This window comes from Maniola jurtina, chromosome 6 (assembly GCF_905333055.1).
Source record: "Maniola jurtina chromosome 6, ilManJurt1.1, whole genome shotgun sequence".
NCBI classification, from domain to species: Eukaryota; Metazoa; Arthropoda; class Insecta; order Lepidoptera; family Nymphalidae; genus Maniola; species Maniola jurtina.
In genome coordinates, this window is record NC_060034.1 from 7623255 (window position 1) to 7691413 (window position 68159).

The following is a 68159-nucleotide window of genomic DNA, read 5'->3' on the forward strand; positions in this document are numbered from 1 at the left end:
GTAGGGGTTTTCTTGGGATACTGTAGATTTTGCGGAATATCTAATATCGTATTTTCTGTTTTGGTAGGTACTTATCTTTTGCCTTATTCATGCCTAATAGGTATATACCTACTTTTGTGGACATAGAAAATTTAAGCATTTGTGATATTACAATCTAAAACTAAGAATATATAATAAGGCATGTCTTAATCAGGATCCAGGATTAGATAAATCCACCCTTAAGCTTCATTTACACGACATAAAAAAATAGCGACATTGCGACATGCCACAGACAAAACCGTTGTATTGCAATTCTATACAGTCTATACGCACAGTGTTACCTCGGCATAAAATTCAAAATTGATGTTTCTATTTGTAGCATGCCCCATTGTCGAATGTTTATGTTTCGGCGTAAAACAGCTTTATAAATTGGCAAGGTTATAAAACGCGCGTTTTTCATTTAAACCTCTTCCTGTACTGTCTGTTTTGTGATAAACTGATTTTTGTAAACTGGTTTTTATTTGCTTTTACAGCGATTTTTAATAATTATCTTTTCACTCCATAGTCATTGTATTCCAACGCGTTAATCGCTTCAATGATGAATGTTCACTTCATAATTCATTGACTCCTCGCCTCGGTCATGCGTCACTGGGGACGAGATAAGGTCCTGTGAACAAGAGAACTAAGATATAATAAACTGTTCTAAGTAAGTATATGTATAACACCTAAGTACAGCTTAACGGTAGAGTAAGGATATGATATATTTCACATAGTCAAAACACCCGGCCAGTGTGTCCAAGTCAAGTTAAACTGTTCTAAGTATATGTATAACACCTACAGCTTACCCGCAGAGTAAGGATAATATATTTTATACTACATCATTTTCATACATACAGGAGTTCGACGAAGTCATCTAGAGAGGGTTATCGTACGGTAAATGCGGAACGAAGGAGCCACCTTATAACCTATGTTGAAGGGTCGTATCGTGGTTGTCATTTACCACGAGATCCAAGACGTCGGACTAATGTCTCTCATCATACTGTGCCTTAATATTGTGTTACGGGGCCATTTCAGCCTTGTACGTACCTTCCACACGGTGCGTAACGTAAATAGAGTTTGCCGGTGCGGAAAACTTTGTATTGGATTTAGCGTGAGTAAGAATTTGTATTGCATTTAAATCACTACTTCTAAAATAAGTATGATAAGATTTGCATACACTTCTGAACTTAATTAAGTAAAGCACTATCGGAATGTTACAGTAATCCGATTCAATTATAAAACTTCTATGCTAACACAAGTGTAAATTAAAAATTTATAACACACACAAGTGAAGGTTACAGTAACTAGAAAAGAGCTGATAACTTTCAAATGGCTGAACCGATTTTTTTGGATTATAGCTAAGAACACTCTCGATCAAGCCACCTTTCAACCAAAAACAAACTAAATTAAAATCGGTTCATTAGTTTAGGAGCTACGATGCCACAGATAGATACACAGATACACAAATACACACGTCAAACTTATAACAACCCTCTTTTTGGGTTGGGGGTTAAAAATTAAGTGATACGGCTGAAAATTTTGATCGTTGAAATGAATCTTATAGACTGTAGGTTGATCATGTAGATCAAACTACTCTTCAAGAAGTGAATACACGTTGTACGCCGCTGTGGGCTTTCATTAAAAGTTTTCATAATAGCGCTTTTCCTCTTAATATGCAGCTAGAAAACTTTAACTTAGCAATTTAATTACTTTGTACTGTAATTTCATTCAGCTAGCTGGTATAAACGTTCGTTTTAAACATAACATGGTCAAGGCTGCGCACTTTATGCTATTAAACATAGGTGAAGCCCGCGACTACGGCCGCGTGGATTTAATTTTTACGACTCTCGTAGGAAATCTTTGATTTTATCGGATCAAAAGTACTTATTCAATGAGGTTTCCTACAGGCTGAAACCAAACGCCAAACGTTTTGAACCGTGAAATGGTGACAGACAGGTGGACATAGATACTTTCATATTTATAATATTAGTGTGGATCAGTAATTCATTCCATTCCATTCCATCAGCCGTTATGCGTCCACTGCTGGACATAGGCCTCACAAGAGCGCGCCACCAAACACGGTTCTCCGCCTTCCTCATCCACCCGCTCCCCGCCACCTTCTTCAGGTCATCGGTCCAGCGAGCTGAAGGTCGTCCTACACTGAACTTAGTAATTAGGTTCTAATTGGTAAGTTAACATACTGAAATTGTATTTAATTATGTAGATAATATATAACTACCCTCTATTTAACTAGAGCGGTTGTGTTCCAGTTGGACTGCTTGTACGTGTAATACCCGAAACACATTACGACCTCCCTATCTTAACTCATAAGGGGCGCTCTACATGTCTTCGATAAAAAACCTCGAGGACCTACCAACGAATACTTATTGTATGGGCATTGTAAAATTGTATTTTGTCCAAAGAGAGCTTATTTATGATCTAACGAGCATGCGACCTCGCTCAAGTTACGAAGTCGGGACATCGCCAAACAAATTAGGCGAAAATTTACATAATACAGAATCTGTGGCTGCCCTCGTTCGAAAGTTGGAACAGACTACGTCGACTGAAGCTGGAACACATTAACGTTAAAATGTACCCACCCATTTTCACGAACTAATTTCAGAGACGATACAATATACATACACAACTATGTGCACCTAGGTAATAAACGGCGGAGCTAAAAAATATGTTACGTGTAAAGTAGTCAACTTTGTCACTAATCGAGTTTGCACACAACCTCTTTATAAAGTGCCGATTTTACAAGACGGACTTCATAAAGACGCGCGATGTGATGCCTTGTGAGCCCTACAATAAAAGTTTATCGTTATTGTAGGCAAATATGTATGTGAACAAATATCTTAGTTAGTAACTAGCATCACTTAATTATTATCTTAGTTTAAATAATTTAGATCTTGTAGTGTGTAATATTAACATACTTTGTACTGATGGAACAATATTTTCCTGTTCTAATAAAATAAAAACTTGCTTATTACCTACCGCTATCTATGGACCAGCTTATCGGTAGCTAAAATTATTTTGAATGACGACATCCTACAAAATATAAATTGCGTATGGGATTCCAGTGTAAAATGGTACGATCATTTTTATGGTACAATTTATAGCGGCGCTTTATGAAGTCAGCGGCAGGCGGTAAATGCCCATGATTATTTTTGTTCCGAGGAAAATTGATTGGCTGCAATCAAGCCTGCCCATCTCGTAAATAAATAGCGTTAGGGATTACTGTTTATTCTGCGTCTTTTTATTAGGTACTGCGAGCTTTCATTTTTATTGGAATCATGGCATGGCCTATGGCTTCGTCTATTTATACCAGGATTAATGCCCTCCTGACCGAATTTCCGCCACAGCGGTAAATCTCTTTAGAGATAAGCCTAGCGCGAGAGATATTATATAGTGCACAAGTATGTACACAACACAACCCTCTATTCCCTCACTCTTATAGCCCGATGGACGGAAATTCGACACGTCGGAGAGAGATCAGGTGCAGGGCCTGTTCTTCGTGCTCTCCGAGAGGCAGTGGTGACACTTCTTTTTCCTAACTCCGGCTGGTACTGAGAATTTCTCAAAAGAAAAACTAAATACCTATTCTGGCCCGACCCATGAATCGAACCTAGAACCGTCATCCGTAGTCGAATATGCTAACCACTAAACCAAAGAGGCAGTTGTCAAATGTACCTTCTGTACAATGTGACTGAATGTACCTGAAGACCGCTGCGATTTCATTCTGTGAAGTTACGATCTACCATAGCAACTGAATCAAAAAAAAAATGAAAGCCTTTTGTTTGTGAATTGTTGAGCCTCGACACTTTGTCATGTAAAACTTTATGTTAAAAATATCCATAAATGAAAACATAAAACGTGATGGATTATACCGCCCACAATACAGGTATGCAAGTCATTAGAATGAATACCGCATGTCTCTCGAATCTCATGTCTGTGATCTGAATACATGGATCGCGACAAAAATATTCTAACACCACGTAAAAGAATAGAGTTGTTATTTTGTCTTTTTACTGTTATTGGCATAATTGAGTAGTTGCTACTAGGTAGATGCTTATTATTAATTTTTTTAAATTATAATTGTAATTGTAATTAATACTAAGTGTAAATTGAAAATTTATAACACCCCCGACAAGTGAAGGTTGCAGTAACTAGAAAAGAGCTGATAACTTTCAAACAGCTGAACCGATTTTCTTGGATTATGACTAAGAACACTCTCGATCAAGCCACCTTTCAAACAAAAAAAAACTAAATTAAAATCGGTTCATTCGTTTAGGAGCTACGATGCCACAGACAGATATACAGATACACACGTCAAACTTATAACACCCCTCTTTTTGGGTCGGGGGTTAAAAACTGCGATACTTAGGCTCAACTTGAAAGGAATGGAAGCGAATTTCTAAAATATTATAAAGCAATATTGGCTTCTATCTCCACCACGTAAAACACAAATTTCTCGCCCAAATGTAAAATTCGCCGGAATGCGCGGGAATTCCCGCGACTTCGCGGGAATTTTCTTTCTCAGTAGAAATTGATGCTTTATAGTGTGGAGATAGAAGTCAATATGCTATGTAATATTTTAGAAATTCGCTTCCATTCCGCGGCGGTGTGAGTTGAGCCTTACTCACGACACGCTAGAATCTGATACTAGCTTTTAAATTATTATATTACATTATTATGCATCGAGTGCTAGACCTTCCCTGACCAGTGCCTCGTCCAAAGCCGTGGCTCAAAATCAAATATATCAGGCAACTAGCCGATGCCCGCGGATTCGCCCGCGTGGATTAAAGTTTTTCGAAATCCCGTGGGAACTCTTTTATTTTCCGGGACAAAAAGTAGCCTATATGCTAATCCAGGATATTATCTATCTCCATTCCAAATTTCAGCCAAATCCGTCCAGTAGTTTTTGCGTGAAGGAGTAACAAACATACACACACACACACACACATACAAACATTCGCCTTTATAATATTAGTGTGATTATTGACAGAAACTCACATTATGAATGCGTGTATAAATCATCTCAATCAGTGATGTACTTTTTTCCCAGTAAGTATCAATTTATCAAGTTGACTTGTTTTGCATGCCATATTGTTCAACCTTGTGATAATAAAGGGAAAATTTTATGATAATAGAACTTTTAAAATGTTCTTCAAGTAGCCAGAGGTGGCGTCAATGAAAAATCGCCTCCGTTCTAGTTACAAAGGGCGCTGACGTCAAAATTGCGTGAACACAATACTGAATTAGCTACCGCCGCTCCTTCTTTTTTTTTAAAGGTGGACTGAACGTTTCGAGTGACTCTAGAGTCTAGATCTAGACTAAATTATAGGTGCATTATATTAAATTAACATATTTTATACCACGCACTGTATGTACCTAAGTATATGTATATATTTTAATAGTTTTTAAAAAAAAGGCTTTAAAAAAATATTATGGAAATCCTTCTTTCACGCATACGAAGTCGCGGAGAAAAACTAATAAGGATAGGTAATAAAAGCACGCACACTAGCATTCATCTACACTGGCAAGCGTATACAATCACTATTTAGCTGAAGGAAACAAGTTAGTTTCTTCATTTTTCAAAGTTGTTAAAAATAAGATAGTACCGACTGCCAGGTTCCCCGTCAATATGTCGACTGAAACTCCGAGGTCAGCTTGTGTTAACTTAGTAGGTACGTACGTAGCTAGCACAGCATAGTGCAGGGTGGTGCAGGCCTGGCTCATCGTACTCGCCCCAATACGCCTTGCCAAACCTTTCTCATCTCGTTTTTGTTCCGCTCGCTGTCATTGTTGCCGAGGTCGCAGATGTTTTACGAAAACAACGGCTTCTCTACGGATTAGTTCCCGTTTCGTACATGGCCTATATTATAACGTTGCAGATGCCCGCTACTTCGTCCTATCTTCCTATTTCATTTTAGTTGGTAGATTCCTCCTACATCAATGTTTGTACTGCTGTCCTACATCTAAAAAACCATTAACTGCGAAAAATAGTTTAAGAATTTATCGCCAAAAAATGGGATTTTAGAAAAACTGATGTTTCTAAAAAAGTTTGTTGTGTAGGACCAAATATAGTTTTTGGTCATGCTTTTTGGCGATAAAACCAAAAAACTATTTTTTGCAGTCAATTACAGTTTTTTAGTTAAATGACGGTAGTGTAAAATAAAGATCTCTCTCAGTCTGGTATTAATCATGAAAAAAATATGGCTGTCGGGTAAGTAGGTACCTAATAGGACTATTTTAGGGATTCGAATCGAATTAACTAGAGCTTAAACGCCCTGAAGACAATAATAGACACCTAGTATGGCGGCAATGATGTGCAGTACGACTTGTAATTCAAGGAAGCCTGTCACACTCCGAAGCGCTTAGGACATGTGCCCGCAGTGTGACGTCAGAGTAAACTAGTGACGTAATATACACTAGCTGATGCCCGCGACTTCGTCTGCGTGGATTTAGGTTTTTAAAAATCCCGTGGGAACTCTTTGATTTTTCGGGATAAAAAGTAGCCTATATCTAGGTATTCAACTATGCACAATTGCACATGAAAAAAATCTCGTCGATCCGTTGCTCCGTTGCGACTTGACTGAAAGACAAACCAATAAACAAACACACTTTCACATTTATCAAACTAATAAACAAACACACTTTATTTATTTATCAAACTAATAAACAAACACACTTTCGCATTTATAATATGGGTCGCGATAGGTCGGGATGCAAAAGTGTGTCTTTTCGTCTATTACCTTTTCACGCCTATCCGTTCGACAGATTTGCACGTATAACAAAGAGTGTTTGCATCCCAAGGATGGAGATAAGTTACTTTTAGTCCCGGAAAATCAGAGTTTTTACGGGATTTTTAATAAACCTCAATCATCCATCTTCAGGATGCAAGCTATCTCTGTAGGTACTAAATAGACGGACATAGGCTACTTTTTATCCTGGAAAATGAAATAGTTTCCTCGGGATATTTAAAAAACTAAATCCACGCGGACGAAGTTGCGGGCATTATCTAGTACGTGTTAATATTATAGGTCTTTGTATTGTAACTTCTGCAGCGTTGGACTCATGCATGTCCGATGTCTTTGACTAATTACGGCTAGGATTTACTAGACTGCATGTTAGTAGATACGCGCCGTGCGGAAACTGTGGCAACATGATCATAAACAATTCCTAGCAAAGTCTGTTCCATCGCAAGTAGATACGGTAGTTAATAACTTAAAATTTAAAAACCCCCGGCTCAAAAACCTCTAAGTATAAGAAAACTAGAAAAGAGCTGATAACTTTCAAACAAAAATCTGGAAAACCACAGACATAGATATTAGTTTCTAGAATATGTCTGCAAAATTTCATGGACTTTGGTTGCTTAATATTCAAATGAAATTGGAACTACGATTGTATGAAACGAGTGACGGAGAGAGCCCTCTTAAGTACCCAGTGACACTCGCGCCATCAAGACGTGGTAGATTATAGTCAAACCTGAGAGGAGACCCATACTCAGTAGCGGGCCGGTGCTGGGTTGATGATGATGACGATTATAGGTGTGAACATTTGGTAATAATGCCCGTTTAATTTTGGATTGACACAGAATTTATTATGCATCATCAAACACCACAGAATTCAAAGCTAAGTTCCGCTACGCCCGCTTATCCACGTGGCATACAAAGTACTCCAGCATAAAGCGGTGTGCTTCAATAGGGATAATTTGATGCTTTTGAAATTTCTTTTAATATTGAATTTTTCTTTAACCGCGATTCGAAGCTCTAAATTAAACCTTTCTTGCAAAGGCGATTCGTGCTTAACTTAATTTTTATTCAGAAAAACACTTAGGCACTTCAGTACCTATTTGATTCTTTTACTTTAAACACTAGTTTTAGTTTTTCATTAAGTAGTTAGATTATTTTATAAATAGAAAGCCAAATTATATACAACAAGTGTAAATTAAAAATTTATAACAGCTCCGACAAATGAAGGTTACAGTAACTAGAAAAGAGCTGATAACTTTCAAACGGCTGAACCGATTTTCTTGAATTATAGCTAAGAACACTCTCGATCAACCCACCTTTCAAACAAAAAAATTGTCAGTTCTTCGATGAATTTACTTAACTACTCCTTATAGTAGCTATTTAATATGTACAAAAGTACAAAAGTATTATTTTAAAGTAGAATGAAATCATAAACAGTGGTTATTAATTTTATCTTTTTTATAAATGTTATCCATAACTGCAAAAAAAATATAACATAAATGCCATTTCGTCATAACTACCTACATAATATTATTGGCAGTCTTATTATTATAAAGAAATCTAAAATTGTCTCTTCTATGATGCTTCAAAGACTCAACCGATTTTAAGATTTTGACGGATAGAAAACTAAACTCTTATTGTTATAACTGGAGAAGAACATGTTGCTTAGTCTGAGAATACTGAGAATATGGCCCGAACATAACTTGTTACGGAATTTTAAATAGGACCTAAATCTACGCAGACAAAATCACAAGGAAAAAGCGAATCTCTAAATAAAGTACAAGAAATTAAAATATATTCTGTTGTTACAGTAAAAAAACCCGTGATTCTAAAACAAATAATCTTTTATTATACACAGCAAGCGATAGAAACTCACTGTCAATGGTCCTCCTAAATAAAATGTAGAAAATCCCCGTGAAAGCTGGAAACACTTGGTTCTTGTTTAAATACGGTATTATTTCAGGAACCTATTGTCACTGAAAACTCTCCGTTGATTTGTTTTTATTATTTTTCATTTTCTGACGATCAACGATCGCTATTTCGCAGTAAAGTTAAATTACGGTATCTTAATAATTATTTTAGTGAATACTGTTGACCCGCCCCGACTTGCACGGGTGGGATAGATATACTCACTAATCGCCATTGCTTTCTTGTTACTCGTAAAGAGTTCCGATTTTCGTTTTCGGAACTATTGTTCAGAAATTCATTGAATTTACACTGGAATTCTCTGATATTGTAAAATAAAGTAAAGAACAAAATCGGTTAGGATGTGACAAATTTAAAGAACAACATAGACAAAATTTTCATGCTTTATCCCGATCAAACCCTATTGTTTTGCAGGATAAAACTATACTAAATGTTAACCTGAAGTATTAGCTTTTAAGTAAGTATGCCAACGTAAAGCGCGCACAGACCGATAGCCAGACAAACAAAAAAAAACTGTTTTGGGCTCTACATTAATCATACAATAATGATTCCTACAACTAAAATTTTCAAAATAAATGTACAGTAATAGTCCAGTTTCAGTTTTATTATAAGTGTAGATGAGTATGATTTTGTCGCACTGAATAATATGGCTTTCTTGTGGTGTTTTCGTTGACAAAGCCACTGAGATATGTCGCACTGATTGTCTCGGGGGATTATGATCCTTCTAAACTGTGAGGTGAACAAGTGAACTGAAGCAAAGAAATCGGAAGGAAGAATAAAGATCTTCAAACAAGTAGGTATGGATAGCTAAATTCATAGTTCTAACAATCATCATAATAATATTTTCCAGTGGCGTTGCTGTAGTCTATTTATAAACACATTTGCAACTACAACTAGCATACATTGTATTTATCGCTAATCCGTTTCATCGTTTTAAATTCTCTAACGATTCAATAATTTCAAAATTACGATATTATAATAGATCTATCAATGTTATCACATCAATGCCTGCATATCGGATTCAATCATGATAATATTAAGAGGGGTCTCTCCGTCACTCGCTTCATACAAACGTAGTTCCAATTTCATTTGAATATTAAGCAACCAAAGTCCATGAAATTTTGCAGACATATTCTACAAACTAATATCTATGTCTGTGGTTTTCCAGATTTCTGTTAATATATTCGGTTTCAAAGTTAAAAATTCACATACAAATCTTTGAGCCCCTGTAATTTTAAAACTACATATTTTTAGAAAAATTTAAAACACCACAGACACAGATATTAGTTTCTAGAATATTTCTGCAAAATTTCATGGACTTTGGTTGCTTAATATTCAAATGAAATTGGAACTACGATTGTATGGAGCAAGTGACGGAGAGAGCCCTGTTAAGCGTGTGTTCATTGACAGTCGACACAATCGTTCTCACGATGATATGATTATTTCCATGATTTAGGCATATTACTAAATTGTGATTATTACAATCATTTGATTTACAAAAAAGCACCACAGTTATTCAATAAATTAGATGAAACCACAAAGTAATATTTTAATCATCACATTATTGATACTAAGTTTTTTTTTTAATAAAGTCATATAAAGTGTCGATTTAATGCTCGATTTTTGACTTTTCAAGAAATTACTAAGTACAATCAAGGTACCTACTCGTAAGTGTAACGCATAATTATATTATAATAATTAGATACCAACCATAATAATTCTACTAATTGCTACAGTTCATCTGTGGTTCCAATAAATCCTCATATTTTTTTAACACAAAGAGCACATTATACAAAAATTTTTTTGAGGCTGTTGCGGCTACAAATCGCTATGGATTTTCCGTAAACATTCAAATTAATATAAAAGCTACCCTGGACCAATTTAATAACTCCAATTTATATAAGAGCTAGGATATAATCCACTAGAACAATAACATTGTTAACATTTCATCGGTCTCCGCTAACACGCCTACGGTTTAGTATCGGATTTAATTAATTAAGCTGCTCATTGAAAACGAGATAAGTATAAAAATAATTATTTTAGAGTGGAAAAACTAAAATGTATCTTTTACTCTTCTCGGTCTCACCGATCCGAAGATCCGGAGTAGAACCATGTATTAGGTATCATTGAAAAATATTGATAACTTCTATTTGAAATTGATGTCACAATTTGTTACAGTTACCTACTCACTTGGATGTAGGTTCAAAATATGAATAGACTAGATGATGACCGCTAATTTGTCCGCGTAGATTTAGGTTTGTCCGTCTCCGGGATGCAACCTATCTTTGTACCAAATTTTGTCAAAATCGGTTTAATAGATAGACCCTGAAAAGTTCGCAGACAGGCAGACACATTTTCGCATATATAATTTTTATTTTTGAATGATTATATTCTTGAAAACGGCTAGCTTTGAGAGTTTGATAAATATTCAAGAATTAGCTTATGCCTGCGACCTCGTTCAGATTACGGACTACACAAATTTTAAACCCCCAATTTACCCTCTTAGGGGTTGAATTTTCAAAAATCCTTTCTCTACCTGTCTGCATGCCAAATAGTTCGATCCATCCAGTAGTTTGAGCTACGCTGACAGATCAGTCAGTCAGTCAGCCAGCTTTCCTTTTTAACCCCCGACCCAAAAAGAGGGGTTTGACGTGTGTATCTGTGTGTCTGTGTATCTGTGTATCTGTCTGTGGCATCGTAGCGCCGAAACGAATGAACCGATTTTAATTTAGTTTTTTTTGTTTGAAAGGTGGCTTGATCGAGAGTGTTCTTAGCTATAATCCAAAAAAATTGGTTCAGCCGTTTAAGAGTTATCAGCTCTTTTCTAGTTTTCTTGTAGAAAAGAAGGTTAGATAACCGTTAGGTTCATAATATTATGTCAATTGACAAATGTCAAGCTGTCAAGATGGACGTTGCCTAAATACATAATTATTTATTTGAAAATGATGTTTTGGAAAACTCAAATACTTTGGATCGTCGGGGGTGTTATAAATTTTTAATTTACACTTGTATGAATTTAGATTAATATTACGAAATATTATAATTGATAGGTATAATGTTAAGTCAATTTCTGCACTGTTTTCTAATTTTAACTCCGAGAGTAGATATTCCTTTACCCATTATGCTAATAAAGCGCGTGCAGCATGACTTTATCGAGTATTTCAGCGGGCTCTAATGTCTGTTTCAGTTTACTCGGCAGGCGAGTGTGCAAACGATCGTAGATGGGGGCAAACATGGCTTAACTGCGCTTGACGAGTAGATTCCCTTTTAATTAAACGAGTTCTAGACATCGTGGGCGCGGAGGCCAAGCAGCAAACTACAGAGAAATTGATATTTTAATACTCTGTGAGCCTTCTGTTTGATATTATATACACTCGTACTCATAGTACGTATGTGGAACTTAGCTACTGACTGATTTTAAACAAAACCTATTATTAAGGACTTAGAAAGAATACTTAACGTTACCTTACAGGTACAAGAAGGCTTCCCTTGCAAAGACGTTTAAATAAATAGCGCCTCTCTTTCTATCGCTCTTATCTCTCTTAAACTCCTATGTTCTCTCTCTTATGAGATCGAAAGGGATCGCGAACCGCCAGCGGCTCTGGCCGCTGTTAAACTGTGTAAATTAATACACTTTAAAATTTCCATATAATAGTACTTTAATTAATTATTCGTATGTACACAAAATCAGGACATAGGGCGAGCAATTTTATTTTGATAAGATATAAATACGCTTAAATCCCGAATTTCAGTTCCGAATTTTAAAATCATGTTTTCTATTCTATATTTATTTAATAAAATATTTCAGTATCAACTAGAAGCCATGTTTTATTGATTTCAATCGAAATACGCGACGGATAACACAAACAGAAACACCTCATAAAGTGCCACAATAAAAAAGTTCTGCAATAAAAATGATGGATCTATCGATCACAGAATTGAAATGTAATTTGTATCTCGTCAATATTGAGGAATTACCTATCGATCTATTCATCATACAATTATAATGTTATTTGTTTCTCGTCGATTTTAATCCTATTATTACCTACCTATTATTTACCTACCTAATTTTACCTACCTAATTTTTTTTTATTACCTACCTATTATTTATTAGTACTTAATTATTAAATTGACAAGATAGGTACATACCATCTTATCACTTTGAAGAATTCCTTATGTTTGAAGAGCTCCTTGGAGTAAAGCCAATTGCCACATACCTGATTATGTATATAACAAAATAATCCAAACTAAAACAAACGATATAATTATTATTGAACAATAAATAAACGAGGACACATGGGTTGTTTGTTTATCATAGAAACTATATCGTAAACGCCACAACTACTAAACTGATTTACTAATAAAAAAACAGTAAACGCCACAACTACCTACTAGATTCACTAATAAAATGACACTACTTACCTGGAGAAGGACATACAAGGACATAAGATAAAACCATCGATATCTTTACTAGCGCTATTTAATATTTATTAGCATTGTATTTGTGGTACAAATACGTATCTGCAAGTTTTGCAAGTTCGGCAATTTTACGGAACACTCAGGTAAAAACAACACATAATTTTGTTTTACGTACTCATTCGGATTTTAAAATGTTTCATTATTCTGAAAAAAAAAAAAAAAAAAACTACTTTCTACTAGCCGATGCCAGTGACTTCATCCGCGTGGATATAGATGTTTAAAATCTCCTTGATTTTCCGGAATGAAAAGTGATCTATGTGTTAATTATTCAGTGTAGGTATATCTCCATTCTAAATTTCAACTAAATCTGTTCAGTTATCTCTGTACTCCTCAAAATCAGTTCAACGGATAGTTGAAAAGCTAGCAGACAAACGGACAGACACACTTCCGTGTTTATAATATTAATAAGTATGGATTAGGATTTTAGCTCACGACACGGCTCGTAAAAATTTTGTTCAAGTTATCTCGGATATTAATGAACGAAATTTCGAAGTAAGTCAAACAAGTACCTAATCATTTTTTTGGTATGAAACGTAATTATCGTCTCAATCGATCCAGACTCCAATCATTGCAAGATGCGAGCATAAATAATCAAAAATATTTATACTTATATAAATTATAAAAATTTAACAGAAGTAAACTGAGCTTCGAATACGTGTAAATCATCCCATTGGCAGGGTGAGGAGGCCGCAGCTGCAATTACCTAATGAGGCGCAGCGGTTACCCAATTACGGGAACTGCTGCGTTTTCGTTTGTAGATCCGCTGAATCGTTTACTCCAATAGTTTACTGGGGATGTTACTAGACAAGCAGACACAAATTAAATCATACAAGTTTTTTTAGATTCTTGCAATGCTCACAGCTGATGCCACTTTACAATTGTCTCTTTTTCTTGTCACTTTTTCTCTTTTTCTTTTTCGTGTCTCTTATTCTTCTTTGTTCAAAACTTGACAGCCCATGAACCGATCTAATCCAATCTATCAGCTTACATGCATCCACTGCTGGACATTGGCCTTTTCAAAAGCCTGCCACCAAACACGGTCCTCCGCATCCCGTCATCTTCTTCAGGTCCTCGGCCCAGTGACCGGCCTGGACGTCGTCCTATAAAATAACACTACGCATTACCGGTACGTGATTTCCACTCCAGACCATAATGCCCCATCGACCGTCATAATCTGCTCACTACTACTATAATTTGCTAATCCTGTGATCTGTGTCGGTCATTTTTGTTCTTCTACGAATTTTACTAGCCTGCGAACGCCGCGATACAATTACCAATTATAATAGTGGTAATGGATTCGCGGCTTCGTTTTCCACGCTTTGTAGTATTTCTTGTCCGATATCGGTTTTATCGTCCGTGAAAAAGAGACTGACTGACTGAATACGAAACGTTGTGAGTGTAGACTCTAAATTCACTGCTGGTATTCGCACGTGAATGGATAGCGACCTTTTACTAAACTAAACTACTCGTAAAAAATTAATATAAATAAAGCTGGGAAGACTAACATGTGATGTATTACTTCCGTGGATCTAATTGAGACTAATTTGTTTAAAATAGATTTAAAAAAATTAAAAGATCACTAAGAGATTTGAAAACAACTGGTGTTTATGTCAGATATATTCATCCGATAATGGAGTTAAAAGAAATTTCTTAATAATTGTCGGAGAACAGACGTTAGAAAAGTCGTGGCTTGGAGTTGAGACTTCAAAGAAATTAATGAGAGTTAGGAACTTGCGACGTGCTGCGGCGAACTTGATCAGTTTGACGCGAGTCGGAACAAAGTTTGCGAAAGTTTTAAGAATTTTCTTGCTAATTGTAAAGTACCCCTTAAAAGTTATTTTTGATAAATCGAAAATATCGGATTGGTACCCATTAAAGTTTTAAGTAGATATACTTACTTTTAAGTCATTATAAAAAGGAATTAATGTATGATACAGTACAATAAAAAAAAGTAAAAGACAATAGACTATATTGGCATGATTGATGATTGGATTGCTATCAGGCCTAAGTTCCTACATTTTCATCAATATAATTACTTACTGGGATATTTCCAGACCTTTCAATTGTTGCCCAGTTGCGACAGTGCAGCGTAAATCAGCCGATCACGCTGGGTAAGCAACGCTGATCAAATTCTAAAACTGGATGGGATAACTTTGGAGATCCGAATTTGGCTTTTACAAACATAAATCTTCGTGTCTCGGATAACTCATTAAACCAGTCCCGATTATTATTATTGTCACGTCATCTGATAGTAGGTAGGTACTTATCATAGTTAAACAAGTGTAAATTAAAAATTTATAACACCCCCAACAAGTAAAGGTTACAGTAACTAGAAATGAGCTGATAATTTTCAAACGGCTGAATCGATTTTCTTGGATTATAGCTAAGAACACTCTCGATCAAGCCACCTTTCAAACAAAAAAAACTAAATTAAATTCGGTTCGTTAGTTTAGAAGCTACGATGCCACAGACAGATACACACGTCAAACTTATAACACCCATAAACACACATATAAATACTTTTTGGGTCGGGGGTTATTAAAAAGTCGAAATCAAACTCCTATCTTGTACTAAACTCGGGTCTTATTATTCTAAGATAACCCTCACCAATGGTAAAATATGATTAACAAAAGTGGTGTCTCGCCTCTCGTTTGTGAGCAATACTATGAGAGATACCTATAATATTTAATTTTAATAAAATATTCAAGTCCAAATGCTATAATTACCATACGAATATTGTTATGCCTAGGTATATTAATTACAATAACAGTGTATATCTACCCACCTACTCACTAACGGATGACTTAATTTAATTAATTAAGCGCTACTAAATTGTAGGCCTACTAACCAAGAGCGATGAGATGTTAACAATGTTATTGTTCTAGTGGATTAAATCCTACAGAGGGTCGCTCTAATATTAATTTGAATGTTTATGCGAAATCCGCAGCCAAGGTCTTTGTGATGTATTAATTTGTTGGGGATAAGTTGTTGGATGAAATTATACATTGGAATAACAGACAAGTTTCTGTTTATTTGTATAATGTTTAATATATCAAGTTTTTGTGTCATAAAGGCTTGGATGAACAAAACGCGTGGCAGCAGAGTCACAAAAACTGAACACTGAACAATGAACATATTATGATTTTGGATAAAAGCAGCCTTTACTTATTACATATTATGATTTTGGATAAAAGCAGCCTTTACTTTGCTGAATTCATGACACACAAGGAACGAAAAGTTTAGTTGAAAAGAAATAAATCGGTATGGTAAAACTTGCAGCATAACGTATTTCGAGTGTGCTTTTCCTCTATGTTTAGTTGTGGGGGGCGGACGGTAAATATCGCACGCAGCACGCTGTACGTTGACTTTTAGCTATTTCTATAGTTTGCATTCCCTTTAGAATGATAATAATAAATATAGGTGACATAAAATCGGAAACTTTTTTGAAACTAAGCTCTATCGTAATAACTAAACTCGTTTCAGTTGTTCAAAGTCCAATCGCTACGGAATTCAATACAAAAGTTTAAAAATTTGTTTCACAATGGTCGTTCCAGATAAAACCGTATATTTAAATAGTACTCCAAGCTGCTACTGGTTTTCAATGGAATTTGACTTTTTATACGTCGACACTTTTTATATTGTAACCAGAACGCTAGCAATACCTTAGCGTATTTTATACTACCTTAACCAATGCCAATAACTATTTTTGCCTTATCTTGCTTTAGCGATTTAGTATTTTTCGCCTAAGCTATAATATTTCCTTTGGCTGTCGATTAACCACAGGATTAGCACATAACCTACCTACCCGACAAAACAAACGCCATTGGCATGATACGTCTGTCCATCTGTCTGTCTGTCCATCTGCTAGCTTTTCACGGCCCAACAGTTTAATCGATTTTGATGAAAGGTACAGAGTTAGCTACTTTTTATCCCGGAAAATCAAAGAGTTTCCACGGGGTTCTTAAAGGCCCATCCGTTTAACCAATTTATATGAAACTAGCCAATGCCCGCGACTTCGCCCGCGTGGATTTAAGTTTTTCGAAATCCCGTGGGAACTCTTTGATTTTCCGGGATAAAAAGTAGCCTATGTGCTAATCCAGGATATTATCTATCTCCATTCCAAATTTCAGCCAAATCCGTCCAGTGGTTTTTGCGTGAAGGAGTAACAAACATACACACACACTACCTACGGGATTTTAAAAAACCTAAATTCGTGCGAACGAAGTCGCGGGAATAAGTTTATAATAAATGTCTCCTCGAACGTTCCAAGTTTCGGTAGAAATGTATTCATCATTCTGTTCAACAATATAGTGTCTCAACTTTAATTGGCGTAATATGGGTAATGGTTATGCGTTGTTGGGTAAACAGATAAGGCAGTCGTATTTCGTGTCAGTACTCAGTATGCGAGGTGCGAGCCTCGTTACCGTCTCCCGCCGCAGGGCGCGTCTCAGTTCCTCTCAATTATAACTAACTTCATTGCTCATTATATGTTCTGCTGCGATGCTTTCAACAAACACATCTAAAATACTCATATATTTGTATCGTGAAGGCGTATTATGCTTATGAGTAACTAGCGACCGCCCGCGGCTTCGCTTGGTGAACATATAAATTAATCCTCTTTATTTTCTATCCCGTATAGTGAGTTAGGACTTTCCTTTTATATATTTAGAGTGAAATACAGTTATTGGGTACCTTATTCTTCTTCTAATTCTGTACGAAACGGAAATAGTTGAAAAAAATGGGTAACCAAGTAACCAGAACGCTAACAAAGGCCTTTTTATTTAACTTAACACAATCGAACGCCAATAACCTTAATAAATAAATTGCCATATTTCTTAGTTTTAGTGATTTAGTATTTTTAAAAACCCGCAATGTATAGCATGCAAAATTCGAGTCAATGTCCCAATTACGACACGGCATTGACCTCTAGCGTCAGATAGATGTTTTATTTGCAATATATTGTGAACTTTTAACAGATGAAAGAACTTTTTCGCGTTTTTTGTGGTATCATCAATATTATCACCTTTTTCGTTTTAGTAGCTTTCTGTTTAACATTATGTATATTTTGTCATGTTTTAATCAAAACTTTTTTTTATATATAATAACACAAATAAATAGATAACTAATTAAAAAATTAATAAACAAGAGTATTAATTATCTAGATAGTCTTTGTTATTTTACTGAATAATTAGACACTCTTGTTTGGATCAAAAAAATTAGCAGTAATTAGGTAGGTATCTTATATCATAGGAAAAGTTTATGGAAACTGAAAATATCATTCCTGTAGCGTAGAAATTCTCATGTAGTAATCGTGCAGTAGTTAACATAAGTTTTGCTTATTTAATTTTAGTTAATTATCGTTATTCTTGAAATATTTTTTTATTTATTTATTTAAGAATGTAGTACCGCAAAATCGAAAGAGTAAAAAATTTACATCTTTATAATTTTTAGCCAGCAAGAAAAAGCAAATTAATTTAACAATATGGTATGACACCTCTTTGTTAAATTTTGGTATAACAACACTTAATACCAAATTTTAATACGAAGGTGATTTACATAAATAGGTACCTTCGTTGTCATATTGCAAAATCTATTTATAAGCCTAATAGTGGATGCACGTGTTGCGAATCGATAACTAATTATCCAAAGCCCGCCTATAACCATCATACATTCTCGCTATAGCGTCAGTGTTATCCTAATCACTGATAAACAGTTGAGGCTAGTTTCAATTACGGTCGCCATCATTATTTTCCACAAAATAAGTTACTAGAACACGTTTTATATTATTAACCCCCGACCCAAAAAGAGGGGTGTTATAAGTTTGACGTGTGTATCTGTGTATGTGTCTGTGGCATCGTAGCTCCTAAACTAATGAACCGATTTTAATTTAATTTTTTTTGTTTGAAAGGTGGTTTGATCAAGAGTGTTATAATCCAAGAAAATAGGTTCAGCCGTTTGAAAGTTATCGGCTCTTTTCTAGTTACTGTAACCTTCACTTGTCGGGGGTGTTATAAATTTTTAATTTACACTTGTCATGCAATTATTGATAGACAAAGTTCTACGAGTAAAAATAGAACGTGAATATATGCTTAATGAATAATGAAACGCCAGTAATTTCTTAGTAATAAACTGCAGTAAAAATTGTAGGTATAATATAGTGGCAGACGATACTCCTAGGGAATTAATGAAGAGATCTTAGAAGTTTGTGAAGTACTGCAGTTAGTTGTAACATACGTACCTAATAGTTACTTATCCTCTACTTACTTTTATAATATTTTTTTTATAATAAAACCTAACTGGAAAAATCCTGTATTTACTTACATTAAAAATGTTTTGAAAATTTTAAGACAAGAGAGAATTTAAAGCTGAAACTATGTCTAAAGTCAACCTGTTTACCAAGTAGCATTTTCCTCGAAGTTTGAACCAGTTATAATAAGAAATATTAATATGATTTCCGTAAGCGTCATGTTAGCTGGAACCTCTTGGCTTTCTCACCGGGTTGAATTATTTATTAAGAATCTACTTAACCGCCTAACTCAAGACAAAAAAAAAAATTTTTCGTCTGGATTTGCAGCTTAAAAACTAGGTTAAATAATAAATTTATTACAAACTCATAGTAATATCATACCTACGCTTTATGGGTAGTGTACAGAAATTGAAGATTTGTGTGAAAAAGAACATTTTTTTTTTTTTTCACCAGTTTATAAGATAAACGCAAACTTTAAAATAACAGCGATGGAAACTTTTTGATAAAACGGGAGTTTATTCTATTTCAATATTTTTCGTTGTAAAAGCCGTGCTCTTTCTGTGTTCCTAAATATTTTTTTACCTTCCTCTTTATAGTATGGTTTATATGAAGCCAGTGCGCTGGCGCCAGTCCTATAGACAAGCCATCGCTGGCTTTGTTCATGTTGTTCTGAAAAACACATCTGTCTGTCGGTCTCTTGCCTTTTCACGGCCCATCTGCTTTACCGATTTTGACGAAAGGATAATAATTGAGACGGACATACCTAGACTACTTTTTAGTAGTATGTACTTACTCAGTAGGGATTTCTGTTAATACAGAAAGCCTAAATGAAAAATCTCATGTAATAGACAATTTACCTCCAAATAGGCTTTGTTTTGATGTAACATTACATAAATAAACAAAAGCCCAACAATATTCACGCAGCCGTATTTCATAAGTAAACAGTGTGCTGGGAAGAAATTCAACTGTTTTTTAAAAGTAACATCGAAAAGGTTAAAATAATATTAAATTAGCAATTGAAATGTTTAAATTAATACCAGGCTCGTATTTTTTTAGGTTTCTGGTATGCCTCGGTGGCAATAAAATTAACTTTATGAAACATTTTGGGAAGATACAATTTGCATATTGAATTTAGTATGGAATCTAATGGAAAATGGTTTAGAAGTACGATTGAAGAGAAAATTGCGCTAACAGGTAATCTTAATTAAATTCGTGGGTCTGAAAATCGAAAATCTCTCAAAGCTTTTGTAACACGAAAATCTTATTTGCTTAAAAGTACAAGTGAAATGGATGTTTAAATCAACGTAATGGACGCCCTTTATATTTAAATTATTTTTTTAATATAATAACATAAAATAAAACTGTAAATAGTTGTTTGAAAATTAAGAAAGAAAGCATTATTATTAATATAAATGTTAAAACAGTATTTTTGAAAGTTTTGCATGTCCGTATCTGTTTGGCTGTGCGTGAATTACGTTGAAAATACTCAACGGAATTAAATGACGGAATCAACTTGTCATCAAAATAGGTTAGACGGATGGACCGTGAAAAGCTGGCAGACAGACAGATACACTTTCGCATTTATAATATTAGTATGGATTCCCGTTAAAACAACCATGAACTTTTATTGCATCATAGCACACAGTAAAAGGTTTCCAGGATTGAGCACGGTTTCGTAACATTTCATTAGTCGGTCAAAGTAGCGCACATTTTCCAGTCTTCACTAAAGATATTGCAGTTGCCTCTTTACCCAAAAGACTACTAAACCTAATAACGTAGCTAGAAGGCACGGTGTCTAGTAATTCCCAGTTTATTCGGCAGGCTCTAATAGCTACGAAGGTTCAATTCCTGTAATAACGTTGTGTGGGGTTCATATACCTAAACGAACTAACTACGGGATCGCTGTTTAGGAGGTAAAGCTGCGGGTGCAGAATTTAAGTGATCCTATTTAGAAAAACGGTGCTATACTCTCGGCGTGCGTGTTGCGAATCTGGTATATTTACCTGACTAGGTACTGTGACATTAGGTATACTATAGATATGTTATGTTCATATTAGGTACATGCCGTAAGTATACGTTCGATAGTAGAATATACGCTCTAAAAACAGCCGCCCTAAATGTCTTTAGAGCGTCTTTACTTTAGATACGTACCTATGTAACGTAAAAGTAGCTTAGGGTGCAAGCTATCTATCTCTGTACTTGACATGATTATTTTAGTTTTTTAAACATCCCGTGGGAACTCTTTAGTTTTTCGAGACAAATAATAGCCCATGTGTGGTATAAAATATCTTTTTACCGAATTTCCCGAGTTAAGATTGGTTATACAAATGGGCTGTGAAAAGGTAACAGACAGACAGAGAATTTTCGCATTTATAGTAACGTTAGTATGGGAGTATGGATTCATATGATGGTTTAACTAAATAAAATTATGAAACAAGTGTAAATTAAAAATTTATAACACCCCCGACAAGTGAAGGTTACAGTAACTAGAAAAGAGCTGATAACTTTCAAACGGCTGAACCGATTTTCTTGAATTATAGTTAAGAACACTCTCGATCAAGCCACCTTTCAAACAAAAAAAACTAAATTAAAATCGGTTCATTCGTTTAGGCGCTATGATGCCATAGACAGATACACAGATACACAGATACACAGACACACAGATACACACGTCAAACTTATAACACCCCTCTTTTTGGGTCGGGGGTTAAAAAGCCATAAGCTATGTACACCTATTATTATAATTGACGCCTCTAGTAGGTAGAGAAGAAGCTACTTGGTACATTTCGCTAAAAGCGTTTACATCACGGACATAGTTTTCAAAGTAGGGTATCGTTATCACAAACTAACTACAGTCTAACTCCATTACGCCTACTAACATACCTTACATAAACATTTTTATGTACCTAGTTATAAATAAAAATATAAAATACGGTGTCAATGTACCTACCAAACAACGTTTTTAAACATCAGTAAAACGGACTGGCGATACCGTATCAATAGAATTCTAACAAAATCTGTATTCTCTACAAAATCACCACTTTGAAATCTGGCTAGTAAATTATATAAAAAAAGTAATTAATTTCACAGTACACAATTAATTATCATAATATTTGTATTATATTATAATATATTCATCAGAATAGATCGTTATAGTAATAATATGAAACAACTTCGTAGGATTCCTTTGTTAACAATTGAATGATAACATCTGATAACATTCAAAGTTTCGCTGATATCTATCGCGTTGAAAACCAACAGAATGCAAATAGTTTACGAAGTTGTGTGTCGTGAACACAAGCTCATAGCGCCTAAACATGCTTTGCATATATTTTTATGATATGGTTTAAACAAATGGGGTGTCAACTTTTTAGTCCTTTGAAGGGTAAATATTACTTACTATTTCTCTCATTTATTTATTTATCACATTTTATCCTATTTTTAAACAATAAAATAACGAAAACAACAGAAAAAATAACAGAAACAACAAAAAATAAAATAACATCAACAACAAAATCAATAAATAACAGAAACAAAAGAGAAATAAAATAACATAAACAACAAAAAACTAAAGTAACGGAAAAAAAAAATCATTGAATAAAAATATGATAAAATATATCCCACTAGCAGCGGGGTGGGTTGGACCCAAGCCGCTAGTGGTCAGGGCTCCAGAGTGAGGAACCTCCTCACAATGCGTGCCGTCTCAAGAACCACTGCCTTCTGTATCCTACCCTTGATCCAACAGTTAAGCGACAGTTTCTTAAGATGTTGGTCGAAACTATTCGCAATAAGACCGTGGACTGATACAACTATCGGTACAATAATCGCTGAGTCAACACTCCACATGGCGGTAATCTCGTGGGCCAGGTCCAAGTATTTCGATACTTTTTCCTTTTCTGCTTTCACTAGATTATCATCATGTGGAATAGTGACATCAACAATCATTGCTCGACGCGCTGATCGGTCAACTAGCACTATATCAGGTCTATTGGCTACAATATACCTGTCAGTGATAACCGACCGATCCCAGTAAAGCAGGGCACTGCTATTTTCAAGAACTGACATTGGGTCGTACCTATAGTACGGCACCTCAGTATCTACAAGGCCATACTGAAGAGCAAGTTGTTGATGGATTATCTTGGCTACTTGATTATGTCTGTGCAAGTATTCGCCGTTAGCAAGATAAGAACAACCGGAAACAATATGTCTGAGGGATTCCCCAGGAAGATGGCACGCACGACAAATGTCAAGCGTTCCATCTTTCATTATATGTTTCCGGTAATTATTAGTCTTAATAACTTCGTCCATAATTGCACAGATAAAACCTTCGGTTTCCCCAAAGAGGTCCCCAAACTGTAGCCAGGATACAGAGGCTATGGAATCTACATCCGGCCTAGTTAAGGCCTTGTAGAATCTTCCATGCAACTCCTTACTCCTCCATACAGCTATGCGATCCGAAGTGCTAAGCACTATGGGCTTACGCCAGTTATTTTTGCCTAAGGAAAGCGGAGTAAGACCTTTATCAACTGCAACTACATCCCTATGTATTCCCACATTTACTTTGAGAAAATAATCTCTGAGATTGCATACCTCACGATTATGAAGGTTCTTGGCATTTAAAAAACCACGCCCTCCACACTTGCGTGGGATATACAATCTCATAACAGATGAACGTGGATGATGCATACGATATGTAGTCAACAATTTTCGGATCCTTCGATCCAAGGCATCCAGTTCGGTTTGAGTCCATTTTAGAATGCCAAAAGTGTATATAAGTAAAGGCATAACCCAGCCATTAAAGGCACGTACTTTGTTGCCACCAGATAAAAGACTATTGAGAACTTTTTTTAGGCGGCCAAAGAAACGTTCCTCCACTGCCTGTTTCATAGTCCTCACTTCAATACCAAGTGCTTCTGACATTCCAAGATATTTATATGTTTCACCTTCACAGAGAGATCTAAGAATCAAAGTTTCTGAAAGAACTAAATTCTCAGAGTTCACAACCCTACCTCGCTCTATATTGATAATCGCACACTTGTCAACACCAAATTCCATCCCTATGTTATTGCTAAAGTTCTGAGTAATCTTTAGCAATTTCACAAGGTCTGTTCGTTTAGATGCATACAGTTTGAGATCATCCATATAAAGTAAGTGAGATATGACCTCACCCCCCTTGCGAAGACGATAGCCTAACCCTGAATCCTTCAGTAGTGTACTGAGAGGATTCAGTGCCAAGCAAAACCATAAAGGGCTCAAACTGTCCCCCTGGAAAATTCCCCGCTTAATCCTTATCGGTTCAGCTGATTCAAAAAACTCATCACCACCTGGTTGACGAAGGACTGTCATCCACTGACTCATACATGAGTCAAGGAAAGAACATAGAGTTGCATCGACCTTATACAACCTCATGATCTCCATGAGCCACGTGTGAGGCACTGAATCATAGGCCTTCTTGTAGTCAATCCAAGCAGCCACTAGATTTTTTCTATTTCGCCGAACCTGTTGGCAAATAGCAGTGTCAATGAGGAGTAGTTCCTTTGTACCGCGTGCCCTAGCCTTACATCCATTCTGAACCTGGGCCAAAATATTATTTGCATTAATATGCATAGTTATTTTTGTGGTTAGAATAGATGTAAGTAGCTTATAGATGGTCGGTAAGCAGGTTATAGGGCGATAGTTTTTTGGGTCTGCGGTACTTCCGGACTTATGTATCAAGAACGTGACACCAGTTGTCATGAGTGTCGGTAACGATCCAGAGTCAATGGAGTTCTGGAATTGTGTTGCTAAGACAGGATGTGCACTACGGAACCATTTAAGCCAGAAGTTGTGCAGCCCATCCGGCCCCGGGCATTTCCAGTTCGATGCTGAACGAATTGCACATCTTACATCCTCAGCACTAATGGTTACAGGATTCATCTCTACCACCGTAGCGCACTGATCCCTCACAACATTCATCCACTCACCTTCGGTATGATCTATGGGAGCCGACCAAATGCTACGCCAGAAATCTGACGTAGAATCAGGTGTAGGAAGCTCTCCATCGACCATACAACCTCTAGGTCGTTCCCAATTCCTGTACATCTTCCGTTGGTCACTTTGGAACATACGATTCTGAGAAGCTCGATCAATGCGTTTTCTAAAGCGCCTAATGCGTTGTGCCCATGCATAGACTTTCTGTTTCAGGAAGTCAATACGATCCGTAACCAAAGACAAATACTGAGAGGGACTAATATTAGTCCCAGCAAATGCTTGGTGTACAAATCGCATTATCCTCGGGCGACTATTGCCCGCCCTAAAACAGATCAGCTTTGCAATGAGAGTTCTAGTCAAAGAGATACGCCTTTCGATCCCAGCCTGCCAAGCTGGAGCTGTATTTGGTCTTTTTACAGCTCTATGCAGCTCTGGAAATTTGATAGAAGCTATCCGACATGCTGCAACAGCTCCACAGTATAGGATCGAATGCGTATCATTTAGGTCATATGAACTTTCTAAATATGTACCTAATATTTTGTCTAGAACTGCCATCAACGCCATATTTCGTCTATGGACAGGCAAACGAGGTAGTTTCGGTCTAAGGTTGTTAGGCACAGATCTAAACTCTAAAATCGCATCCTCCAAAGTCCTCCTCATTTGCTCATCATTCTGGTTACTTACCGCCAAATCTAAACCACCTTGTAACTCCTCTTGGGTGTTTAAAATCTCTATAACACTCGGAATTTGTGGAGATTTATGAGTTGAGTTACCGGTAGTAATAACTTGTGGTAAATTTAAGCGCAACCGATCAAGTGTAGATTCATCCAGCACACGACGACGCTGAATAACTCGCACCTGATCCGATAGCCGCTGAGCGGACACGGTCACTGTCGGTTCAAGGGCCTGAAACAAAGACACCATTCTTGAGCGATACCCAGTGAGATTAGTTCCCCCATCTGTCGCCCTATAGTACGCTCGCATGACGTTCTCATTCATTCGTTGAGTCCATCTCATGCGACGCACTACACCACTGGCGGCGGAAGCAGTCGTAGGAGCACGCAGCTCCTGTTGCTCCAAGCCTTCCGGTGGTGGGTGTGTTGCTCGTCGTCGTGGTGCTCGTCTCAGTGGCCTGGTGTCATCGGCGGACCCCGTAGATGACGGCGGGGTCCTATAATCCTCGTCCGACGACGAGTCAACACCAGATGTTATTTGTGCTGTATGTGCGCTGGCATGTCGATGTCGTCGAGTTTCCATTTAACAAATTACTATGGAGTCCATGTTATTATTTTATTATTGTTCTTCATGTTTATTGTTTATATATACAACTTTTAGTTCTTTTTGGCTTCATATTTGGATGTTTAATAATATTTTGTGAAATAATTTATTTGTTGTTGGAAAAAAATGTCATCTCGGTTGACATCGGTTGTCAGGAATCTACTTACTTATTATTACAAGTGTAAATTAAAAATTTATAACACCCCTGGCAAGTGAAGGTTACAGTAACTTAAAAACGTAACCGATTTTCTTGGATTATAGCTAAGAAAGTGTTCTTAGCTATAATCCAAGAAAATCGGAAATCCATATTCGAAAAAAGTATGTTCTGTATGTTAATACGTAATCTTAGATTGAGGTGAAATCAAGGGTGAAAAACGTCATAATAGCTAAGCATATTATCTTCGGCTTAGTCTAACTTCGATATGTTTTCTTACGAAGGAAATACCTACTTTCATTCGTTATTTTTGTTTATAGTCCAAACGTGTCGAAATAGTGCTTGACGAAAAAGCCGAACAAAGAGTTTCCTTTTACCATTAAAATGGAAATCTGAGAAAAAGTAAACAAAGGTGTGGTAAAAATACATAACTACTAAAACCACTTCAATACAACTTGAAATACCTTTTCTTTAGATCAGTACACAGTGTCTAAATAAATCCACTGCTTGCCAGAAATCAATTCAAGAATTTTCTTACCTGAATTGGCATGGCTGATTAATTAGCAACGGAGTCTTAACAACGAACGCTTTCAGCGAAATAACAACGACGTTATCTTACTTAATATCATAAAATATGTAAAAGATTGGATATTTGTGTTAAACTATTATATCTACAATAACTGAATCGATTTGGCTGAAATTTGGAACGGAGATAGCTTATGTCCTAAATTATACATAGGCTATTTTAATACCGCAAAATCAAAGAATTCCCGCGGGATTTTTAAAACATAAAGTCATCTAAAACGCGGACGGAATTGCGGGCATCAAGGAGTATTATTATAAAGGAAATGGTAGAACAAAGAAAAGTCAGTCACTATTCTATTAAGCTGTAATACGTACTCTTCAATTTTAATGTAGTAGATAAAGGTCTAAAAGCAAAGCTGAAAGCTTCAAAAAGAGTTGTATGACGACAATAAAATCGGGTTAGCAGCCGTGCGCATACTTCTAGTGCCGTCGGTAATCCCATTGCGGTGCCAAACCGCACCAGTTGCTACTTTAGTTATAATGCGCTTTGCCTATTCCTGCAACTCATCGCTTGTCACTTCAGTTTATTTTAATAACGATTGAACAGTTTAACTCTGGTAGAATTTTTGATAATCTTTCCTTCTACGCTTTTCTACGCTATAAAGTAATAAGCAAATTTTGTGTTCTGTAAAGATATGCACGAAAAATTTCTAGTTTCTATATTCAGCAGTTTGAATGTTCTTGCAAACTCGCCTGTAAGCATACTCCAAATAGGTTCATAGCTTTCATCAATCAGTTTCTATACTGCGTGTATGATAAACCTTATTAAAATGTTATGACAAAATATGATGTTATAGTAACAAATAGTTAGTGCCATTAATTCGAGTCATTCGAGTTCACAAAAGTTTTTTACGAGTTCATTTCCACGATCAGCTGTTTGCAGATTATAACTTTGGAGTTCTAAACAAATTCTTTAAGTCCTCATATTATCTCCCAGCACGGATACTATTTTTTGTTCAACTACACTAACCTCAGCTTGCCTGGATGTTACTGATGTATTAGGTATCTAACACTTTGTTTATAGATAGATACTAGAAGAATACCCCAGTAAAATACTGGTATGCCGTGTGTGTTAGATGAAAACAAAATATAATAAATATAATAATTTGCATTTTAAAACTTGCTGGTTTCTGATGCTGCAAGGATGGTAATATTTACATAAACTGAGAGAAAGGTCGATCATAAATTGATATTACAGGTACTATAAAAAAACTATGTTAAATATCAAGGATAAACTTGTATCTGAATTTTAAAATAATTCGATTTTTGTTAATTTACTATGGCTTCGCTTTTATAAATTTCGCAATAATTAATTTTATTTTGGGATCTTTTTCACCGATTTTGACAAAGGCTAGAACCGTTACATAGAGACATCTAGCCTATTTGCTTTTAATCTGCCAAAAACCCATGTAAAAAATACAACAAAGCTCTGCAAACTATTCTGAACTAGTAACTTTAGTGCAGTGATTTTGCGTGATACGCGGAGAGGCAAATAAACCGACAAACAACAGTTTTGTAAAACAATAAACATCCAGAGTGGATTTTTTATTGAAGAGTTGAGTTGTTATTCAAGTCTTCATTCACTTAGAGTTAGCTCTATCTTCTATCGATAAAATCTATTCGTTTTTCATAAAAAGAACATTTCGTTTCATACTGTAATTTTATAAAGAAGTTTTCTGATAATATAGTTATAAGTTAAAATTGAGTGAACTCCGAACGGGTCACTTGTTAGCAAACAGGACTTAAAGTTCTCAGCCATATTGAATCCGGTTTGCCTGCAAAGCTTATGCCTAGCCTAGCATTATGTCCCAAAGTTTTATGAGAATTAATAATAACAAAAGTAATGTTATGTATTAATGTTATATTTATGAAACTTAGTTTGTTTTTATGTAGGTATGCAGTACCTATGCTTAATTTTAAATTATATTATAAATTATATTTATTGTGGCGGTCTATTTGTTAAATGTATAACTTAAATTAAATTCTGTAAGTATGTTAATCTATTTTTGTATTTTATGTTTTTTTATTTTATACACGGACGTGAGAGTAATAGATAATATTGCAAAATTAAAATAAAATTGAGAAGGTTCAGATTAAAGAAGAATGGCCCAAAACATATCCAGGCCCGACAAGTGAAGGTTACAGTAATAACTAGTAAAGAGCTGATAACTTTCAAACGGCAGATGAAATTTTCTTGGGTTATAGCTAAAAACATTCTCGATCAAGCCACCTTTCAAACAAAAAAAAAACTAAATTAAAATCGGTTCATTAGTTTAGGAGCTACGATGCCACAGACAGATACACAGATACACACGTCAAACTTATAACATACCTCTTTTTGGGTCGGGGGATAAAAATAGTAGTAATCATCACAATAATTACAATATTTTTGATAATTTTTTTGCCTGTAGAAGTTTCGTACGGACCTATGGAACCCAAAATGGAAATTACGTCTGCTTTGACTTGTGCATAGTGTTTGCACTTCCGCTCTGCCCCTGTATTACATCATTACATCTCATCTCTCATCCGACCGGGACCGATATAGTGCCGTAAGAATAAGAATTTTATAAACATCTCCATGTTTACCTACACCCTACATTGAATAATAATATTTTCAACTTTTTCAAGGTGTTCTTAAAATATGTTTTAAGTAGCAGTCCTTATGTTAATGGTGGTATTCCATCGCTTATAAAACTTTTATAGCAAGTAGGTGATAAAGAGACGATGAAATATCGCCGGTTGTCGTACTCCGGGCGTCTAACCGCGTCACGCGACGTAACGTGACTCGATAGTGTCTTTGCATACTACTTGTTGTTACACGACCTATACCTAAATACTCTCGGAGTAATTTATTTCAATGCATTTTCCGTAAAAAAAGTTATAAATAAACCATACATTTATATTAATACTAGGTGTCGAAGTTCTGCATAGATTTAGGTTTTTAAAAATCCTGTAGGAACTCTTTGATTTTCGGGGATTAAGAGAACCTAGTCTACGTCCATATCCAGGATACTTACAAGCTATCTATAAAATGCCGCAACTGCTTCCATGTAGATTTAGGACGGAATTAAAGATTTAATATTTTTCGTTAAAAAAGTCCAATTTTGTGTTCATCTTTCTAGACAATCGTATTTTTTTTAAATTTATTATTTATCTACAAAATGTTTCATTATGGAACTTATATTTCGTTTTACTCATGGCTATACCAATTTAATCTAAAACTTAATTGTTAAAGTAAGCGGAAATAGGTGCTTAAGTGAGCGTAAATATCTTCTCTGCCGTAAGCTGTATAAGATAGAGGTGCTGCCTCGCGGGAAATTAACAATGGAATCTTGCGTTTACCTACAAACTGCCTTCTACATCTTCCAAAGTTTGTATATTTGCGAAACGCCCCATTATAAACTATGTTCAAAAATAAACTCTGAAAATAGCTGAACATTTATTTAAATAAACTCTTCCCATTTTTTGTGTATTAGTACCTACATGCATATTACAAAAAGTCTATATTAATATTATGAATTCGAAAGTGTGTTCGTGTTAATTGTCTGTCTGTCTGTTTGTTACTTTTTCAATGCTCATCCCTTTAACCGATTTTGATGAAATTTATTACAACTTGAGTCTAGGAGATGGCTAGACTACTTTTTATTCAAATCAAAGAACCCATGGCGTAAAAAAAATCCGCACGAACGAAAGCGTGGGAGCATCTAGTGCTTAAAAAATTTACAATATACGGAAACATATCCACTGACAATGGGATAGTTTAAACTGATGGTATCACCTGTACCTACCCAGCTACGTAATAGGTAATTATAATGTCTATGTACCCAGACCTTGATCCAACAGTCAAATAAAAGCTTCTTCAAGTTTTGTTTGAAGCTTGTCGGTATAAGACTATTGATCGAAACAATTACTGGAACGAGAATTCTTAAATCAACAGAACTCAAAATAGTTTTCATTATAGTTAAAAGAATAGTAACTGCTCAGAATGCAAAAATATTACAGTCACAGCTCGCTTTTTTCGAACCCACGGCACGTTTTTATTCTGAATTTCAAATGACTAAAGAACGGCGAAGCTCAATTCTTCGAGCGCAGCGTGTAAACTGACTTCATTCGCTTAAATGCTGAAGCGACGACTTTGAAAAAATCTTATCTACTGTACTGGGCAGTGTCTGTGGCCGTTTCATAACAATGAGGTCCACATTTTACTTTGAAGTTACGATTTCTCTATCTATGTGGTCGTCTTTCATCTCTGAAGATCATGGTTTTGTTTAATATAATGTAAATAAATTAGGTATAATGTAGATAACGGGCATATACCACGATTAATTTGTAATTTTGAATTATAGATATTTCTACCCAGTTGCAGAGTCGTGGTCACGACGAGACTGCGATGCTGCGAGAGCGTTGTGATACATTTTATTTACATTACATTATATTATGCCGTTAAACTTCACAATAAGTCTAAAATCAATGATTCTGTGTAGATCTCAACCTGAAATTGATCAATTGTTTCCATCGAGTTCTATGACCATCCACACGATTAGGAATAATTTACATGAATTACTTTCTCTGACCAAACCATCTATGTAGTAGATAAAGTAAAGATTTTAACTTGAAGTGTGTAGTCATCACTATTACTACACTTCAATATGCTATAAAGTTTCGTATGTCTCTTTAAAAATGCTTTATAAAACTGCTAAGAGATTTTTTTTAAATAGGTACCACTTGTGAAGCTAAGAATAACTGTAGAAATCAAATGAATTATTTTTTAATCATCTGCAAAATTTCTGTCACAGTGAAGATACTTTTAAGTAAGCCAGTAACTTGCCAGTAACGAAAATTAAATGAAGTCGAACAAACCTCAAAGTTTAATTGCATCCTAAACCAGAGAATGTTTAGTTTCGTGGAGTTCTAGTTTCGATTTATTATGTCACTTTTGTGAACTTGCCATGGACGTATTAATAGCTTTATGGAACTTGCGTTACATTTTGTTTTAGAAATTGAAAGAAAATCAGTGGAAGTATGCCGAAGTATAACACTGTTTATTTGCTTACGTCACAGAAATGGACATGCCTATTATTATACTTGGTATCTGAAAAAGATATACGACAACATTTAGTTTCGATTACGCTCATAATATGTCGCTCACTGCAGCTGCTATCAACGCCAAAATGACGAAAACTAAATTGCTTCAAAGAATGATTAGCAATGGCAGACCCTGCGTAGTACTGCGCGTAGTGCGTAGCGGCGCGTAGAGGGCTGTGGCTTACATCATAATAAATGACAGACTATCAAAACATATTATAATTTTGAAATCGTTATCTGCCACGCTAATGAAGAATGTTTATAACAGATATTATAACGATAATTTAATGCTTAAACGTAGGATGATAAGAAAATAAGGACAAATCTCTTTGCCAAAGTTGGGGATGAAATTGAAACGTCAATCAAAATGTTCATTGAAAAGCCATCTTCCATGTTAGAAAATGAAAGTTCGTTTCATAATTCCACGAGTAAGCCGGTGAGATAACTTGACATTCTCAATTCTCATTTAAAGATTTATTTGTTCCGCAACCCAAGCACAACCTGTGCGATATCACTTTCTCGCGGGTTTGTTATCATTGCAAAACCCATTGTAAGATCCCAGGACCACCAGAATATTTACTTATTTAGTAAGAAACAAAATATGTGGGATAGTGTAGTATTAGTGTGCACTATTAACGCACGCATATCCATTAACTTGTGCCGTTAGCGATAATTTCTGCCAGATGCTTTAAAGCTCGCAAAAACAACATACTTATTTTAGTCATAATCGTAATTTTTATATTATGATTCTTAAGAAATATACATAAAAATCAGCACTCAGACTTTAAGGAAATTGAGTACTTTATGTTTCTACGTACCTACCTTTAGCAGCTGATATCTTAAAATTGGCCGTCGGCACAAGCTAGCAGCAAGTGTAAATTAAAAATTTATAACACCCCCGATAAGTGAAGGTTACAGTAACTAGAAAAGAGCTGATGACTTTCAAACGGCTGAACTGATTTTCTTGGATTATAGCGAAGAACACTCTCGATCAAAGCCACCTTTCAAAAAAAAAACTAAATTGAAATCGGTTCATTAGTTTAGGAACTACGATGCCACAGACAGATACACAGATACACACGTCAAACTTATAACACCCCTCTTTTTGGGTCGGGGGTTTAAAATGACCTACGTTAAAAGTAGGTACACATTAACACTACACTATCCCACGCACTTTGCTTGTCGGAAAATAAGTAACTCTGGCTGCACTGGGATTTTGGAGTAGTAGGTATTCAAAATATCTTCAGTGTTGTGAGATATAGGTGTAGCCTCGCGGGAAATTACTGCCGAAATCTGGCTGTCTACAAGCAGCTTGCAGCCTCCTTTGTGCTTCGAATCAATTCCCGTAACTCATCTCCATATTTTATTATGCGAGGCGAAGTGATATTGCAGTAACGATAACTTTTCCTTCGAGACTTTTTCTTGTTTTCTTAATAAAAAAATAATCAACAATCATGACAGAGGTGATTTTTAACCCCCGACCCAAAAAGAGGGGTGTTATAAGTTTGACGTGTGTATCTGTGTATCTGTCTGTGGCATCTTAGCTCCTAAAATATTCAACCAATTTTAATTTAGTTTTTTTTGTTTGAAAGGTAGCTTGCTCGAGAGTGTTTTTAGCTATAATTCAAGAAAATCGGTTCAGCCGTTTGAAAGTTATTAGCTCTTTTCTAGTTACTGTAACCTTCACTTGTCAGGGGTGTTATAAATTTTTAATTTACACTTGTTAACATTTTATTTACCAAACAATATTCTTGTCTTTGAGTTAAAACGATGCTAATCATTCACTTCCTAGAAGCTTTTACAAATTGTATGGAATGCCTAAAAATTGTATACAATGCCTAGGAAATGTATGAAATGGTTAACGATAGATTACAAATTTTATGCTTTGCCAAAACAAACCCGGTATTTCATGGAATGGCTAGGTATCTTATAGAATGACTGAATTACACACACTGCCGGTAACATATATACCTATTTATCTACCTACCTAGGATTTATTTATTTACTTACGTACCAAATAATTTAAAACTAAAACCATAACATGTACTTACAACGAAAAGATCTGCATAAAGGATCTTCCACAATAAAACATTTTGAATCAATTTCAAGATTTATGCAAGTATCTGACACAAATTTTATCTTATCAGATAAAATAACCAACAAAATGAGAGTTAACACTAATAGCTCGTCCACATAGGCTGCGTAAGTGTAGACGTAGTGCGTAGCATTGCGTTGTAATGTATGGAACTGTATGAAACATGGCACACCGCTTGCGTAAAGCGTGGACGTAATATGCGTAACCCGGTGTGTTAGGGGCTTACGCGCGTCGTTACGCACGTGTCACGCGTATTGGTGTGAATCGGCTTTTAATTGCATAAAATGCCAGTGAACGTATTCTGAATATCCCGTGCAACTAGGTATATTACGTGGAGCATCGACGTGCCATTGAAAACGTCGGAGACCAAACGAGCTAGCCTATTTGTTCTATTGCTGACGGCAACCAATCGAGGCTTTTTCAATTTTTCATCCCAGACGAATGAAATGTAAAACAACAGGCGCAATGAATCGGCCCAACGTGCAGCAGCGTGAGCAATCGCCGCTGCTCACTGCCGTTAGAAACAACTTTTTTATTTTACAAAACTCTTGTCCGCTGCAGACGACTCTATCTTTTTTATTCTACACTGGTATGGTATTCTTCATAATGATTGCGGGACATTTTATTTACACAGGTAAAATAATATTTACATTTTTTTTTAATGTTTAAAGTCAAAAAATAAAAAGGTGGTAGCCTAGTGGTTTAGACTTCGGCATCATATTCTGGAGATCGGGAGTTTGTTTCCGGGATCATCAGTTTAACCGAGAAACAACTGATAAAGGTATGGCAGGCTTGAATGATGAATCCTGAAGGCGGATAAACATAAGCTAATTTTCATTCCGAAAAATCAAAGAGTCACGCAGACTAATTTGAATAGGGTATTTTACTGTAATTTTTTTATTACCTTATTATAAACTAGGATAAAAATAATGACGTAAACTGAAAAAACTAATTAAATCGATCAAAAAATGACATCCATATAGAAGATACACTTTACACATTGTACATGAATATGCAACCCATAAAAATGGAGGCAAGTAAGCTACGAGTAGTAGGTACGTGTCACTACTTATTGTAACAAGTGTAAATTAATTTATAACGCCCCCGACAAGTGAAGGTTACAGAAATAACTAGAAAAGAGCTGATAACTTTCAAACGGCTGAACCGATTTTCTTGAATTATAGCTAAGAAGACATTTTCAAGACAAATCTGCTAATGAAGCTGTCGATGTATTCTATGAAACAGTATATGGATTTATACGTAAATATATTCCATCTAAAATTATAAAGGCTAAGAGCTTCCCAGTTTGGTTTAATTCACCCTTAATTCATATATTTAAAGATAAAAAAAGGGCTTGGATAAAATGGAAAAAATATAATAATACGTCAGACTATGAGGTGTTCTGTAGACTCAGGCATCGTTTTAAAAAAGAATCGAAACGTCGTTACAGTGAATATATGAACATAGTAGAAGATAATATAAAAGTAAATGCACACTATTTTTGGACATATTTTTCTAATATAAAAAACAATTCCCGTATACCTTACAATGTATTTTACAAAAACAATATAGCTAACACCCCGATCGATGCATGTAATTTATTTTCTGACTTTTTTAACTCGGTTTTTGTACCATCTACTCTTACTAATGACTTTGACATAGATAATATTGACTGCACTGGTAAGGATGAAATAGTGTGTGACATTATCAGTCAAACTGTTATCACGACTGAAAATGTAATTAAAGCTCTAAAAAAGTTGGATGTAACGAAGGGATCTGGGTTGGATGATATACCTCCAATTTTCTTCAAAGCCACTGCTACTACCATTTACAAACCACTGCACATTTTATACAGTATGTGTCTTAAACAAGGCATATTTCCGACGAAATGGAAAATGGCTCGCATAGTGCCTGTACATAAAGGGGGATCAAAAAGAACGTAGAAAATTACCGACCGATATCTATTTTGCCTGTACTTTCTAAGGTTTTTGAGCGGCTTGTACACGACTCCATTTATCCACTGCTACATAAGATTATAATACCACAACAACATGGATTTGTGCAGAAACGCTCAACAGTAACTAATCTTCTTGTTTTTTCTTCCCAGTTATTTGAAGATTTAGATAACAACAGACAAACAGACTGCATTTATACGGACTTTCAAAAAGCTTTTGACAGGGTAGATCATAAACGCTTATTAGAAAAATTAGCTTATAACGGTATACGTGGTGATCTTTGGCGATGGTTTAAATCATACATATCAGGTCGTACTCAAAGAGTTATTATCAGTGGTCATGAATCTAAATTGGTTATGATTACTTCTGGAGTTCCTCAAGGATCAATTCTTGGACCTCTTTTATTTATTTTATTCATAAACGATATTCATGAATGCTTTAAGCATAGTAATTTCCTACTATATGCAGATGATCTTAAAATATTTAAAACAATTGAACTACGAGATAATCATGACCATCTTCAAGCTGATTTAAATAGATTTACTATATATTGTTCACAAAATAAACTTAATCTAAGCCTAAATAAATGTAAGCATATTACTTTTACAAAAAAGAAATCCGCTAGCTACTATACATATTCGCTCTGTGGAGAGGCTCTAGAGAAGGTTAGTGATATTAAAGATCTAGGAATAACATTGGATAGTAAGTTACATTTAGACACGCATGTACAAAATATTGTGAATAAAGCATATAAAATGTATGGATTTATAATGCGGACCGGTACTAATTTCAAGAGAGTTGCTACCTATCTACATTTGTATAAATCGCTTGTTCGCGCTCAACTGGAATATGCTGTTTGTATTTGGAATCCCTATTACGATAAATATGTTAAGAGATTAGAAACTATACAAAAAAAATTTTTACGGAGGATGCACTATAAATGCACAAGAGGATACCTTCCCTATGACCAACTTCTTTTAAAATATAATATACTAGACTTACAGTCGAGGCGCAAACAACTTGAAGCTATGCTCTTATTTGATCTGTGTCATAACAAATACGATTGTATTCCCTTAACTCGTAAACTCTGCTATAAAGTACCAGTTAGAAGTCATGTACGTAGTAATCAGACGCATAAACTTTTTGCTATTATAAAATGTCGTACAAATTCTGGCAAACGCTCACCACTATGGAGAATGACACAGTCATATAATGCATGCTTTGGTAATATTGATATCTTTTCGACTCGCGTGGGCTCTTTCAAGAAGCTGGTCATAGATTCTCTTAAAAATAATAATACTATATTAAACTAAGGCTGTAGGATAATTAGAATATAGACGATAAATTAACTAATATATTTTTAATTACAACACTAATATTAATTTATAGATGTAACTATGTAGTAAAGTATAATTAATAATATGTGGTTGACGTAGTGGGTAGCACATATAATATTACTATATCTATATTATTACTGTTTTTTACCGCTTGTGTGCTACCGTTTGTTAATCCAAAAAATAAATAAATAAATAAATAAATAAAGAACACCCTCGATCAAGCCACCTTTCAAACAAAAAAACTGAATTAAAATCGGTTCATTAGTTTAGGAGCTACCATGCCACAGACAGATACACGGATACACACGTCAAACTTATAAGTTATAACACATCCCTTTTTTGGGTCGGGGGTTAAAAAGACCTCACTCGGTAATCAGAAACATAAACAGCGTTCACTAACGAAGCGCGTTACACGATAACCATTAATTACACACGTTGATTGAGAGATTGGTCGGAAAGCAGATTTAATTGGGACCCGCTGAATTGAATAAACTGCTCCAAATGTTTTCCGTACACATACATCCGTAATACTTCACACGAGTATTAATTTTAGCCGCTAACTACATTAGAAGGGTGTGAAACTTTCGCTACCTAGTTAATCCATACTAACAATTTATTATAAATATGAAACTATGTTTATCTGTCTGTCTTCTGATTTTAACGAAATTTGATACTGAGGTAGCTTGTACCCCGGGAAAGGAGAAGGGCTCCGGGAAGTCAAAAAGTTCCCTCGGAATTTAAATAAGCCTAAATCCACACTGAAGAAGTCGCTAGCATCATCTATTTGGTCCAGAGATAGCTTGCATCCTATAGGCTGCTTTATCCCGGAAAATTAAAGAGTTCCTACGGGATTTTTAGGGTTCCGTACCTCAAAAGGAAAAATGGAACCCTTATAGGATCATTTTGTTGTCAGTCTGTCTGTCCGTAGTCCGTATGTCGTGTCTGTCAAGAAAACCTATAGCGTACTCCCCGTTGACCTAGAATTATGAAATTTGGCAGGTAGGTAGGTATTATAGCACAAGTAAAGGAATAAATCCGAAAACCGTGAATTTGTGGTTATATCACAAAAAAAAATTAAAATGACTGAGTGGGGTATCATATTAAAGGGCTTTACCTGTACATTCTAAAACAGATTTTTATTTATTTTATGTATAATAGTTTTTGATTTATCGTGCAAAAATATCGGAAAAATACCCGAGTACGTAACCCTCGGTGCGCGAGTCTGGCTCGCACTTGGCCGGTTTTTAAAAACCTAAATCCACGTGGACAAATATTTAATATACCTAAATACCTATGAGTAGCAGTGTAATAATGAGCTGTGAAAGATGTGGATACCCACTGCATGATTATCCAAAATATAAAGGACTAGCTGATGCCCGCGACTTCGTTCGCGTGGATGTAGGTTTTTTAAAACTCCCGTGGGAACTCTTTGATTTTCCGGGATAAAAGTAGCCTATGTGCTAATCCAGGGTATAATCTATCTCCATTCTAAATTTCAGCCCAATCCGTCCAGTAGTTTTTGCGTGAAGGAGTAACAAACATACACACACACACACACACACACACACACACACACACACACACATACAAACTTTCTCCTTTATAATATTAGTGTGATATGTAATTAAGGGATTATTTGAGTTATTGTAAAAGAAGGTACATATTTGAATAAAAAATATTTTTCTATTAGAAAGCCAAATTAAAAACAATCAGCACTCAGGATACGTTAGTAGGTATTCATTTTGATTTCACTTTTTAAATATAGAATACAAACCTCCACATACAGTAATTACACTGAAATTGGTATGTTTTAATATACTCCTGCCGCTGGCTATAACATCTTCAGGCGATTAAACTGGATACTATTATTATTTGTACCTCTAGCGTAGCTGTGCGCAATTAGCTTTAAGTCATTGAGTTAGGATATAGAGGAGCTACGCCATACAACCAAAAGTCAAAAGTCAAAATCATTTATTCAAAGTAGGTACAATTGTACTCCTTTTGATGCTCGCAATTGTTAAATTTGTACGATATAGTGGTGATAATTAATTACGTAACTTAAAACTAAAGCTACGAGGGTTCCAAACGCGCCCAAGTCTGAGAAGAGCCCACAACAAACTAAGCCGGGTATTCTTTTGTTATTATTATCACCACTTCACATAAACTTATTAGAACTATCAAAGCTGATTGGCAACTCATTCCCAAGCTTTCGTATCATTTAAATAATCCTTTACATTATAATAGGATTTTCCAATCAGTTTACGTTTTACGTAAACTTTGAACTTATTGAGAGACATCTCCAATATGTCTTCTGGGAGCTTATTATAAAAAAGTACACAGTTAGGTACCAATAAATGACTTGCTAACTTTACAACCGCCAAAATAATTTAAAAAAAAATTATAGCCAGTGTTACTCGTAATGATGTAAGGATTCTAACGATATCTTATACAATAGCTAAATCAGTACAGGCATTTGGAAGTTATGGTGGAATTAAGAAACTCACATACATGAACCCTGAAAACATTACACTCCATTTTTTGTACAGTTCTGTAAAAATTCTACTCGAGCGATGCTGGGCGAGTCAGCTAGAAGGATAACTATCTCTTTTCTGTATCACCATAATGAAGATCGCGATCTTACTAGTCTTGCTGTTAACAAAAAAATTGTCAAGTGCGAGTCGGACTCGCACCGGAAGGGTTCCGAACCAAAAAGTAACACGTTTTTTTTAACTTTTCATAGTGCCTGTTTTGAATTTTTTTATTTTTTGTTATAGCGGCAATAGTAATACACATTCTGTAGTGTTTCAACTCTCCTCTACCTTAGTTCATGAGATATAGCCTGCAGACAGACAGACGGATGGACAGCGGAGGCTTAGAAATAGGGTCCCGTCGACACCCTTCTGGTACCCTATAAAGTACGACTGGTATCTTGTACATCAGTAAAATTGAGGCCATTTTCTGAGATATATATGCACATGCACGGTCTAGTATATGATATCTCTCTGACTATAGGTTTAGTAGTCTTTGGGGTAACTGAGATGGCCTTGCCATCCGTCATACGGTTTTATGACTGTCGGAAATTTGAAGCCTTGCTCTTAAAAACAAAAATCTCGCACGAAAAGAAATAAATTAGTTAAGATTCTGAGTAATTGTAGGAAAGGAAGTATAAAAAACAAAAGGGCAAAATAAATTGCTCTAAAGCTAAATTGCGTTAGGGTCGGTCATAAATTAGATAAAAGTCGTAAATTTTAACTTAGAAATCTCTACAAGTGTACAAAATTGTAATCACGTGTTATGCGAGTGGTCTAGGCAAGGCAAGAGCGTGAGAAAGCAAAAGGTACGGCCCATTAAGGGATGTTCGAAATACATTTTATTTTCAGCCAATTAGCCATCAGCCAGGGTAATTCTGTGCGCAAGAGTGAACCAATCAGAAACCGAAATTTCGCTGGTTTTTTTTTCATTTCAGATCATGGGCGTGAACAAAAGATATCCGTGTGGACATTTTAAGTCTACACTGGGGGACCGAGGGGGACATTCGATTGAGGTCTGGCTCAACGTGCAGTAGAGCCTAACAGTGAATATTAATTAAGTGTAGAAATATATTGCAATTGTATAGTTAATAATAGAAAAATTATAAATAGAATAAAATAGTGTGTATCCGGGCCAGCAGAAGCTGATATATGGTGATGTACTAATTTACATTTAATTTTAAACTAGATTATTTGAAAATCAGTTCCAAAAATCTTGAGTAAAGAATTATTTTACAAACTAAATTAGAGATGATATTATTATTTGGATATTAGGAGGTGTTACAATATTGTGTATAACTATTAGATTTGCATCCAAAATTATAGAAATGGGACATTTCTCTTTGTGGAACTAGGATTCAAATATATCTAGAATAAATAATGAATATATTATAATTTACGCATAATGTGTGTCTTTAAAATTTACTTTATTATAGAAGTAAGAATTATAGATAATATCTCTATTGATTATGTGGGCATGTGTGTATTTTAGATAAAATGGTGTACATAATATTATATAAAGCCGAAAGGGTTTTTTTGTTTGAATATTTGCTTTTCCCTTTCAATAATTAGTATGGCTTAGGAAGCAAATATTCGGCCGGGAATTAATTAATATAATAAAGTTACTTAATTTCCAGTCTAAATAATAAATTCAGTTTCTCTTCTTTCTTTTTCTAAATACTCAACTGTATGAGTAAATAAACACTTATTTACCAGAAATAAATGCACTTGGGTATAACTGTCATCTTTTATTTGCTATATTTAGATACATTTCCTAGACATTTAATAATGGAGATTCAATTTGTTTGGAGGCTAGACTACCATATTATAATATTAACAAAGCCATTGATACAAAGAAACCATGTATCGAACTAACTTGAACTCCAATATTAAGATTTTCTCATATGACCTACATACCAATCAAAATTCCTTTACTATTAAGTAAAATTTAGCCTAGTTTTTTTTTCAGCAATTCATCTAATTATAATACTAGCTCTTATTCAGCATTAAATAGGGATTATAATTGAATTAGCAGTCTAATGCAGTCCGATGGAATGACTTTTGTCGTTACGATTATTGATTTGGTAGAAAAATCACTCAATAGCTAAAATAAGGTGGTGTGTTATAAACTACTAGCTACCACGGTATAAACATCGTCTTCATCAACATGAACAGCTTTCACCGGCTCACTACTGAGCGCGGACTTCATAGAGAACTCTCGATCAAGTTTTCCTTCATCATATGGTATTTTATACCATTATGTGAAATTCTCACGATGGTTTTTCCGTATACTTTTACTATCACAAAACGATCAGTACCTAATTTACCAAGAATGCTCTCCACTACTAAAGATAATAGAGTCGGCTGAGTTCGAATCTCAGGCTAAAGACAAAGGGACCTTTTACTTTCGAGTAACAGCTAAATTTCATCTACCTACTAAAAATACCCTGAACGAGACAATGGAGTACACGCTGCCTCCGAAGGACAGATGGCGAGGCAGGTAGGTACCTTTTTTTATTGTGTACCGATCTTTCCCAAACAGCATTTTAGGTAACATTATCTGTTAAAACCGACGCCAGCTGAATTTGTGAATCACCGAGTTTTTGAATAGATAAAAATACTAGTTTTGCTGTACTTTGTAATTCCTTTGCTTGATATTATATGGTACATGGTTGATTGGTGACGTACCAGCAGCGAGATTCCGGCACAAAGCAAACACGTCATGTCTTTATACAGCTGGACTCTCCGAACTAATAAATTGGCCAATTTATTGACAATCAATCAAACAAATATATAAATATACAAAAATACCATGGTTTTGGGGCGAGCCCAGAGCTCATTGAAAAGAACCTAGGTTTCCGTACCTAGGCAAATTGAAAACGCTTCGCAGCGAAAAAGGAGAGTCCAAGTGCTGTGCCCCGATAACAATGCTAAAAGACTGAGATTTCAGTGTAGGGCTCCCCCCGTGCTTGAGGAATGCCGGTTGGTCTCAAACCGATGGCCTAAATAAGGCAAATACACGTATCAACTGATTTTCCACACTAACAGGACGTTCTAAATTAGCAAATCTCTCCACTCATTATATCTATTTTGAGGAGTTGAAATTTTACATTAATTTTTTATAATTCAATCCGTGTAAACCTGTTAGCTGGTCGAGAAGTCTACGTGTTCACCCAACGTACTGTACCAATTAATTACTTGTAAATAACTCATGACTTAAATACCTAGGTGTTTCTATAATTCAGCTGAGTTTATTTCTTATTTTATCTCTTCATAATGCCTAATCTTAACCACTAGTATAGACGATCACACCGTACCATCACAGAAATTTGGTGCCGAGTGACCAGGGATCTATGTACGTATTCGAAATAACGATATGACTAGATTTACATTAACATAAAAATAACACAACGTAGAAATTGTGATTGGGTATTTGAGAGAGAAAAATTTATAAACTTACATTGCTATTTATAAATTATAAGTTTTAAGGACACACTGCATGTTGTTTTATATTTATATGTTGTACATTTACATTTATTTATGTATAGGGGGAGCAGGAGAGCAGAAATAAGCTGTATGTCTTATAAATGTAAAATTTACAGGTTTTCAGAAGATACTACAGAGATCGAGCTATTATTCCTTGCTTATTTCTCAGACTTAATTTTTTTCAAACTCTGAGAATACATATAATCGAAGCAGACCCAAACATGTGATTGCAATTAGTATCAGTATTATATTAGTATTAAAAATACGGCTTCGCGACTTATGAAAGTTATTCAAATAAAATTTAAAACAGTACCAAAGTAGGTAAAAGAAATAGGGTCAAATTGAAAAAAAAAAAAGGATGTCTTCAGGTAGAAAAGGACGTAGAACAAAGCAAGTAGGTGCGGGGCAAAGCGATGTTAGTACCGTAGAATCGAGCGAGCAAACAACGACCTTAGGGAATGCTACATTAGAGTTGATTTTGAAAAAAATCACCGAGTTCGAAGCAAAATTACATCAGTTAAATTCAAATACCGGTTCAAATGAAATCGCGAGCGTCTCTTCACACGAGTCGAACGGGATTAATGAAAATGAAAAATCTGATAGGCAGGGGTCGAATCTTGAAACCGCGAGCACAAGTACATTATCTGAGACCCGGAATTTATATGTTGTACAGCCGTCAGTAACTAAACCAAATTTCGACGGAAAACCATTCACTAACCCCATCGTTTTTCTTAAACGATTAAAGAAATATATAAGGGCGGTAAATGGATTAGATCGCGAAATAGATATAGCGTTAGGTTGCATCTCGGGGCATGCTCGGAAGGTTATGGACTTGTATTCGAAGGGCTGGACTACGTTCGCTGACTTCGAGATTGATTTTAGACGAAATTATTGGACCGAACAAATTCAGGAATCTATAAGATATAAATTGATTAATGCGGTATATTCAAGCGATTCGGGAATGTCGATGTCCGAACATTTTGCTGAGCAAGCAGAATCAATGCAGTCATTAACTATTGCGTTTAGTGAGAGAGATTTGGTCAATTCTATTATGCGACATTATGCTATAGATATACAGCGATTATGGTTTACTAGAACAGAAGAAGTTAACATCATGAACGGAGCGAAATTTCTTCGAAACATAGAGCAAAATATTGTTGAAAAACCTAGGCAAATTACGAGAGGTACTGTTAGTAATAATTACAGAGGTAGACGATACAATGAGTCATCATCGAGACGACCTATTGTAGCAACAATGTCAACAAGAAGTTGGAGAGCTAGGGGAAATTCGACGAGGGGACGCGGCTATCGTGGTCGATTAGGTTCTAGGGTTAACTTTAACAGACCTACGGTATCCGAAACTAAACAAATTAGGCCGGCAATCACGTTCGTAAAAGAGGGCGAGGATCTTACTGTGTCTAAGAATGTGGGGGAGGGTTCATCAAAAAACTAGAATGCCCAACACAAACGAGGTCAAATCAGTTAGTCTTGTGTGGCACGGGCGTCAGAAAGACCTCAGATCACGAAAGGACAGGTGTAGTCTATAGGATCTTAATTAATAGTGGATGGAAGCCAGGACAGAGTTTGGGGACCGGAGATAAGGGACTTAAGCGGTTATTAAGAGGCGGCGTTGATTATAACGAGTATAGTAGTCAATTTGAATTTAGGAGTATAGGAATCTTATTGGAAAACCAGTTTGAAAATGTAACAGAGTGTAATGAGTTAGGCGTGACTTGTGAAACTTGTATGAGGAGAGGTTTGAATGTGTACACAATGTATCATGAATTAGATGAACAAACCGATGTGAGTGTTGATTATTCTTTACCTAGGTTACCTGAAGTATGTGTTAGATTGTATGGAAGAAGTATGAGTGCACTCATAGATACGGGAAGTCAGATTAGTGGAATAACTAGGGAATTGTACGACTCTATTCTAAGAGAACATGGGACATTGCCAGAGATCGCTATTCCAGCAATTCAAATACAAGGCGCGTTTGGATCGCGAAGTGAAAGCACGAATCGGTTAGTGCTAATAGAGTTTCAGTTAGGTAGTACTTTAGTTGAAGCACCTGTACTAGTTATGCGACGTCTTCCTAGGTCATTGATACTAGGATACGATTGGTTAGAGCGGGTAAAAGGAATAGTGAACTGTAATGGTGAACACACTTTGACTATTGAACATATGGGCGTTAGGTCTTGTGTTAGGCTGAATTCGGACTGCAAAATCGAAAGGTTAGGGGGAGAGACGAACGCAGCCACGATTAATTTAATATTAAATCAAAACTCTAGGCCAGTGGAACAAAGTGTATCAGACATGAATTTAGATAATGAGAAATTTAAGGGATTAAAATTAGATGACGCGAACTTAAGTAATGAACAAAAGGAATTATTACTACCTGTGTTAAACAAACACTGTAAGGTATTTACGGAAGGTTTAGGTTTGACAAACAAGTACGAACACGTTATTGAGCTATTAGACGAAACACCTTTTGTAAAACACAGTTATCCGGTACCTTTGGCGTATAGAGAACAGGTAAAAACCGAATTAGAAGAGTTAGAAAAACTAGGCGTGATCAGACAGGAAGCGACTCCTTACTGTAGTCCTCTCACTTTCACAAAGAAACGAGATGGGTCAATAAGACTCTTATTGGACGCACGAGAGTTGAATAAGAAAATGGTAGGTGACGCGGGCGCGCCTCCACTCACATCTGAGATTTTACAATCCTTTCATGGAGTAAATTATATCAGTTTAATTGATTTGAATAATGCCTATTTTCAAATACCTTTGCATAAAGATTCTAGGAAGTATACTGGGTTCTCGTTCATGGGGAAGACGTATACTTATAATGTTTTACCTCAAGGATTAAAGACTTCTGTAGCAGGGTTTTCGAGAGCAATGGATTATATCCTAGTAGGAGTACGAGAGTTTTGCGTAAACTATTTAGACGACATAGTCATATTCACTACGGGGGACATAAAGTTACACTTAGAACATTTAGATCGAGTGTTAGATAAATTAGAAACCGCAGGTTTAACTGGAAGGTTAGAGAAGTGTCGGTTCTTATGTGTAGAGGTAAAGTTGTTAGGACACATAGTAAATACTAACGGGGTACGTATGGATCCTGAACGGGTTAAAGCCATATTAGACTTCCCTATACCTCGGACTATAAAACAATTACGAGGATTTCTGGGATTAATAAATTATTTCAGAAGATTTATTTCAAAATATAGCGAAGAGGTTAAACCACTGTGTGACCTATTAAAACAAAATACGAAATGGTCATGGACAGAGGAAATTAACGACTGTTTTGAAAGGGTCAAGAAATTGTTTATAGACACGATACTTCTTGTACACCCAGATCCTAAGGGAACTTATTATTTACAAACCGATAGCAGTAATTTGGGGGTTTCGGGTTATGTCTATCAATTGAATGAAGCAGGTGAAGAACAAATATTAGGGTTCTGTAGTAAAGCATTGACAGAGACAGAACGCAAATGGACAGTTACTGAACAAGAACTATGGGCCATCATTTTCAGTTTGTCAAAGTTTGAAACATATTTGAGAGGAGCGAATTTAGTCATTAGGACTGATCATAAAAGCCTGATATTCTTGCAGACGTGCAAATTATTGAGCGCTAGGATGATACGTTGGGTACATTATATAGGGCGATTTAATTACACAGTCGAACATGTGAAAGGTAAACTAAACATTGTAGCAGACGTATTGTCTCGACATTTAAAGGGGACCACCGATGTATTAACTAACAAGGTCACGGGGCCTGAAATGAATCTATTTAAAACATCATTAGGACGATTAGTGCGGGAGCGATGGAGAGAGATAGGTAGTTATCAAAGTCGCGACAAGACTGCTAGTGAGATAATTAGACGCGTGCAAACAGCAGACACTTCTGAATCAAAGTACTACGTGCTTAAAGAAGGGATTCTTTATAGAAGAGACATAAAAGGGGATATCTTAAGGTTATATGTTCCCGAGAACATACTAAGGGATTTGATAGTTAGCATACATGAAGAAGTAGGTCATTTCGGGCGATACAAGGTTTATGCTCTGATGAAACGTCAATATTATTTCCCAAATATGTCTCGTATAATAGGTCGTGTTGTAAGAGCTTGCGAGGCATGTCAAAAGTCAAAACATGCTTTGGAAACGCACACGGGGCCGATAAAAACTGTAATAGCGAAGGAAATAGGAGAGAGAGTTTTTTGCGATATTTTTGGACCTTTACCGGCAGGACGATTTGGTTTTAAATACATATTCGTAATGCAAGATGCTTATAGTAAGTTAATCAGACTATACCCACTACGCCAGGCTAGTGGGAAGGCTACTTTAACTTGTGTAAAAAAGTTTCATAAGCAGGTCACAATTAAGACATTATGTTCAGACAGAGGCGCGAACTTTACTTCAAAAGTTTTCGAGTTAGGTATTCGCCAACTAGGTATCGAATTAACGCACACATCTGTTAGAAATCCGCGGCCAAATTCGACAGAGAGGGTTAATAAAGAGTTAGGTAGATTATTCAGGACGTATTGCGACAAATCGCATCGTTCATGGGTAGATATATTATCGGATATAGAAGATTGTTATAATCAGGTAATACATACTACAACGGGATATTCGCCAAACGAGATTATATATGGAAAACGTACTCTGCTATCGACTGATTTCAACACTGACTCATCGGTGAGGACAGACTTACAGGGTGAACCGTTAGAACAGATTCGACAGCAGGCACGACAAAACATAGATAAGGCGGCCGAAAGTAGGCAATTACATTATAACAAAAATCATAAGTTAATACAATTCGAAATCGGAGATTTAGTGAAACTTAAGACTTTTACAAAGTCAGATGCTGATAAAAAGTTGACAAAAAAATTCATGCGCTTATATGAAGGACCGTACATAATAGGGGCAGTTCCATATAATAATGTATATACATTAATAGACGTTCATACTAGTAAAGTTAAGGGTAACTACAATGCCATTCATTTGTTTAGGTACTATGTAGATAACTAGAAAGATAGGTAAAACCAGAGTACTGGAAGGAACAGAAAACAGGTAGTTTGGGGTACACTAAACAAAGTGAACAGGTAGTTTGGGGTACGCTAAACAAAGAGATACCTGAGTTAAGTAGTTATGGTCATGCCCGAGGGTATAATAGATAGGCGTGGGAGGTTTAAGACTAGCGCTCGAATACAGATAAGAAAAAAAAAAATAGATTTTGAAACGACTAGTACAGCTGCAATGAAAATAGGGGATTACTGCGTGTATTAAAAATCTATTTTGGGGGAGCGTGAGATGGCCTTGCCATCCGTCATACGGTTTTATGACTGTCGGAAATTTGAAGCCTTGCTCTTAAAAACAAAAATCTCGCACGAAAAGAAATAAATTAGTTAAGATTCTGAGTAATTGTAGGAAAGGAAGTATAAAAAACAAAAGGGCAAAATAAATTGCTCTAAAGCTAAATTGCGTTAGGGTCGGTCATAAATTAGATAAAAGTCGTAAATTTTAACTTAGAAATCTCTACAAGTGTACAAAATTGTAATCACGTGTTATGCGAGTGGTCTAGGCAAGGCAAGAGCGTGAGAAAGCAAAAGGTACGGCCCATTAAGGGATGTTCGAAATACATTTTATTTTCAGCCAATTAGCCATCAGCCAGGGTAATTCTGTGCGCAAGAGTGAACCAATCAGAAACCGAAATTTCGCTGGTTTTTTTTTCATTTCAGATCATGGGCGTGAACAAAAGATATCCGTGTGGACATTTTAAGTCTACACTGGGGGACCGAGGGGGACATTCGATTGAGGTCTGGCTCAACGTGCAGTAGAGCCTAACAGTGAATATTAATTAAGTGTAGAAATATATTGCAATTGTATAGTTAATAATAGAAAAATTATAAATAGAATAAAATAGTGTGTATCCGGGCCAGCAGAAGCTGATATATGGTGATGTACTAATTTACATTTAATTTTAAACTAGATTATTTGAAAATCAGTTCCAAAAATCTTGAGTAAAGAATTATTTTACAAACTAAATTAGAGATGATATTATTATTTGGATATTAGGAGGTGTTACAATATTGTGTATAACTATTAGATTTGCATCCAAAATTATAGAAATGGGACATTTCTCTTTGTGGAACTAGGATTCAAATATATCTAGAATAAATAATGAATATATTATAATTTACGCATAATGTGTGTCTTTAAAATTTACTTTATTATAGAAGTAAGAATTATAGATAATATCTCTATTGATTATGTGGGCATGTGTGTATTTTAGATAAAATGGTGTACATAATATTATATAAAGCCGAAAGGGTTTTTTTGTTTGAATATTTGCTTTTCCCTTTCAATAATTAGTATGGCTTAGGAAGCAAATATTCGGCCGGGAATTAATTAATATAATAAAGTTACTTAATTTCCAGTCTAAATAATAAATTCAGTTTCTCTTCTTTCTTTTTCTAAATACTCAACTGTATGAGTAAATAAACACTTATTTACCAGAAATAAATGCACTTGGGTATAACTGTCATCTTTTATTTGCTATATTTAGATACATTTCCTAGACATTTAATAATGGAGATTCAATTTGTTTGGAGGCTAGACTACCATATTATAATATTAACAAAGCCATTGATACAAAGAAACCATGTATCGAACTAACTTGAACTCCAATATTAAGATTTTCTCATATGACCTACATACCAATCAAAATTCCTTTACTATTAAGTAAAATTTAGCCTAGTTTTTTTTTCAGCAATTCATCTAATTATAATACTAGCTCTTATTCAGCATTAAATAGGGATTATAATTGAATTAGCAGTCTAATGCAGTCCGATGGAATGACTTTTGTCGTTACGATTATTGATTTGGTAGAAAAATCACTCAATAGCTAAAATAAGGTGGTGTGTTATAAACTACTAGCTACCACGGTATAAACATCGTCTTCATCAACATGAACAGCTTTCACCGGCTCACTACTGAGCGCGGACTTCATAGAGAACTCTCGATCAAGTTTTCCTTCATCATATGGTATTTTATACCATTATGTGAAATTCTCACGATGGTTTTTCCGTATACTTTTACTATCACAAAACGATCAGTACCTAATTTACCAAGAATGCTCTCCACTACTAAAGATAATAGAGTCGGCTGAGTTCGAATCTCAGGCTAAAGACAAAGGGACCTTTTACTTTCGAGTAACAGCTAAATTTCATCTACCTACTAAAAATACCCTGAACGAGACAATGGAGTACACGCTGCCTCCGAAGGACAGATGGCGAGGCAGGTAGGTACCTTTTTTTATTGTGTACCGATCTTTCCCAAACAGCATTTTAGGTAACATTATCTGTTAAAACCGACGCCAGCTGAATTTGTGAATCACCGAGTTTTTGAATAGATAAAAATACTAGTTTTGCTGTACTTTGTAATTCCTTTGCTTGATATTATATGGTACATGGTTGATTGGTGACGTACCAGCAGCGAGATTCCGGCACAAAGCAAACACGTCATGTCTTTATACAGCTGGACTCTCCGAACTAATAAATTGGCCAATTTATTGACAATCAATCAAACAAATATATAAATATACAAAAATACCATGGTTTTGGGGCGAGCCCAGAGCTCATTGAAAAGAACCTAGGTTTCCGTACCTAGGCAAATTGAAAACGCTTCGCAGCGAAAAAGGAGAGTCCAAGTGCTGTGCCCCGATAACAATGCTAAAAGACTGAGATTTCAGTGTAGGGCTCCCCCCGTGCTTGAGGAATGCCGGTTGGTCTCAAACCGATGGCCTAAATAAGGCAAATACACGTATCAACTGATTTTCCACACTAACAGGACGTTCTAAATTAGCAAATCTCTCCACTCATTATATCTATTTTGAGGAGTTGAAATTTTACATTAATTTTTTATAATTCAATCCGTGTAAACCTGTTAGCTGGTCGAGAAGTCTACGTGTTCACCCAACGTACTGTACCAATTAATTACTTGTAAATAACTCATGACTTAAATACCTAGGTGTTTCTATAATTCAGCTGAGTTTATTTCTTATTTTATCTCTTCATAATGCCTAATCTTAACCACTAGTATAGACGATCACACCGTACCATCACATAACGTGTCTTTATTTCTTTAGTAAACGTAATTGCATAACTTCCTTTGTAAGTATATTCTTTTTAATATTAAAGCTCCTGAGAGCTGTTTGCTGAAACTTAATTGTTTATTTAAACAAAATAGGTTTAGATCCTCGTCCAAATTACCGTACCTTTAGTGTAGATACATTTTGCGTTTACAAGGTAGGTAGAATATCTAATTAAGTATTCATTATCTAACTTCAAATAAATTCGTAGTTATAAATTTTTGAACAACATAGCGCTGCGTCAAACCTAACTGTTTATTGAACATCTATTTTATCTACTTTCTATTTATTTTTAATAAGTCTATTCCATCTATAAGGTGTAGATAGATTTGGTTATCTATACCAGCTGATACCCGCGGCTTAATCCATGTTGATTTAATTTTTTTTAAATGCCGTTGCATTTTCTCAAAATCATTTCTTAGCCTACGTTCACATTACAGAGAGTACCTATAACTCCTCATGTTTCTAGACCTGCGGGTTTGAGCTGTAAGTTTGTTTAATCAATCAGTCAGTTTCTCGTTTTAATTATATTACTCATAGAGATAGTTGTAGCGAAAACTAGTATGTCTATGATATTACTATAGAATATAGATAATATTATATGTACCTGAGGGGTTACCGAGGCCATGAAAAGACAAACAGATAGACAGACGCACTTTCGAATTTATAATAAAAGTAGGTGAGTAACTATGGTTATGAATTGAGTATGCTTTCAACATAATAATTCTGAAAGAATTCTCAGATGTGCCGTTGTATAATGTGTAAAACAACATTTATTAAAGCGAGGTTATTATACAATTCATGAATTTCTTAGTGGCAAAGTTGCTCGAAAGTTATCTGCTTTGCATCCAGCAGTCCACAAAATAGTATAACAATATGCCACATTGTAGCCACAGCGAGTAACATTTTGCGTTTTGAAAAGAGCTAGGTGCTAGGAGATAAGAGCAAGGATCGCACGCAAGAATATACTTAAACAGAACACACTCTGGTTAAAAATCGGAAACATGTACCTATGTACGAAGAAAATATACTCAAAGGATGAATCATCATCAACTTATCGCCGGCTCACTACTGAGCACTGGTCCACCACGTCAGCTAAGTGCATATTGGCAGTCTTCACACGCCCTTGAAAACATGGAGAACTCTCAGGCTTGCAGATTTCCTCACGATTTTTTCCTTCACCGTTAAAGCAAATAATTGATTGCTTGCACATAACTCTGAAAAGTTAGAAGTGCGTGCGTAGAAGAAAAGAAGGTAGTAGCTATATCGTTTTCTAAATCGATAATATGTGCACACTACGCAGCTTATTCCAAATTAATACCTATCTGCCATCGATGCATTTACCACCGATATGTAGTAGGAGCTATTCCCGTCGATTACTAATCTAATCGGACAATAGCACTTTCTAGCCGACTGAGCTGACATTGTTTCCAGCCAGTCGATGCATGCTCTGCGTAGTGAGAGACGTACGCTCGAATTTTGACATTATTAAGCAACGGCAGTATAAGTCTAGACTGGTCTAGGGACGAAATCGGACTTCGACCAGCGGAATAACGTTCACGGAATTCCACTCAGATGTGTACCTACATTTTAAAAGCGGGGTTTCTTTATAGAACAGAATAAAATAGTATTCAAATAAACTTTTACGCTAGTCTAGTATGAAATGGTAAGGCAGTAATTAATCCTATAGGTATAATTAAATAAGCTGGTACAAAATCATTCCGAAGCGCATGAAATTGTATGATTACCATTTCGCACAACATAACGTAAAATTTCATGAACCTCATAATTACCAAGTTTAATGCAGTCTAATCCGAACGTGTGGCATAATTAGTACACTATGTTTTTCACAACGTTATCCAGTTAGTGTCTATTCAGGTGGACCACACAACCACACCAAAGCTGTGAAAATCTCGCCACAGCTGCTTGACAACTGAGGTTGCATTGTCGCAGCCACAAATCCCTATGAGTACCACAGTGGTTGTGATTTGGTTTGGCTGCTTACATCCAAATACCACGAGTGGCTGCATTTATGGCCGCGATTTGTTCGGTACACAAAAATTGTTAGGAAATGTTATGTAACGAACGCTTAGCTAGTATCACTTCTGTGTCTATGTGCATGTGTAATGTGGCATGCACTGTTCAACCAAGCATTTCATTTTGTTACATACCTACTATTAATTTTATTTTATAGTTCTATATATTTTTTTTGTAACATTATTTTGGTGATTTGTCTCATCCGCATAGTATTTGTAATGTTTGTGTAGAGGAATGTGATGTGCAGCACCCAGATAAGTCAACAAGGCAAACTTAAGGGTGTTTTTTTTTAAAGGGCCTTCCGATGTTGTGCCTGGAGACGTTGTTTAACTTATAAGGTTCGGCTACAATTTAATTTAAGACAAAATGGTCAAAGCATAGATTGACTACCTATTTGCCGGAGTAAGTTTTTATATTATTACAATATACATCATACTGCCTTTATGGCCTTTATATGGCCAATCTATGCTTTGATCTGGCCAACGAGCATTTTCTCAGCAGGATTTTTCCCGAACCGGCAACAATCCAATCGGTTGGTAAAGGTATTAAGAAAGGGTATTAAGTAACTATATTCGTTTTAAAATTAAAACTGCCGTTTACCGCGAATGTAACCGTGGCATTTCTAAAAGGACACTTAGGCCTAAGCACCTTTACGAGTATGTTTTACAGCATACTTTAACAACAAAATTTAATAAGCCTACAAGCTAAATTGCAATTAGAGCGAAACCATAGCGTTTCAAGTAATAATTAATCAAAGCTAAGAACAGGTAAATATTGCACATTCACAGCACGCGTAGTGTGAACATGTAGCTTCTCAATCGCGTAGTTGCACCAAATAAGATCACTTAAATTCAGTGCTCGTAGCTGAACCCCCTGACGACTATACTCTAGTTAGTTCCTAGACTGAAATACACTGCATGCAGGGTTTAACCAGAACGCTACCAAAAACGAAGACAGGTGATACTCTTAGTACTGATGATTACTGATATGATAACATACAAAAACTATGAAAAAAAATTAAGAATAATCCTGCATTTTTAGGGTTCCGTACCTCAAAAGGAAAAACGGAACCCTTATAGGATCACTTTGTTGTCTGTCTGTCCGTCCGTCCATCCGTCCGTCCGTCGTGTCTGTCAAGAAACCTATAGGGTACTTCCCGTTGACCTAGAATCATGAAATTTGGCAGGTAGCTGTATCTTTTACTTGCGGGCCATAGCAAGTCCACAAAGTAAATACGTATTTACGGCTTTGCGTCCGCAAACTCATAAAATAGTAAAACCTTGAGTAAAACACTTCGTTATAATATTTATAAGTACATTTAGTGACAAGTAATATTTTACGTTTTGAAAAGATTAAGTTCAGAGTTTCTTGCTAACTCTTCTCAGTAGAATGTGTTTTCCGAACCGGTGCTACCGCCAATTTAGAAACCTACAGTCAAGACATAACATATAATAATAATAATATTAAGTGGCACAAGTTGCTCTACATGGAATAAATTTATTTTGCTTTGAGCTTGAGTTTATTCTAAGTCTGGCTACGTACCTACTTGTTCATAGAAATTAGAAGTAATTGAATTATTTCAGGCTTCTTCGTTAGTAATCTACATTTTGCTGAATAAACCGAACTAAAAACCGTATCCCCTATCTTCTTAGATTTATCAAGCAATCTTTTAATTTTAATTCCTTCAGCAAATAACTTCGTATTTCAGAGTAATACAGCTCCAGCGAATTTAGAGGGAAAACTTAATTGCTTATCCTAACGGAGTGTTTACTCTTGTTTTACCACTTTATCGTATTTAATTCGTCAGCGGAATTATTAATCAATGAACTTAGATATTGAAGCTACAATAATTCTTAATTTCATTTCATTTTATTTTGTTCGACGAAGTATATATCTAACTATGTCGCATTATGCCGCTTTTTCATCACATTTGTAACACGATCGCACAAACGAAAGATCACAATAAAATAAATAAAGATCAAGGCACAATGTGGTAGAGCCGAAGCGTCAAAAGTAAGGCCACGGCATGGTGGCGCGAATGCGTGAGCGGTGAATTTCCTCCAGACTTTGTACATTAAGTAATTTTTAGTTAATTTTTTATACATTTTCATAATATCTTTCTAAATTATTTCAAATTATATCTTAGTGGGGCTGGTAGGTCCCAGGGACCTCCGTTTTTACGTAGGTACATACCTACATTTAAAAACGTGTATCAGAGATTCCGTTATGGAGTAAAGTTTAATTTGCTTTGAAATATTTGATAAAATAATATACAATCAAAAAAAAAAACACGGGTATCTTGCCACAATTTAGCTAAAAATTAAAAACAATATAATTATCTATTGTTTTTTTCTTTTTCAAAATATTTATATTGAGTGTCACTTGGGCTGATGTAAGGATGCTAACGATACCCATATAATATGTTCAATAGAAGTTATGGTTTAATAAATATAATAAATAACACAAACCCTGAACACATTACACTCATTTTTTGGGCCTTTTTTTCGATCTTGCCACAATGTGCCATAAATCTTTGGTATTAAGTAAATAAATGGTCGAATGCCTCTGGTGTTGTGGTTTTTCTCCCTTCTATCATAAAGGGTGAACATCTGAAACCAAAGTTGAGAGCTTTAAAAAGAGTTGTGTTGTTGACAATACAATTGAATTAGAAGCCGCGCGCAGGCTTCGAGTGCTGTCGGTAATCCTATTGCGGTGCCGACCCGCCGAGCTTGTACTTAAAGTTGAAATGCGCGTTACCAACAAACCATTATTTGATCTTTGTTAACCCTGATTAAAATGGAGGGATGTTAAGATTTGTATTTGTCATGAAAGTTAATATCATCTTTGCCATTAAGGCTAATAAGATCTACTAGGCAAGACAGCAAGTTTTTTCCCATAACATGGAGAGCAACCTCTCTCCTCCGACTGCTACTGTCTTTTGGATACCAACTATACTACCAACCGGAAAGTATTTAAAGCTGCTTCCTTATATTTGAGCACCGTTGAGAGGCGCATCAATAAAATTGAGCGCAATCAAGTAACTGCCGGGCTTGAGAGCTTTATTAAGTGAGCCGTATTCATGTAAATGATGACTTAAAACATGGAGCTTATGAAGTTATTAGTTGTTTATAATAAAATCAAGAAATAAATACAAACTGGCATCAGTTTTGCGGTGAAAGTCTACTTCTTTCGGGTTTATTTTCCGCACTTTGACGGCGGTTTCTAACTTCAAAATTTTCGGAATTATATATGCATTTTGAGCAATAAAATATCTCTTGCTTTAACGGCGAAGGAAAAACATCGTGATAAAACCTCCTTAGTTTGCTCAAAGGAAAGCGAAGTCTGTCTCTGTGAAGAGAAGACCCCTGCTAAGATGATTATGAGCCGTCGATGGGTTGTTGTTGATGATGATGATGATGATGATAATCAGTTTTGTAATTCAAAATGACTCCTACGCGGATGAAGTAGCGGGCATTATCTAGTTAATACCAATATAGTATACGGATCTGTATCCATTGTAATATTACTTTAAATAGAGGAACTCAATCGAATTCACATTCCAAACGAGTGGATTTATTTAAACCACAAGCACAGAGCTTTTATGTTTCAAAAGAGCTTATAAAATTGCATTGAAATAAAACCATTTTGAAACCAGACTAAATTAAGGTTTTATGGATTTATTCTCGAAAAATACCTCTCAGATTATGAAATGACAGACGGTAATTAACGTGCAACACGCACACAATGTCCGTCTTTTTTTATAACAAAATTGAACAAAATATAGAAATAGAGCTTTTACAAGTGCTTTTGAATCGTCGACTTTACCACTGATTTGAAATGCCTATCCTAGCGAGAAAAAACCGGCCAAGTGCGAGTCATACTCGCGCACCGAGGGTTCCGTACTCGGGTAATTTTCGATAAATCAAAAACTATTAAGTATGCATAAAAACAAATATGAATCAGTTTTAGAATGTACAAGCAAAGCCCTTTCATATGATACCCCACTTGGTATATCTATATCTTACTTTGAAAATTGAAACAAATTTTTTTTGTGATGTAACCACAAATTCATGGTTTCCGGATTTTTCCGGACTTTTAAAGATTCTAGGTCAACTAGAAGTACTTTATAGGTTTACTTGACAGAAACGACAGACGGACAAACAGACAGAGAGAATGCTAAACTGAAAAGCAAAGAGGGTTTGTCACAAAAATTGACATTTCTCCGAAACTTAAATGCTCGCTTGATGCAAAAGAAATCGTTCTAGGCCTCATTAACACGTAAAAAAGCGTTGACGTGTGAACATATACTTTGGGAATACATTTGTTCTATTTGGACGCTTTTTTAAGGGAGCTTTTTAAAGCTTTCGTGTAAATGAGGCTTTATAACCTTATTAATAAAATACTTCAATTACATTCATTATTACAACAGATCAAACAAATACCTGTTTTTGTTAATGAATTAAATCGAAATACATCAGTTTCACGAAAATGTAGGTATATTTTAGTATTTAATTACGTTAATTAAAAAGAATCTGCTTATTCATTACTTATTTAATAGGCACAAGTTTAATAATGAATTCTTTTGAAAATGTTCGATTACATAGGCAGGTACATCGACGGTTGCTAATGAGACACGTTGCACACTAACCAATAATTACGAACATGTGCATTGAATAATTGGTCGGCATGTACCGGCTTGTGACTCCCTGAACGTAAAATTAAATAACTGTTGAACGTTTTCCGAATGCGTTTTACGGAAGTCGTAACCATTTACTTATCGATTTTCAATATTTTACACCCATCATCACTTGTCTATTTTCGGTGTTATGAAAACGATCTCAAAAAACAACATATACAGCGTGTTTGATAAATCATATTACATGACATATGAGATATGTAGCACCAAATAGTGTCCTAGATTCTTTCTTCACAAACGTTCAAATGGAATTCTCAGAAGTTTTTACGAATTATTTTCCACAGTTAGCTTTTTGTAGGGTTGTAACATTCGAGTTTTACACAAATTCTTTCAGTTCTCATATCTCCTACTGGTATTACGCTACAAGGCTCATTACTTTTTAGGTACATCAGTCCTATAACCTCAGCGTTGCTCCGTTGCGGCGTGGTTGAAAGACAAACCAACAAACAAACATTCGCATTTATAATATGGGTAGTGATATTCGAGATTATTCTCTATTTTGGTATTCGATCAGTTAGATTAAAATCGAATTCTCTCTTGTCTTTTATTAAATGTGTATTGTTTGAACAAAAACTTTGTGAACGAGCAAGCTTCCTACCTTGCTCGGTTCGCTAAACGCGTAAACGGATAACTCCGGTGCCCAAAGTCTATTAAACTCAATAACGTAGTCTAAAGGTACGTACAGTGAATTTCCACTTTATTCGGATAAGTTTATCATTTTAAGTTTTCAATTTTCTTGAAACGTTTTAGTGTCTAACTAGTTGGATTCGCAATAGTTACCACTTACTAACTAATAGATAGGTATAAGCAATGTTGATGATCTTCTTCTTCGTCGAAACACTCTTGGCAGAGCGCTCGTGGTCCTCAGGAAGCGACGTCTTTGAGGGTAGATGTTATACGAGCATTCTCCACTTCTCCCTGCTGGCCGACAGCCTGGTACACTCGGGCAAGGGACCGCCCACATCAAATTTAATTTGGTTTGTCTATCGCATGGGTAACCTTCCTCGCCCTTTGGTGCCCTCTTACTGCCTGCCCTGTACGCTCAAAGGTCGCTTTCATGCCGAGAGTCGTTCCATAATTACCCGGTTGTGTTTGTTGTGGGCTCTTCACAGATCTCGGCGCGTTCAAAATCCTAGTAGCTTTAGTTTTAAGTTCACGTAATGAATGAATATACTTTTACTGTACACCACAAAATTAGTACAGAAAAAACACATATAAAGCACAACAGAATATAGGCAGGTAGGTACAATTTGGCAGCCTTATCGCTACCATCAACTATCACCACTCTATCATTTTACAAATCTAACAATTCTGACCATCAATAAGCGTACAATAGTACCTAATACCTTTGAATAAATGATTTCAGTTTATGCTTGAGTTTATAAAACACCTAGCTTGTGTCCGTGACTCCCGTGGGAACGACACGCTTTTCTGGGAAAAAAAGAAGCCTTGTCACTCTCCAGGTCCATTATAACCATGCAAAAAATTACGTCGATCCGTTGCTATGTTGCAACGCGATTGAAAGACAAACCAACAAAGCGACCAACCCATTTTCACATAATATAATATGGGTAGTAATAGAAGTAGATAACAATTCCGGACATCTAGATTCTAATCAACTCTCTATAAGCCTTCTAAAAGATTTATAAATGCGATATAGATGGATGGAAACGTCTCAAGTTATACAGACATTTTAGGCTCACGGCAACACACTCGCTTCTAAAACAAAGTCTTCCTCTCTCGAAACTCAAACAGCGCTCCTTGTAATGAATTAAGTTAGCAACTCTCTGATCCCAACCCTCCTTATGTCACACTTACTTGCACCATCTTCAAAAGTTACAAAAACATTACTGTCAAAATGTGGCTAGTGCTATTCGTAAAAGTTACATTCGAATATTACAACGTACTAATCTGACGAGCTGTAAATCACGTAGGACTACATCATCGTCTTCAACCCGTCGCCGGCTCACTACTGAGTATGGGTCCACCACACTATCTAGCCGAGTGAGTATTGACAGACTTCACCTTCACCTTTGAGAGCCTTATGGGGAACTCTCAGGCAGACATCTCAGTGATAGCCTCGGCTTCTTATTCGGAAGGTCTGAAATTCGATCCCAGGCATGCACCTCTAACTTTTTCGAGGCATGTGTGTTTATAAGCATTTAAATATAAGGAAAACTTCGTCAGGAAAAGCACATGCAACGCATTTAATATACTGAAAGCGCGTGTACGAAGAAATATTAATGACATCAACGTACGAGTAAGCCTACAAGTTGACGTAATTCAGACCATACCTACTAAAATACCGCAATCACGTTACGCATTAATGAACGCATTTTAATGGCACGGCTAGTTTTTTTAGGCCATACTACTAATTATTTGAAAGAGATGATTGTTATTTTGTCATTTTGTAGGCTGATCAACGAAACTAATACTCTGATTCTGAAAACTATAGCTACGTTATCTTTTATGGCTTTGGCATTAATGCTATAAATTATATCATGCTGACAAAGTCGCAGGCAAAAGCTAGTATAATGATTAATGAACGTCTTGCGACTATTGTGTCCAGAGACACAAGTCGACATAGTAGGTTTTGTAACGGTATACGGTCTCCTTGAGAGCGTTTGTCCTACTGGTTTCGATTATGCGACTTCGATTATATTTTATTTTATATTTTTTTAATGACTAGCAACTGCTGCGATTTCTCTCCTATGGGATTTTACAAGAAACCGGCCTTATTCTTTGTCTACATTATAAAGGAAAACTCTGTGAAAAATTTCAGCTTTCTAGTTTCAAAGGCTTCAGCTGGGCATTGCTGAGTGAGTCACTGAGTCAGGAATTTCAGTTTTATAGATTTCGTTATAATAGCTGTTCATAGTCTCTAAAATTAATTTTGCCCAGGTAGGCTGTATATATCTGTAATAAACAAACCAAAAACTGTACTGAAATTATTTCTATCTTAGCTTAAAGCTAGTGGAAAACATAAAGCGTATTACTATCACCCTCCATTGCAAAACAATATTTCAAATCAAATCCTCACACGTTGTAAGAAATGCAGCCTCAAGTAGAATTTGTTTCACAGGTCAGAAGCCTTGCCTTTTTGTGAGAGGATAACTCGAAATATAACGGATTTGCGTAAAATATGTGAAACCTTTTGTATGCTAATAGGATCCCATTGTTCGGAGATTGAATTTTCAGGTAACCGTGCTTAAGAATAATTCATGATATATTATGGAATAAAGGTGAATAAATTCTAATAAAATTTTCATTTATATAAACTTACTTATACTCAAATAATTTTTTCACGCCTATGTTTGTATTAACATTTTTATTTCATTCTAAATATGGTAGCAATATTTTAATTTAAAAAAACCCCTACAATTATCCTACTCCTGATAAATAGGTACTCGTAGCATAGAATTCTAAATAATTAATAGAAATTGTACCTGCTTCACTTTCACAAAAATAAGTCAAAAACAGCAAATAAGAATCAAGCTCATGTGAGAAAGATAGATTTTTTACTGTAGTATACCTAGAAAGAGATAAACGCCCGGAATCAAAAATTCAAATTAAAGAGTTTTCAAAATTAACGATTGAATAATTGATAATCGTTTCTGATTTAAACTAAAAAATGTACATATTTGAAGCAGTATCCTTCTGACCAGGAAATTGTAAGCAATCTATTTCATGAGAATTTTTGATTAAAGAACGAAAAAGCACATAAAACATTAAAGTTATTGTATTTATAGCTTTCAAATAAAAAAATTCTAAAGTCACAAAATTTGCTAACGGAACGTTAAAGTATAACGCTATGCAAAACGTTATTTTTAAGGTGCACTGATGTTTCACTAGACATCTGCGCGAGGACAGCTTACGCCAGGTACTTTACCAATTCTATACCTATTCTAAGTTCTGTGCATGGAACCGCTTAAATCAGTATTTTCGATTAAATTACCTACTGATCGCAGCTTTATCTTTCATACCACCTTAATTCTGTTAACAAGGGCCGTAACAATGTTAATCTGTTTTAATCACATTAATTTTAACGTTTTATTGTAAATATGACTACATTTTCCTGTTAATTAAGTCTTGTTTAACTTAATGATTAAAAGCTTTTAATTCCAATATTTAATTACATAAGCTTGATTTTATTAGTAAGTGCTTTGTCTTTCTATACTTATATTTTAAAGAGGAAAGATTTGTTTCTTAGTTTGTTATCGATAAACTCTGAAACTAGTGAACCACTTTTCACCATTAAAAAGCTACTTTATCCAGAAGTAACAGTGTATATGTCAATTTTTCGCGAGCAAAGTCAAGCTTAGCAGCTAGTTTGTTTTGACCCGAGTTTAAGTAAAACTTCACTTCTAGAATTACATATGTACGTCTAAAGGTACCTTAGACGCCTAGTCTCTAATTGGCTTTCAATAAGGAAGACTTCTAAGGTTGCTTCGTAGTACGCATTTTCCAATCGATATTATTTCATCAAATGATATAATGCCCTAAGTAGTTTATCTCACGAACAAAAGGGTTTAAAGTCACGCGAATTCACCTGAATTGCCTTTTTTTGTCAGAAACTCACTGCCTAAACCGTAGACCGCCAAAACAAATTTTTGAACGGGTAAAACGCATAAAAGTTACAAAAGTTCAGTCAATTTTATTTTATGGCAGCGCGAGTTTGAAAATAAACGTCGTTATCTGACAAAAGTTATGTTATCTTTATCTTCTATTATAAAAGTTTCACCAAACTGGGCCATGTGTAGGCTACTGTTGTTACTGTTTACTGGCGACGCGACGTGGCAACTAGTAACCCGCTTAGCTTTATTAGGTATTCAATTTTAACAAGGATTTAACAAAACTAAAAATTCTGCTATTATAGGCCGCTATTAGGCTAGCATAGCCCAAAAATTAATTTTTAAATTTTTTGTCTGTCTTGTTTGTGCAACAGTACGAGACAATCCTTTATAACGGTTGAATCAGTTGGACTTTCGCAGGCTATAATATACCTACTAACAAACTATGAAAGGAGTGATCTAGCTTACTTTTTATCCCGGAAAAACGAAGGGATCCTACGCAGTTTTTTAGCTAAAAAGCTAGTTGGACAATGTCACAAGTTACATCATTTTTAACCCCCGACCCAAAAAGAGGGGTGTTATAAGTTTCACGTGTGTATCTGTGTATCTGTCTGTGGCATCGTAGCTCCTAAACGAATTAACCGATTTTAATTAAGTTTTTTTTCGTTTGAAAGGTGGCTTGATCGAGAGTGTTCTTGGCTATAATCCAAGAAAATCGGTTCAGCCGTTTGAAAGTTATCAGCTCTTTTCTAGCTACTGTAACCTTCACTTGTCGGGGGTGTTATACATTTTTAATTTATACTTGTTTTAGCTAAAAGCCAGTTGGACAAAGTCACAAGACGTTACGTTATTTTTAGTTAACGTGTTTATAAGGGCAAAATAGCAAAGGAGAAGGTCTAATACGGTAACGTCACTTCGTCCTGCATGATAAAATATGCAAATGAGTTACGGGAATTGATTCGAAGCACAAAGGAGGCTGCAAGCTGTCTATGGGAAGGCGCGAGATTTTGGCAGTAATTTCCCGCGAGGCTCCACCTTTATCTCTCTACAAAGTATTTATTTGCCTTTAATAAATCTCTTTAAAAACTTTAATAAATAATCTTGAGTGGCGGTAGCTATTGTTTTGATTACAGTAAGTAGTTTTGCTTCCACTAAAGGACACTTCACCGGTACACACTTGACGAAGAAGCTGCATTAATAATAATAAATATAAAGCATAGCTTGATGTTGCCTCCAGCATTCGAATTTGTTTTGGACCTAAAAACTTCGAGCTCTGATTTTTTTAGAAAAGCGGTGATTTTTTAGATAATCACGGCATCACTTTTTAACGGACAACGGTTTAGTGACGTTCTTCGACGGAACATTGTGGTCGCTGTGTGATGGCGCTAGCACACACGAAGTTTTTCGAAGACAAATACTACAGATTTCTGTTACTCACCAGTCACCACTAATGCGTTAGAAACTATTTCTTGAAGCTAGGTTTATCAAAAATATTTGAATGAAAAGATGCAGTAAAACGCCATTCTAGAATGAAATGAAAACCTTATGACGTACGTACCTAGGAGGTATGAAGAATAAGAACAGCTAGAAGCAAAGAAAAAGTTTAAACAACTTTAAAAGCACCGCACGTTGCCCGAACCGTGGCAAATTGAAACTTTATGTTTAAGCTTCACTTATTTGTTTCAGGAATCGAAACCCGTCTACAGTCAAATCTGTGGAATTAAACCAATAGAATAAAATTTTGATATTTTTTTCCTCACGTCAACCTACTATACGCATAGACAAGTACAGTCTACCTATACCTGCTCTGAGTATGTAGAGATAATGCAAGAATCCCATTGCATCTAATATCTTAGATGCATCAAATGATGATTGGCAATATGACTAAGCTTTCTTCTTATTCTCGGGATTGACGGTGGTGCAGAGCTCTTGCAGATCACGCTGACCGTTGTCTATCACCTACAGCTTCCATCCAATAGAAACTGGCACAGGCCGCAAGGTGCAGCAGCAACTTCTTGGCCGGGATATTTTCGGTTCCTCCGCAATATGGGTTTCCCTAGGTGAAGATTACGTTTAATTATTCGCATACGGCAGTAAATCGCACATTGACAAAAAAAATGGCAAGTACTATCCAAAAATTGGCAGTTCTGGGTTGCGACTAAATCAGCTCTATTTTTGCGGGAAATATAGGTTCTCCTATAGATAATATAATCCTTGTCTTGATAAGTTCTATGACTTATGATTAAACTAGCTCAATCTCAATTTTTTCAGCAATCAGCTATTTCAATTTTGAAAATTGAGATTTTCGATGGGGTCACTTTTGTTTTCAATTTGCTAAAAATTATGTGTGGATTGCCTTGTTATTGGCGGTCTACACGATTATTCTTAACCTAAATTAATACAGTTTTATAAATAACTCCTTCAAAGTTCAAATGAAGTAACATTTCTTGTTCTTCCCCTAAACAAAAGCGCTCGTAACAGTTACGAGGCCCTTACATTAATTGCACACAATTACCGTCTTGATACCTTTAATCTTTAGTACCTTTATATTGCCTGTATATTTTGAACAAAATTACTAATAAAGCTCAGTGAAATAAATCACTAGAATAAAATGAGCAAATAGTGTTTTATAGTTGTCAGCTACGCAGGCCAAAGAATTAGTGTGGCCATCCAGAGGGGCAATGCTACCAGCATCTTGGGTACAATGCCTCGCTGCGGTGGTTTGTATGAGGTTTTAGATTTAATTTATTTTAGTTTTTTTTAATTGTTTAGTTTTAATTTGGATTTAAGTTTATTTTATCGATTAGTTTTATTTATCTTTAACTCTTTTTAGTAACATTTTTGATACTTAATTCTAAGTACTTATAGTTAATTGCTAAATCCATCCATAAAGTCCATACCTTTAATATAAATGCGAAAGTGTCCGTCTGTTAGACAAGGACTTTGTATAAATTTAAACAAACACGGATCAAGTCACAGACCAATGCTAGTGTTATAATATTTTAATCATAAACAAATTCAGTACCTACCCAGCACTTTCAAAATTATTTTTTTTCACGATTTAAGCTTATTTAAAGAAATCTCTCCAGTAGATAGAAATAAGTTGTCCTTTTTCATTGCATTATTATATTATGTTTTAGTTTTAAGTTATTGGCAAATAAATAAGTAATATAAAACCTTTAAAAAGAAACCTACAGACATACCTACTTTTGCAAATGTATTGCGAAAGTATGTCTGTCGGGTGTGAAAGTTTGGATGTTTGTTACTTCTTAATGCCACAACGATTGAACCAATTTGGTTAGGAAATAAAAGCTATTTTTTTTTGAAAATTAAAGTTTTTATTAAAAACCTAAATCCACGCAGATGAAGTTCCTGGAATCATTTTGTATTCAATTGATATGGATGAGAAAAAACACCCCTAGCATTGTAACAAAACACATGGAGAGATCCAAGGCCTTAGGTACTTCTGCAGCAAACAGTATTCCAAAAAGAGGCATAAGTTTTATTTGGTAATACCCAAGAGTAATTTTCACTGTGTTTACAAATAACTTGACTTTGAAGTAGAATAGGAAAACCCAGCTTTTTTGTAAAGGGAAAGGTAAATCGATTTATGCAAAACAGATGGCGCCTTTTGTATGCTAATTCTCGTTGATTTCAAAAAGATTGAAACGATGGTATCGCAAAGTTAGAAAAATTGCTTATATGCTACGAACAAATATTCCAAATATGAATAAAAAGGCTTTGCGTTTGGCGTTATCAAATCTTTTTGTATATAGTTCTGAAACTTTTTCATTAAATTTGCTCCAGAGCTGAAGTAAGGGAAAAATAATTGTAGCGTAAAAAATAGCGTAAATGTACTTAACCTAGTTTTGAAAGAAAAAGCTGAAAATATTTGAATTTGAATCCATACTAACCATACTAATATTATAAAAAAGAAAGTGTGTCTGACTATCTGCTAGCTTTTCATTGCCCAACCGTTTAATCCGATTTTTTTTTACAGAGATAACTTCCATCCTCGGGATGGATAAGGGTTACTTTTTATACCAGAAAATCAAAGAGTTTCCACGTAATTTTTAAACCCTAAACCCATGTTTTTTTTTTAGTCAAAATATAATAAATTAGTTTATAATTAATTTAGGAGATCTTTTGGCAACTTAGCGCAAAGGCCGAGTCCATTTCCGTTTTATTAAATCACATAACTTCTGATTGAAGCAGGGTGCTTATCTAAACGAACCTTTAGGCTAAATTAAAGGGCGGTCTTGTTAATCTCCAAACTGTTAAAACTGTTTCAAATACTTTTAAGTAGGTACTTAATCAACAGAGATGACTCAGATAAATACAGACTCAGAATAAACAAAATAAATAAAGATTTCCTACTAATCATATAGCTCTTTAATAAACCTATAAGTACGTAATCTTTTTCTTCTTCAATATCAATAACTCAAAATCAAAATATTTTTATACAATTAAACTTTTACAAGTACTTTTGCAATTAAACTTTTTTAAATATATGATAATCAGCCGATCACCCGTGCAGAACACCTCCTTGTATCTCAACCATGAAAACTTAGAAAGAGTCCAACGATATCGATACTTAGGAACCATGATTGACGAAACCGGCGACCACAGTCTGGAAATACGATGCCGTATTGAACAGGCAAGAAATGCCTTTACGAAGTTAAAAAGAGTTCTCTGTGACCGAAATTTAAAAATATCCCTTCGGATGCGTGTAGCACGGTGCTATGTTTTCTCAGTTTTATTGTACGGGGTAGAAGCCTGGACGTTAACGCAGGCGATGAGCA

The 68159-nt window shown here is 35.5% G+C and overlaps 1 protein-coding gene across 1 annotated transcript; it reads right to left on the minus strand.

Annotated features, from left to right (window-relative positions):
• Positions 1-17874: 17874 nt before the first annotated feature.
• LOC123866266 lies at positions 17875-26655 on the minus strand. The gene is made up of 2 exons (XM_045907720.1): positions 24438-26655; positions 17875-17891 (listed from the first exon to the last, which is right to left on the minus strand). The coding sequence occupies exons 1-2, from the start codon at positions 26653-26655 to the stop codon at positions 17875-17877; spliced, it is 2235 nt and encodes a 744-aa protein (XP_045763676.1).
• Positions 26656-68159: the final 41504 nt, after the last annotated feature.

Excerpts from the sequence above, each read along its gene's own strand:
- LOC123866266 (XM_045907720.1), bottom strand. The coding sequence starts at position 26,655 with ATGGAAACTCGACGACATCGACATGCCAGCGCACATACAGCACAAATA.